At 38.5% G+C, this 72,089-nt stretch overlaps 3 protein-coding genes across 5 annotated transcripts; 1 reads left to right on the top strand and 2 right to left on the bottom strand.

Moving 5' to 3' along the window:
- Positions 1-902: 902 nt before the first annotated feature.
- Positions 903-18,177, top strand: cnksr1 (connector enhancer of kinase suppressor of Ras 1; the record flags this gene model as incomplete). The annotated part of the gene is made up of 16 exons (XM_056244934.1): positions 903-1,022; positions 2,306-2,365; positions 3,087-3,155; positions 3,656-3,775; positions 6,575-6,663; positions 8,591-8,700; positions 10,055-10,179; positions 10,468-10,501; positions 10,611-10,786; positions 11,619-11,692; positions 12,103-12,174; positions 15,157-15,230; positions 15,671-15,744; positions 16,277-16,379; positions 16,464-16,642; positions 16,878-18,177. Coding segments are annotated over 16 exons (1,806 nt in total), but the record flags the coding sequence as incomplete, so codon positions are not given.
- Positions 18,178-30,371: 12,194 nt separating this feature from the next.
- cldn23l (claudin 23-like) lies at positions 30,372-32,493 on the bottom strand. 3 transcript variants are annotated; one of them, XM_056244937.1, is made up of 3 exons: positions 32,238-32,493; positions 31,967-32,047; positions 30,372-31,157 (listed from the first exon to the last, which is right to left on the bottom strand). In XM_056244937.1, the coding sequence occupies exon 3, from the start codon at positions 31,114-31,116 to the stop codon at positions 30,421-30,423; it is 696 nt and encodes a 231-aa protein (XP_056100912.1). In that variant the 5' UTR covers positions 31,117-31,157; positions 31,967-32,047; positions 32,238-32,493; the 3' UTR covers positions 30,372-30,420. The 3 variants fall into 3 exon arrangements, with proteins under 3 accessions (XP_056100912.1, XP_056100913.1, XP_056100911.1); XM_056244938.1 differs by lacking the exon at positions 31,967-32,047 and having other exon boundaries at positions 32,319-32,493; XM_056244936.1 differs by lacking the exon at positions 31,967-32,047.
- Positions 32,494-44,763: 12,270 nt separating this feature from the next.
- Positions 44,764-54,936, bottom strand: grhl3 (grainyhead-like transcription factor 3). Its single transcript, XM_056244935.1, has 15 exons — positions 54,789-54,936; positions 53,448-53,607; positions 53,302-53,366; positions 52,476-52,692; positions 52,172-52,251; positions 51,883-52,033; positions 51,267-51,378; positions 50,885-50,979; positions 49,789-49,947; positions 48,583-48,664; positions 48,201-48,334; positions 47,404-47,530; positions 47,181-47,266; positions 47,012-47,076; positions 44,764-45,187 (listed from the first exon to the last, which is right to left on the bottom strand). The coding sequence occupies exons 1-15, from the start codon at positions 54,803-54,805 to the stop codon at positions 45,070-45,072; spliced, it is 1,668 nt and encodes a 555-aa protein (XP_056100910.1). The 5' UTR covers positions 54,806-54,936; the 3' UTR covers positions 44,764-45,069.
- Between the last annotated feature and the right edge of the window lie 17,153 nt (positions 54,937-72,089).

The following is a 72,089-nucleotide window of genomic DNA, read 5'->3' on the forward strand; positions in this document are numbered from 1 at the left end:
AATATATGTGTGTGTACATACATATATATATATATATATATATATATATACACATACGTGTGTGTGTGTGTGTAAACACAAACGTTTATGTTATATGCAATTAATCGCAATTAATAGTTTTGACAGCCCTACTTTAAATATTTTAATAAATATATCTTTATATTGTTGTTTGTTTACAAATGTAATGCATATTATAGTGATCATGTGAATGGTAGTGGCACAGAAATGACACACTTCAGATTCTGTGGTATGCTTTAATTTACCACAGAAAGTAATTTTCACTCAAAAAAATAGTTTAGTGTAATGAGCGTACAATGAAAGAGCAAATGTGCATCTTGTATTTTTGTTACAGCACTTTTAAAAATGTGGTATAGTTGAAGATATAGTTATTTACTGTTCTAATCAAGCGTCACAGATGCTGTTGATAAGGCTTAACTTGTATTGAGCCTGGGACATTCCTTTTAATATTGTATTTATGTATTTATATTATAATATTATATTATATTATATAAATGTATTATATTTACAATACACTTACACTGTTGTTTAAAAGTTTGGGGTCGTGATGTATTTTTATGTTTTTGAAAGTCTCTTATGCTTACCAAAGAAACCATGATATATTATTTTAGGATTCTTTGAATACTGTAAAAGGTTTAAACGAAACAGCATTTATTTGAAATAGAAATCTTTTGTAACATTATAAATGTCTGTCACTGTTGATCAATTTAATGTGTCCTTGCTGAATAAAAGTATTAATTACTGACCCCAAATTTTAGACGGTAGTGTACTTTGTGACATGAAAATATATCTCTACTGAAATCCAATTATATGTAGCATTATATTCATTACTTTAGAAGAGATGTTAAACTGACGTGTTTTTCTTTTTCTGTCTTTTTGTCTAGTGTCGTCAGTTGGTAGCAGTGTGTGATGAGGTTTTGACCGTTAGTCCATTTACTCTTCTTACCCATACTGCACAGCTGGAGAGTGTTGAACTGGTCCCTGCCTCACCAGGAGATCACGTGGTAATGCATCGTATCATTTATAACTCAAATTATTTACAGTAGTTCATTCATTCTCTGTTTCATCCTCTATGTTGTCCAGTTCGCTTCCCTGTATTTCTCTGGCTTTCAGCAGTAAAAGTAATTTTCTAGATTTATAATTTATTTAGATACTTTGGTGCTTTTACATTTATTTCTTAGTTTGGCAAATGTTAAAGAACTAACCATGCTTAGTATAGAGGTACAGATGGAGTTTAAACCAATTGCATCTTCTTTCTGCACTCTGGCTGTTTTGTCTCTTTCATTAAACCGTGTTAATCAATCATTTCTACTCAGACAGTCCTTGCACTTTGTATTATATTCAGCTAATATGCTGCTAAAATGTTGTTTAATTATGTAAAGCTCTTCCTTTCTGTACATTAACAACACTAAGCAGCTCCACAAAAGAGAAGCTTTTCTGTGAGGTGTCTGATATTGTGCAATTAAAAATAGTATAATTGGTTTAAATTTGCCCCAGTTCAATTAAGAACAGCCATACTCTGAGAAACTTGATTAGTTATAAAGGCTCACATAGTCTTTTGTCATGTTTGACGTATTTTAATTTAATTTTGGGCATTTATGTTGTGTGTGTCTTCATATCAGACACAAACACGCAATGCAACATGCATGATTATATTGGCAGTCATCCACAAACCATTTGAGGAAATCAAATAACACTTCTTTTTTTTTACACTGTTTAGTACATTGTACTTTAATATCAAAGGTATGTCTGTCTTGTGATTCTTGCCAAGACAGACCTGCCTCTGCTGTTTCCAGGAGCAATATTGTTGGAAGACTCATTAGGTCCATATTTTGATACATTTGGCCTGCATGCTTTGGAGAAACAAGAGTCAGAGAATATAATAATTGGACTTAATATAATAATTGATTATTATTGATCTGACAGATAATAGAGGCTGGACCCCCCTGGTTCATTGTCTCTTAAGCAGGAGGTCTCTGTACTTACAGCACATTTTCAGCAGAATCAATACTATTTAGATCGGACTTTGTCTAACATCTGATGCTGCAGTCAATTCATTGACCAGTGCCGATTTGAACAAGCTCCCTCAGTTCTCCCTTTGAATTTCTTTCCATAATGCTCGCTGATCTAGATGGCAGGAAGGCTAAATATTATAGCGAATCTGCAGGGTTCACAGACCAATTAGCAGCCCGGATTTTCATCTCTTTTATATAAGCCATTGAATTATAGTTCAGCTGAGGTCTAAGATAATCTTGGCTTGATATGCACATTATTTCTTTTTACATAGGGAATTGAGATCACCACCACAGGATCCAGAAATCATTTTGTCACTGGAACAGCAGCTGAGGTAGGACAGGTTGACGGTACCCCAGCGCTTCATATATTTTGGAAGATGGAAAAGTATCATTTCATTTGTTTAGGTAGAAAATTCGTGTTTTTCTAGCAAATACGAACTTAAATCACCCCTTGAATTGTCTGCTGGGAGATACGTGAGGGTGTTTTTGAAGTTTGCTGTCAATGATCCCGTAAATTAATCGACACATACAGTATGTCAGTCAAACTTGACTCTCAGAACAGTGTGACTGAAATCTTAATTTCCTTCTTGTAAAAAAGTGGGCTAGTTTAAAAGTTGTCTTAAAATGAGAATTTTGAGTTTGAATTTTTTTGGGTAATTTTTCTTTCCTATATAATAAGAGAAAACTATGCTTCAAATTAAACTGCCTTATGGTCAGAAATGGGGAAAGAGGGGAGTTATGTCATTTTCTTTAGTTTCATTTAAATATATTGGATTCAGAAAAGAGGCACATTTAATCACTCACTCACTCAACTTTAAGTTAAACAGTTTTTAACCTACACTATTATTTAAAATAATTAGTCATCCAACCTTAAAGATGTTGATTTTTTTTACATACTAAATGCACTTGGTTTCAAAAGCGGCACTTGTCAGGTTGAATGGGCATGATGCTTCTGTTTGTGGGTGATTCCTTCAACGCCATTGCAATTTTTGGTACTGATATACTCTGTTGTACATCTTCTGTTGTACATAATCATAAATCCTTGTGTTACAGTCTTCTACAGAGATCTGTGAGAAGATTTTAGCGGGAGATGAGGTCATTCAGGTCAACGGACAGATAGTAGTAAGTAGGAACTGTTCAATGCTAATGATAACTGTACTAAATAATAGTAAAATGTTATTTACATAAAGACTTCTGTAAGGAAGGAAATTTGACAGGGTTTTAAGGAGAGGGGCTGAACCCTGGGTTAGCACAGTGAGACTCGTCCGTCCATTTGATGACCTGCCCGCTGGATTTGAGCAGATGTCTTTTGTCCAATAAATTGGATTATCGTTATTTTGTGGCCCAATGCCCTATTATTACTGATAGGCACACTAGAAGAAAGACAAACGTTGATGCTTCTTGATGTTAAACACTGAAACATTCTGAATGTAACAAGGTTGGCAAAATGTTTTGAAAAAGGTTTAACTTTTTCAAATGAAATGAATAAATAAATCTAGCACAGTTTTCTGAAAATAACCCATAGAAAGGTGCCGCATCAAGCATTCGGTGCAAAAGAACCTCCATTTTGGATGCAAATATACATATATTTAACGCATTGTAAATGATAAATTTAATTCCAGGTTGGCTGGAGCAGGACAAACCTTGTTAAAAAACTGGAGGAGAATCCAAATGGAGTAACTCTGGTTTTGAGGAGGCTTCCAGGTTTCCTGAAACGCAAAGAGAGCCGAGCAAAGTCTGAGGTACTACAGGCTCATCCTTTTACTATAAATGCATACATACATTAAAATACTAATTTTAAACTGGCAGTTTAGCTCAATGACTCTGGAATCAGTTTTTTAAATCCTTTAGGGTTGTTTCAGCTTTGGGTAACACTTTATTTTGATGGTCCTTTTTGAACGTGCAGTTGACTATAAGTACCTTTGTAACTATATATCAACTAACTCTCATTAGACTATTAGTAGACTGTCTGCTCAATATCTGCTAACTCTTTTGTTGTGATGGTCCTCCAACAGACACTCTACTGACTATAAGTAACTTTGCAACTACATGTCAACTTAATCTAAGCCTAACCCTACCAGTCTATTAATACTCAACTAACAAACTAATAAGAGTTAGTAAACATGTAGGTGCACTGCAACGTTACTTATAGTCAACAGAATGTGTTAAAGGGACCATCAAAATAAAGTGAAACCCAGCTTTGTTCACACTGGACTCATATTTGATTTGGTTATCAAATCCGATCTTTAGGACTGAACCCAAATCATAATTATGACATAAAAAGTTGAATTTTTAACATAAAAAAACATTGTTATGACATAAAAAGTGAAATGATGAGATAAACTACCTGGCATTCAGGTAGTTTTAACGACAAACATTTAAAAAACAAACAGATTTCAAACCAATTACGAATGTGATTTGGATCGGGTTTTATAAACATTTTTTTTTTTTTTGTATTGCATTCATTTGGTATTGCTGTTTGTCTGAACAAAAACTGAATGTGTTTTGACTGTGTTAATAATAAGCTTGAAATGAACACATGAGTCTCATATGAGGTGCTGCCAGCGTTTTACACTGTTGATTCTTTTAGTGGTTGCTTTGCAACAGATTTATTGACATCACATGTTCACACGTCACACGTGGTTGTGTTTGTTCGATGAGCACATTTCCTCTTTGTGACACTGCAATGAATACACATTCTCTCACACATACACACTTACAATAAACGGTTTCAAATGAAAGAAACAATCGGATTTTCATTTGAACTTGTTTATTGAGTGCATCGTCATGACAGCAGTTACTTCCTACCCTCCAGTACCCACTTCCTACCCTCCTGATATTACACACACACACACACACACACACACACACACACACACACACACACACACACACACACACACACACACACACACACACACTCATATGGCACACACACACACACTCATACTCATACAGGTTGGATGACTATTATTCAAAAGTTTGGGGTCAATAAGATTAAAACAATTTTTTTGATATACTTTTATTTAGCAAGGATGCATTAAATCGATAGAAAAGTGACAGTAAAAACTCTTTTAACGTTACAAAAGATTTTGATTTCAAATAAATGCTGTTCTTTTGAACATTCTATTCATATATATATATATATATATATATATATATAGAGAGAGAGAGAGAGAGAGAGAGAGAGAGAGAGAGAGAGAGAGAGAGAGAGAGAGAGAGAGAGAGAGAGAGAGAGAGAGAGAGAGAGAGAGAGAGAGAGAGAGAGAGAGAGAGAGAGAGAGAGAGAGAGAGAGAGAGAGAGAGAGAGAGAGAGAGAGAGAGAGAGAGAGAGAGAGAGAGAGAGAGAGAGAGAGAGAGAGAGAGAGAGAGAGAGAGAGAGAGAGAGAGAGAGATGTTCTCCTTGATGTTTGATCTAGTATGTGTGTATTTCCAGTCAAATTAAAAAAGTTAATTTTCTGAAGCGGTGTGTGATGTAGCAGTCATGTGGCTTTTACAATGATTGGGTCTGTTGGTTACCCTGACTGATCCTCAGGGCTACACAAAGAGCTCAGACAAATGCACACATTCTTACCAGACCCATTACTTACTGATGAATCCGGACACAATCACTTTATGAGCTATCAAACACATTCCAGTGTTAATTTATTATAATTTGTGTACTATTATAGTTTTAGTTTTATTAATGTTTTCATTTTAAGAATTTGAGTAAAAGAAAGTTTTATTTTAGTACGTCATCCTAAACAAAAATAGAAATGTTGCCTTGACAGCAATTCTTTTTTATAATTGATTTTATTTCTGTTAATGTTTATTTTATTTCAAGTAATACTTTTTTTATGGTTTTACTTTTTGTTCTAGTTAGCAATAATAACCCCAACACTTAGACTTTTAAATAAGGACACACAGACATCTATTGTTTTTATGAAGCCTAAAGCTAAAAGTAAGCTTTTGCATTTTTAGAATTAAAATAATAATAATGATTTCTCTGAACAATTTTGTCCTCAAAGTATTGCTTTATAAAGCCACACACATGTATGGGTGTATGAGTTCGTATGTATGTATATGTGTATATGTGCGTGGGTATGTATGTGTGAATGTATACGTATACATTTCCGTTATAGGTTAATTCTTTTTTTTCTTTTTTTTCTTTTTTCTTTCTTTTTTTTCTTTCAATTCACTGGGGTGTAAAGGAGGGGAAGGGAAAAAAGGGGGAAAAAGGGGGAAAAAAGAAATATATTGTGTCTACTCTGACATGTTAATTGTATGATCGCAATATGAATAATGTCACAATAAAAAATATATAAACCCACACACAAACACAGGCACTAGCACAGTCTAACTGGAAATGGACACATAAATGTACTAATGCATGCCACAAACTAACCATGATCATTCACAAGACATGAACGTACACATGAACTCATTATCACACATCTGCATGTCTCGCCACAATAAAAAACACTTGCCACATGAGAGGAGTCACTCTCTGAGGTGACATTGGGTTTTTCCAAATGTGGATCTCATCGATTCTTTACTTTCAGAGAGAGGAGGAAGAGGAAGAAGAGGAAGAGAAAAACAGACATTCTCTTTTTGGGAGGGTGGCAGCTTCAGTCCGTTCTCTGTCCTTCAGGTGAGTTCGGCTGTCTCAGCTGAATTTCCTCTGACACTCCTATAATCACTATATGCTGCTGTTTCTGATGCTGAATTTCCTCTGATGCTCCTATATTCTCTATATACTGCTGTTTCTGATGCTGAATTTCCTCTGACGCTCCTATAATCACTATATGCTGCTGTTTCTGATGCTGAATTTCCTCTGACGCTCCTAATCACTATATGCTGCTGTTTCTGATGCTGAATTTCCTCTGACGCTCCTATAATCACTATACGCTGCTGTTTCTGATGCTGAATTTCCTTTGACGCTCCTATAATCACTATACGCTGCTGTTTCTGATGCTGAATTTCCTCTGACGCTCCTATAATCACTATATGCTGCTGTTTCTGATGCTGAATTTCCTTTGACGCTCCTATAATCACTATACGCTGCTGTTTCTGATGCTGAATTTCCTCTGACGCTCCTATAATCACTATATGCTGCTGTTTCTGATGCTGAATTTCCTTTGACGCTCCTATAATCACTATACGCTGCTGTTTCTGATGCTGAATTTCCTCTGACGCTCCTATAATAACTATATGCTGCTGTTTCTGATGCTGAATTTCCTCTGACGCTCCTATAATCACTATATGCTGCTGTTTCTGATGCTGAATTTCCTTTGACGCTCCTATAATCACTATATGCTGCTGTTTCTGATGCTGAATTTCCTCTGACGCTCCTATAATCACTATATGCTGCTGTTTCTGATGCTGAATTTCCTTTGACGCTCCTATAATCACTATATGCTTCTGTTTCTGATGCTGAATTTCCTCTGACGCTCCTATAATCACTATATGCTGCTGTTTCTGATGCTGAATTTCCTCTGACGCTCCTATAATCACTATATGCTGCTGTTTCTGATGCTGAATTTCCTCTGACACTCCTATAATCACTATATGCTGCATGATTTCAGGGTCTATAGAACCATTTCAAGTGTCCCATATGATGTTTGTTGTTCAAACATTGAGGTGAATAATTTATAGTAGCTATAGGTTTTACAATGTGGTAGGACATACTGTAATAGGATAGTTTTGTCTGCTTCTCTCAGATAACCCATGATGCTTACCACGGATTCTGTGTTTTCTATTATTTTTCATTTTACAGCAAACTTACTGTGTATTCAATTTAATTCAATTCAATTCAAGTTTATTTGTAAATCACTTTTCACAATACATATTGGCCTGGTTTCACAGACAGGGTTTTGATTAAACCAGGATTAGGCCTTTGTTCAATTAGGAGATTTAAGTCGTTTTTATAAACGTGCCTTAGAAAGAAACATCACTGGTGTGCATCTTGAGACAAAACAATGACATTGACATATTTTAAGATATGTTATTGCAAGTTGCTTTCAGTTAAAACAGCTCAAACATGCATTTTAGTTTGGGACTAGACTTAAGCCTCGTCTGTGAAACTGGGGGATTGTTTCTAAAACAGCTTTACAGAAAATGCTTGTTTCAGTGTTACAATTTAAGAAGTTTTCTGTTATCAGCCAGAGATGAGTGTCTCAAAGTAATTTCCATACAGCAGTAATATACAGCTATAAGATAATACATATGTGGTTAGTTAATGTCATGTATTCAGTTAATTGTATAAGAAGTGAAAGTCTCCATTCCTCAGCCTGTGTGTTTCATAAACTAAATTCTTGTTTCATAACTCTTTTCTGTAAGCTACTGTGAGGACATACGAGCACTCCGCTATCTCAGGTCTCTCTGTCTGTGTGTGTGTGTGTGTACAGCATGGCTAAACTATAGTATGTGTGCGTTTGGGTCAGCTTTCATAGCATTAAAGCTGCATCTGTATAATAGCATTGCAAAGGGCCACTTAGATTAATGTTTTTAGATTTTTTTTTGTGTGTGTCATATGCAATCATATAGTTTGTGTGTGTGTGTGTGTTTATGTGCCATAGATCAGCATCAGACGGCACACATTTCAAACGGGAAAAATCGGCGCACTCTAGTGATCAAAGCTCTGATGAACATCAGTCAATCACCTTAAAACGCCACCAGCCAGGGGCAGGTAAAAGTCACTGCAGATTGAACAAAAAACAATGAAGACATCAGCCCCCATAATGTATGCAGATTTTTTATATTTTGTCCACCCAGAAGTAATAAATAAAATGTTTCACAGACATCACAATTCATAATATGTACAGTTCGCTTCACGTACACTGTCGTTCAAAAGTTTGGCTCCTGTACATTTTTTTTTTAAATACTATAATTTAGCAAGGACTCTAGCCTGGCTAACGTCAGACCACGTCTCAATGTCAAATAACTGATTCAACATTGAGACGTGGTCTGGGAACCACATGTTCATTTTCTCGTATTTGAGGCGTGGTTTACGAATGCCCAGAGCCGTTTATTGGGTGCTACGAATGTCTATCAAATTCGCCTGTACCTAGCTCATAGCCAATTGTTTCAATTATACCAGCAGACGTATGTAGAGCGACAAAAATTAGACGAGGAAGAAGACGATGGGTCAGAGATTTATTTGAGTTCTAAACTACTTAGAACAATATCTAAGGCTGCATCGAAAGGTAACTTCGCGTCTGCTGCCATGTTTGATCCATAGGTATAAACAAACTGCTTCGGTGTGTCGCATAGACGCCGTCATCATCTTGCTGCTCCCTCCCCGTTCTGTGATTGGTCCCCTCGCTGAGGCGAAAATTTGGTCCGTGGTATCCAGACTGCCTAGCAGCGTGAATAAAATCGCGCTGCGCAAAGGCAGTATGGGGAAACCCAGGCTACAAGGACTCATTAAATTGATCAAAAGTGACTGCATGTTTCTTGAGCACCAAATCAGAATTTTAGAATGATTTCTGAAGGATCATGTGACACTAAAGAGTGGAGTAATGATGCTGGAAATTCAGCTTAACATCACAGGAATAAATTACATTTTAAAATATATTCAAATAGAAAACTTTCGGTAGCTTTGATTTAACATGATCATGGCAAACTTTTCACATTATACACAAACAACAAGGCTGAGATAAATATTATAACCGAACAGAGGTAGGTTAGTAAATCTTTTTAGATATCAGAGATAATAAAAAACATAATTATTAGAAATGGTTCCAGATACAGAACCTCTATATAAAATAGAAAATTGTCCCAACTATTGTTCATCAGCTATATTTTTCTAGTCAACAGCATGGCTCTACCAGCTAAACTACCAGTAAACAGCATAAGCCAGGCTGAAACAGCTCTATAATTCATGTTACTTAAAGGTAGTCTTTTCAACGGCCATAGTTTCATTGGTTCTGTGTTGCTGAGCATGTATACTTGTTCCTTAGTTTGTAGACTATACATTTAAAGCTGCATCTGCAGCTTATAAGCTCTATAAGATAAATATAATTCTGTCTTCACACTTATAGACTCTCAGCGTGCGAGTCGAAACAGTTTGGAAGTCAGTTCATCTGCAAGAAGAAGTCCGTCCCCACAAGACCAGGAGCTCAAACGAGCCAGCACCAGCTCCTGTCCTGACATGGCAGGACTAAGAGTAAGAACACTAAAAATACATTAATTTGGTGTGACATCCAATTCAGTACACTTTGTTCCTTCTCCTTGTTAAAGAGCAAGATGCATTTTGGAGAGATACTATAATGATTTGTCACCCTTGTGCCCTTGAGTATGGTACACTCGAGTGCATCGTGAGTCATTGAGAAGCATCTGCTGTGGCATCTCACAATAAAGTGTTTTAATGCGGTAACTGGGATGACATCAGCAGAAGTTGATGTTCTTTGAACCATGTGATCTCAGAATAATGCTACATTTCTTCTAACCACAGGAAGAAAAGGAGAACAAGAAGGTCTCTACTAAAGGTCAGGCATGGATTTGTTCATTCACTATTTTTATTTTTATTTTTCTAGAACATCTAATTTCATCTATTGCAAAATAATAAATCTTACCTGATTCGTATGTATACATAAGGAACACGGACAGCGATGAGCCGGAGGAGGGTGTCCTGTCGTGAACTTGGCCGGCCTGACTGTGACGGTTGGCTCTGGAAGAAGAGAAAAGAAGCAAATGTCTTCATGACTCAGAAATGGCAGAGATTTTGGTTCGTCCTGAAAGGTCCTACGCTGTATTGGTATACCAGCCAACAGGTTAGTACGAGTTTACTTGTAAAGTGGTTGAATTACAAGTAAACTTACAAGTGGATACACAAATTGGCACTTTATAAACACAAAATATTATATTAAAAAATTTTTGTAAAACTAAACTCTCCTTGAAAGTGTTTTCATCTTTACAAGGGATGCACAATATTGGACGATATTAGAGGTTTTAAAAAAAAAAAAATTATTTAGCCAATATTGGATATAATTGTCTTTAATAACAGTGTTAAATATAATCTGAATATTCATTCTTCCTACTGTACATTATAATGTTGTGATGCCAACATTAACTTGTTGCATTTAAAAATTGTAAATTTATTTTCAACAGTTTTGTTATTAAAGGGAAAAATGAGAATGCTGTCGTTTACTCACTCTCATGTCATTCTAAAACTTTATGAGGTTCTTTCTTCTATGGAACATTAAATAAGATAATTTGAAGAATATTGGTATAAAAAAAACTGTTTCGGTTCCCATTGACTTCCATTGAACCCCCCAACACACACACACACACAATGGAAGTCACTGGGAACCAAAACTGTTTACCAGCATTCTTCAAAATATCTACTTGTATGTTCTGTAGAAGAAAGAAATGTATACAGGTTTGCAAGGACATGGGAGTGAGTAAATTAAGACAAAATATCATTTTTGGGGAACTATCTATCCCTTTAATTTGCTGAGACAAAATGGTGTAGAATTTTATTATCGCCCACTAAATTACACTAGTTATCAGTTTATCGGTATCAGACAGAATTTTAATATTTTGTACAAAATCAGTTAATTTAGATGTACTTAAAATAATTATTGAACCCTTTTCTTTGTGCAGGAGGAGAAGGCGGAGGGCTTAATCAAGATCGGCAGCTACAATATAGAGAGCGCAGGAGAACACAAGAGGAAGTAGTGAGTATCTTCTGCACTATACAAAACATGCTGGCAGTGGTTTACCCATTCATTATTTGCTGCTGAATCAAATTTGAAGGAAAGCATATCTATTGACTTAACAACATTAAACCCCGTTCAGCGTGATTGTTTGTGTTCACACTGTCATAAAGAAACAGAAGTCGCCTGGCTCCTCGGACTCTGTGTTTGGCTGTGAGAGTGAGAGTATCTGGCACAGGAGGGCAGTTAGCCGGAGATGTGTGAATAACAAAATTACACTTTACATTCCTCAGATCTTCCCCCGCAATCCACATACACTGTACAGCACAACCTGCCACCATGATGACAAATGAGTTTTCATTAAACTGCTAAAGCTTCTGCCCTAAGATGAATGGTTATTATCATCTGATCTCTTTCTCTTTTTCTCCTAGTGTATTTAAAATGCGCCACCAGCGCTTCCAGAATTTTTTCTTCGCTGCTGATAATGTAAACGACATGAGCAAGTGAGTCTGGCTGCATATAAACAAGCATTTTCTCTAAACGACAGTTATGTCTTAGAGAGCATTTTGTAAAAAATCATTGAGTAGTGAAATGTCACAATGATTAGATCTTGCTGTGCACCTGCAGTTTATATTCATGTGCAAATGACTGTGCTTTGATCTTTGAATTTAAATACACTGAACAAAATTATAAACGCAATACTTTTGTTTTTGCCCCCATTTTTCATGAGCTGAACTCAAAGATCTAAGACTTTTTCTATGTACACAAAAGGCCTATTTCTTTCAAATATTGTTCACATATCCGTCTAAATCTGTGTTAGTGAGCACTTCTCCTTTGCCGAGATAATCCATCCACCTCACAGGTGTGGCATATCAAGATGCTGATTAGACAGCATGATTATTGCACAGGTGTGCCTTAGGCTGGCCACAATAAAAGGCCACTCTAAAATGTGCAGTTTTACTGTATTGTGGGGGTGGGGGATCAGTATTTGGTGTGACCACCATTTGCCTCACGCAGTGCAACACATCTCCTTTGCATAGAGTTGATCAGGTTGTTGATTGTGGCATGTGGAATGGTGGTCCACTCCTCTTCAATGGCTGTGCGAAGTTGCTGGATATTGGCAGGACCAGGACGCTGTCGTATACGCCTATCCAGAGCATCCCAAACATGCTCAATGGGTGACATGTCCGGTAAGTATGCTGGCCATGCAAGAACTGGGATGTTTTCAGCTTCCAGGAATTGTGTACAGATCCTTGCAACATGGGGCCGTGCATTATCATGCTGCAACATGAGGTGATGGTAGTGGATGAATGGCACAACAATGGGCCTCAGGATCTCGTCACGTATCTCTGTGCATTCAAAATGGCATCAATAAAATGCACCTGTGTTCGTTGTCCATAATATACGCCTGCCCATACCATAACCCCACCATGGGCCACTCGATCCACAACGTTGACATCAGCAAACCGCTCACCCACATGACGCCATACACGCTGTCTGCCATCTGCCCTGTACAGTGAAAACCGTATTCATCCGTGAAGAGAACACCTCACCAAAGTGCCAGATGCCATCGAATGTGAGCATTTGCCCACTCAAGTCGGTTACGACGACGAACTGCAGTCAGGTCGAGACCCCGATGAGGACGACGAGCATGCAGATGAGCTTCCCTGAGACGGTTTCTGACAGTTTGTGCAGAAATTGTTTGGTTATGCAAACGGATTGTTGCAGCAGCTGTCCGGGTGGCTGGTCTCAGACGATCTTGGAGGTGAAGGTGCTGGATGTGGAGGTCCTGGGCTGGTGTGGTTACATGTGGTCTGCGGTTGTGATGTACTGCCAAATTCTCTGAAACGCCTTTAAAGACGGCTTATGCTAGAGAAATAAACATTCAATTCATGGGCAACAGCTCTAGTGGACATTCCTGCAGTCAGCATGCCAATTGCACGCTCCCTCAAAACTTGCGACATCTGTGGCATTGTGTTGTGTGATAAAACTGCACATTTTAGAGTGGCCTTTTATTGTGGGGGCAAAAACTAAAGTGTTGTGTTTATAATTTTGTTCAGTATAGATGTGTTAGATGCAACGAAATTGTATTTTTAAAGGTGGGATTGTTACTTCTGTGATGTGAAAATAATTTTTTTAAGTTTAATGCTCATAGCCAAGTGTAATAAGTAATTCAGAGGTTGACTTAACAAAAAGTGTAAACACTGAGTGGGGAATTCAAAACAAATTACACGCATATGCTAATTGCATACTGACAGCTGAATTGATTGGTACACTCTCTGCGCTGTTTTATTGATTTAAAAAATATGCAATCTTGTGGGTCGGTTCTGAATTCTTGCGCAGTTGACTGTCACAATCTAGCAGAATTGATCTTAATCTTAATTAATATCTTTAATTGCATATCACCTATATATCACTGAGGCTAAAAAATGGTAAAACAAATATTTGGGTTACAAGCAAACAACTTAGTCTACTAGCTTAGCATAACACTAATAAATAAAACATTTCTTGACATAGAATTTTGCATTTTAAACAGGGCGAAAGAGACAGTAGGATTTTTTGGGAAACATGTTTGGAAACCTGAAATTCCACGTTTCACCATTAATATAATTTAAAATAATACAGCGAATAAGCGGAAAAAGCTTGTATTTGTTCTTTAAAAACACATTTTGTGAAAACTTTTTAGTTTAGTTTTCATTGATCAGATAATTCAACAGCCACTGCATGACACCTCTGCAGTGATTCAGGGCTGAGAATCTTATGTAATAGCACTACAGATTGGTGCTCTCTTTTACACTGCATGATTTGTCCAATGACCAGTCAAGCTTAGGTGCTTCATACCTCTAATAATAGAGCCGATGATATGATGTTCTGGAGAGAACCTTGGGCAGTTATATTAACTATCATGTATCATTCCCCCACTCATTTGCCAGAGGATAATATTAGACCAATCAGGTGACTTGGTCTCATCTGAAGAGATTTATGCCATTTATGTCCATTATTTACGGGCACGATTGTATATCAGATATTCTGTTGCCAAGTTGCAGTGGTTGATCTGATGACTTTGACCTCTTGAGCAGCACTTGAGGAGCTGCAGTAAAGCAGTGAGTCAGCTGACACTCAGAGTCAGATACAGAGAGCAACAGTCTCAGTCTGCGGCACTGGAGACAATGTGGAGATAATGTGAATGTCAACGCCTTTAACCTATTAAACACTCCCACCTCATGTTTAACTGCCTATTATTGCTCTTTTCTACAGCACATACACATAATCATTCGTGCAGGATCTCTCACACGTCACCTATGCCCTCTACTGTTCAATACAACACAATACAAATCACTTCTGGTGCAAATTGGAAACTGGTGATGGTGAGACATGTGGATTGGTGATAATTTATCACTGATAAATCAGTATTTTTGACTGCTTTTGTTCTCTCTCTCCCTCTCTCTAACTCACTCACTCACTCTCTCTCTCTCTCTAAAAAGATGGATTAATTGCCTAATTGCAGCCATTCAGAAACACAAGAAATATGTCCAAAGTCAGCCAGACAGTGAAGAAGGTAGGAAATTATGTGTTAACGCATTTTTCATGGTATATATGCCAATACTTATGCTGTTTCTATGCAAAATTTTCAATATACAGTCATTGAGGATTTTGATTTAATTCTTGCATAGAATTCGTAAAGTCCAAACTTGATGCCTTCAACCGGGTTTGGTCTCCATTCCTCCAATGCCTGATTCCCTATTGCATTCCAGTAAACTAATATATACCATGTAATACCATTGTCACCTTATGTAACTTATTATAATGTCCTTTCTATATATATATTTCTTTCTTCTACTGAATATTATGTTTGTTTCCTTATTCCTCAAGTGTATTTGCAACTTTTTTTTTTTTTACTTGTCTTTCAAGTTTATTTGTAACCTTTCTCTGTTATGTTGTGTTCTATTAAAAAAAATCTGTCAGTGCTGGATTCATGAATGATGTTTCTGTTGTCAGACTGTTACAGTGAAACCGAATCTGAGGAGGAATCATCACGTTCACCACTTTCTCATCGTAAGAAACTCAATACGGTGAGAATAAACACAGACACACCCACTCACAAATACACATCGACATGTACATGCAGTCCTCACATACATACACAAAACAAATAAGAATAAAATAAAACCTAAAATTAAAAGAATATTCCATTTACTCAACCTCATGTTGTTCAAAACCGGCATGATTTCATTTTTTGTGTGGAAAAAATAATTACATATTTTCAAAAATACTGTAAAAACAATAATATTGTGAAATATTATTACAATTTAATATAACTTTTCTGTTTAAATATATTTTAAAATGTAATTTATTCCTGTGAGGGCAAAGCTGAATTTTCGGCAGCCATTACTCCTTCAGTGTCACATGATCCCTCAGAAATCATTGATATGCTGGATTGGGGATCAGAAAACATTTCTTATTACAATCATATACTGGTTCGGAGATGGAAACATTTCTTGTTATACATTTTTCCATTATCCAGACTAGAAAAATACTGTGTGCTGTATACTTTTCCTTGGAAATTAAAATGGTTTACAGATTTTCCTCTTTATTTTGTAACAGAAAACCCAAACTCAATCAAACACTCTTCCTCGAACGAAGGGTAAGCAGAACAGGATGTCAGAGCCATTAACTATTTCACAAGCAGGGGGCAGTAAAATTGCAGGTAAAGGATCAGCATGAACTGTATCAGCTTATCAGCTTCTTAATATCTTTGTCAAGATAAACAAACAAATTATCTCTGTCTCAGGAAAATTAGATGAGATGGATGAAATGTTCCATAGCCTGAAGAAAGGAGGAGTGTCTCTGATTGGTCAGAATCAGCCAACAACTCACGACCAGCTTCGTAAATCCTTCATTAAACGGAACAAAAACCCTGTTATCAATGAGAAGATACACACACTCCGTGCCCTCCAGAGCACACTCAAGGTCAGACATGAATTGACATACACACACACACACACACACACACACACACACACACACACACACACACACACACACACACACTACCACAACCAAACATGAACTGTTGTTAGGATTATTTCCTACTCACGTCAAGAATAATAGATGGACAGTATGCAGTACTACATGATTAGCCAGGTAGAGGAGGTCAGGCACACAGTGGTCTCAACATTTGTCATTGGCTGCCTGTGTTTCTTAGGCGAAGGAGGCGGAGCTTCACCTGATTAACAAGATCCTAGATGATTCTGAGTTCTCATCGCAGAAGTTCCGTCAGTGGAAGCAGTGCAATGAAGAGCTGCTGCAGGACATTGAGAAACAGCCCAAACAGGCAGAGTCGCCAAGCATAGACACAGTGTCCAGGGCCAACGACGAGGCAAGCGGACTGGCCCTGAGTGATGGAGAACAGTTGGTAGATGCAGAGACACCTGATGACGGATGCTCCACTCCTACAGATGCACAGGTGCTGATGCAAACGCAGACCACAGTCACGGGCGAAACACCTACAGAGAGCTTCTTTTACATATGACACGTGTACAGAATGTGCAAACACAGCCACTTTCCTCCTGTGCTGTATTAAAACAAATTGAGAAACAAAAGTGCAACACTGGGACAAATGTGTGGAGCCGAATTGCAGCCAGCTGGCACAGAGCGATGGCCGTTTCACAAGAAGAAAGATCTTATCTGGAGCTTTTCAGCTACTTCAGTACTACTTTGTACTTCTACTGTACATTCACTATAAACTGTCACTGAATGTATGATGAACTACAACATGCTGGTAAAAGAACAAATTTAACTTTTAGGCACTTGCTAAAGGATGTTGATTATACTGATGTATGTAATTTTAAAAATATATTTTAGATTAATTATATTATTATTATTATGCATTTTTGTTTTTACTCTAGGTGTGTGTGTAAGGTTTGCTTAAATATGTCAAAAAATGTTTTATGAATGTTTTCGGTATGTTCAGACACGATAGAAAAGAAAGTATTTCTTTTATAAGAATTTATCCTTTTTATTTTGTAGATGATTTCTGACATTGCAGATCCTGAAAACAAGTTTATCAGGCTCAAAAAATATATTTCCTGAGGAAAAAAAATGATTACCTCAACCTCGCAATGCGTTTGTATTAAATGCCCAGCGTTGGTCATTTTCCCAGAATTGCCACACAGTGGCGCCCTCTGTTTTGTTCACGAGGTGTAGCATATGCCACCTGTTCAGTCTTTCAGTGTTTTCATTCCAACACTGTATATGCATGTGTATAATGGCTGCATGTTTATATATGTTGTTTTATCTGAAGCTTCTCTCTTAGTCTTTTTATTTTATTCTAAAATATCACTGGCCAAATAGCTTTATTTTTTTTTATTTTTTTTAGTTGATCAAAGGAGAGAGTGTTAAATGACTTGTGTGTCCATGCTCTTGTAGACAAATTGGAATCTCAAAATGTTATAATAATTTATTTCATGTTGCTGATTAAATTTTTTGTTCATACAATGTATAGACATAGATAAAAAATTTAAAAAGAAATAGAAATTTGAGATTTGTCATTTGCCTTATGTTAAAGTGTACAATTACTGTTTATTTAGAGCAAACCTCACTGCATCTCTTCCTCTTAAATTGGTTTAAATGCTCATTAAATAGTTTTTTTGGGGAAAAACAACTAATTTGTTAATTCTGTAACACTTTACTTAAAGCCTTTATATATAATGCATTATAAAATTATTTTTAATGCATTAATTATGCCTTGCAATGTGCCTTATTTTTATTTTTTTTATTGTAACATTTGATCAAATATTATAAATCAGTAGAATATTTAATTGTTTCAATCTAAAACATATGCACAGGTTTTTAAAAAAACTCAAGTAGACCTGTTTTTGTAAGTATTTGATTTTTCTAATTTAAACTGCCGACGTGATCTGAGCTCTGCTTCTTGTAATGTGGGAATGTACAGGTCAGACTATGTATTTACCAAAACAAGCTGTTTAGTGTAAAATCATTAGTTAGCGGAAAAAGACAAAACAACAGATAGTTTGATGTGATTTAAATATTTCAAGCAGTCTGACTTTTCACATAACATGAGCAGGAAAAATTGCTTTGAAACATTTAATCAGTAGCCTTACACATAGGCATTACAGTCAATAACACATATTTTGAAACATAAATATTTACAAGTACAGTTAGTAATTAGTAACATAGATCAATATATTACAGATTAATACTGTTTGTCCAAATATTAAAATGTGTATCAGTCATAAGGCTTGAGGGAATTGACACGACACATGTCTCACACATAAGTGGGAAAAGCCCAAATTGCCTACAGCCTTGTGACACTAGAAGCCTACATTTCTTACATTTCAGGACAGCTTTGGAAAGAACAATACAATACTGTCATGATGAACAGTAAAATCTGCCACGAAATAAAACTTGTGTCATTTTGAAGGCTGTGCCCTCTGTCACATTTGCCAACTGTCATAAGGGGATGTTTCATTTCTGAAAAGTAACCATTAAAAAATGACATAAACTGGAGTAAATGATTGTAATTCCTGTTTTTACTTGTGAATGTAATTTTCTAATATGAGGCAGTCTCACTTAGCCTGGCAAGCCAGACCTACATCAAGATGTTAGGTCTGGGAACTCACAATGGCATGCCTCAATCCGAGGGGCGGGATAAACGGTTGTCTTTCAAAATCCCTCTGCACGCAATAGGACAGCGCTACAACCAACCAGAGAAACGAACGGCTGTGGCTGAGTGAGCCCCATGCGTTTTTCCACCAGTGAACCAGCTAGTTGATTAAACTTTTGCCGTATCCGGTCGTCAAAACTCCGAACACATCTTCCTTTTTTAGGAATGACTTAAGTGACGTTCTCTTAACTCAAAGTCCTCCAGAGTTGCTTCAAAAGACTGCTGTTCGCCAGCAGCATCTTCTTTTGGCGCTTTTCCACTGCATTGTACGGTACGGTTCGCTTCGGTACGGCACGCTTTGGCGCTTTTCCACTGCAAAGTACGGTACGGTTCGGTTCGGTACGGCTCACTTGTGGTGCTTTTCCACTGCATGGTACGGTACGGTACGGCTCGCTTTAAATGGTACCTGGTCTGTTGAGGTTCCAAGCGTACCATACCGGTACTAAAATGTGACGTAAAAACAGATCACTGATTGGTCAGACAGAATCGTCACTACCAGCGTCATTGGATTTGCGACACGAGACACTAAACCCGCTAGATTTAAATAACCAGTAGACAACAGCCAACGCGGTAGCATCTGTTTTTACTTTCTTGGAAAAAAAAAAGAGATCAAAACTTTAAAAAAGAAATGGCTGAATCGTGGTCAGTGGACGAGGTGCAGACGTTCCTCTCGTTGGTTGCCGAGGAGCGGATCCAGCGAGAGCTGGATGGGGCAAAACGGACTGAAAAAGTGTTCCAAGAAGTAGCTCAGCTCTTAGCCGCACACGGCTATCACCGGACCTACAAACAGTGTAGGGACAAAATAACGATCAGTCCCACCCACTTTGAAGGGGTACTAACTGCGGTGGAAAAGCAACCGAGCTAAAGCGAACCGAACCGTGCCGTACCGAGTTGAGTCGTACCACGCAGTGGAAAAGCGAAGCGAGCGAGCAGAACCGTTCCGCGCCGAGTCGAACCGTACCGAGCCGAGCCGAACCGAGCCGTACCAGCAGTGGAAAAGCGCCATTTGTTTTCAAGCAGAGGGAAATCACGTGGAACCGTCAACTCTGCCGTCATTATGTTAAGCCCGCCCACCAACTCTATACACGATCTGATTGGCCTGACCAGAGTTTGGTTTTTCCAGCTCGAATGCCAACGGAGAGTTGCTAGACCACACTTTGCTGCAAAATCATTTTTGCTGCCGCTAGGGTGCGTCTAGATTTCTCACTGGCACATGTGGCTGACAAATGCGACCTCCAGAGGGCGCCGCCTTCGAAATAAGACAAATACAGAGAGACACCGCATACAATCATTAACGTATTAATAGCAACTAAGGAACAAGACATATCGCAGCAGATTGGAAAAGAAGTCTCGAGATGCTGACAAGAAGTTTGACAACAAAACTTGACAAGGCATTTTAAAAGCACGGAACCCATGTGCAAAATGCTGAAAAAAGCACTGCAATGGTCAAAGATGTCTGTCTAACTCATGTTTACATAGAAAAACAATTAAATGTAATGCAAAAACCCATTTCACATTTCTTAGACTACGTTCACAATGAAAGCCTTAGTGCTCAGATCCGTGAGATCCATGTGGCTAATATCATATTTCAGTGTGAACCGATCATGGTCCTGAACTGACCCGCATGCGCAAAAGAACGATAAAAGACGTCACGCAGCACGCTGTCATAGGGAAGTAAACTGAGTACATTAAAGTAAGTGATAACGCGTTTATTTATAGTGTGATCTGCCACAAAGTCGAAAAAAACATAGCAGAGTTTTTAAACATTTATGATTTGTGTTTTGCTTGTATCACAAATCCGTATCATCTTTATTTGTGCTTGTATGTATCACAAAGCTGTCACTGTAATACTTATGATTTCTGACACATCATTGTCCATTACTGACTACCTTTCCCAACTGTCTTGATAACTTCGGGTCGGGACTCCTGTGAGTGCAGAATTGAGACGAATGTTGCTTTAGAGCAGGGCTGTCCAATCCTGCTCCTGGAGGGTCACTTTCCTGCAGAGTTCAGCTCCATCCCCAAAGAACCACACCTGAACCAGCTAATAAAGGTCTTACTAGCAAAACTAAAGGCTTCCAGGAAGGTGTTTTGAGGCAAGTTGGAGCTAAACTCTGCTGGACAGTGGCGCTCCAGGACCGAGTTTGGTCACCTCTGCTCTAGAGTGATGCAAAAGTTGCATGAATTCCAATTTGACTGTTCAGTGAGGTCGCATTGCAATACATCTGACCTGTATCGGATTTAGAACCACATATGGAAGTGGCACAAATCGGACTTGAAAAGATCAGATTTGATGTGGTTTGTGCTGTTCACACTGCCATGAAAAAAAAGATGTGAGTCACATATGAGCAAAAAAAAATGGATTTGGGCCACATTTGCTTGCAGTCTGAACATAGCCTTATTCATCCAATCTCAATGGCCCTCATTTATCAAAAGTGCGTACACCAAATTTCCAGCGTACACCTGGCGTACACCCAAAACCACGGTGACTTTGAAATTTATCAATATGGACGTTGGCGTATGGCACGCTCAAATCCTACGCCAGCTCAGGAGGTGGTGTACATGTACGCACGTTTTGAGTTAGTGCGGAAATGCGCAGAAAAACAATTCCTAACACCATAAAATGCACTGACAAACTAAAAGATATGATATATTATGACCCACTGTAAAACAAAAAAACAAAAACATAGTAATTATTTACTTCAGTGTTTATTTTTGTGCAACATGGACTTCAATGTTTAATTTGTGTGACTTTACCAAAGCATTTGATTTATAAGCATATGTATTCCTTCAGTTGCGAGCCTGTGCGCTTTACCCTGACGTTTCATGGTTAGGCCCGGCAGGTGCGCACGGACTGCGTTCGGTAACGAAAGGCTTTCAATGACCAACAAATAATTCAGACTGACAAAATAATAAAAAATACATTCTTCTTCTTTTAAATAATAATAATAATACAAATAATAATAATGACATTCTTCTTCTAAATAACAATAAGCGTCATTAATAATACAAATCATACTAATAATAAGAAGCATATTACAAATTGTCATGTAATTATTAATGTTGAAGGGTTGGTCAAAATCCCTTGCCTCTTTAAATACATATATAATCATATATCATTTTGAATGGTTATATACTTCCTTTATAAAAATCAATAATCAAATATATTCATTATCACATAATAATTTTTATATTCTTGTGCTTGTGAAATTATATTTTCTTAAATGCATGGATGCAAGTAACCAGTTTCTTTTAGGTGCATTCCAATCTTACTTTGAGATTGCACGTAGTACACGCAGGACACGAAGGCCACGTAACCCACAAGGCCGTTTGTCTCTTTCTCTGGGATCAGTAGAAAGGTTAGAGGGTCCTAAAGGCAGCGTGGGCACATATGATTCTTCGCTGGACATATGGTCAAGCTATATTGAGCGTTACTATCAAACTTGAATTGTTGTATTAAAATGTATTCTTTCCAGTGTATTTCCTTCCTTGGGAGTAAATGTCAGTTATCTGTTTTTCTCCCAAACGAGTGAATGTTTTAGCATTATGTTTTGGTATACTTAACTGATAATAAGGAGCTCAGACTCTCTTCAGCCTTGATGGGAGCTGTTATTTGCTAGTGTCTGTTATTTGTGTGTGTGTGCGTATGACATTCTATGTAGGTTCTGGACGGTCGGACCAGACACCCCGGCGCCCTTCTCTAACCTGCGAGGCCACCACAGACCTAAATCCAATGAGTGGACGACAACTATCTTGACTAATGGCGATAGGCACCCCTATCTCCTCACATGTGTTAAATTGTTTAGGCTCTTAATGTTTCTTAGCCAATGAGAATCATTCAACCTGTAAGCAATGACGTAGCTTAGACCTTGGAAATGGTATAACTGCTGGGATCTTTGTAACTGTAAGCGGGGCGGCCTACGAACTCCTGTGTGAGTCTTGAAGCTGACTTCTGCTGATGAAAATGCAAACTATCTTCAGTAAAACTTTTCTTTAATTTTTTATAATTCTGACTCCGGGTCTTCATTCTTCATATCTGGTTCTGGGTCTTTGACTGTATACCCCTTACAGTTATGGTGGAGGATGCGCTGGCAATTATTCTCGGTGACACCCCTGGCAAATCAACAAACAAGGTAGTAAGCTTTTGTTAATTGTTAGGGCTGTCTGACTGGAAGAGATTTTGAAGGAGAGCGGGAGAGCTTCACTCCGATGAGGCGAGTGAAGCTTCACTCCGATGAGGCGAGTGAAGGAGTAAGTTAATTATACTGCTGACAGTATAAGAAGTCGCTGAGAGCGTCGTTAAGGGTAACGGCAGCAGACAGCGCAAGCGAAGCGTGCTCTGTGGGGGCCCCGCTGGGCATTACTGGTGTAGCACCACCCCAGCAGAGCACGTCCCTGGGCTAGAGGTCCAGTGGCACCGTAAACCTGCTCAATCTCTTCCATTTCAGACAGGGGATCCCCGAACTTAGTGAAGTGAATCAGGCAGTTAGGGATACTAACAATAACAGGGTTGTTTGCCAGGGATGCATCAGGAACGATTCCGAGAGAAAAATTAAAAAAGTTGTGACCCAAATTGGCATGGACCAGTATATGTAACTGTGATTTTGGAGTATACTTTGCAGTTTCATCACGCAGAAGCCAAGCTGTGTTGTTCAAAGATCGCCGCCTCCATTTCTGCAATAACTTCAGGTGAGTATGAACCATGATTAAGATATGGCAGAAAAATGTAATAACTTAATCAGTAACCTGAAGAGTCCTGAAACAAATAGTGAGACAGGAAAAGCAAACGCTGTAAGCAGCTGTGCTCTAAAGCCCTCACTTTAAATAAATTTGCAGAAATGATTAAGTAAATGGTAGTCAGGATTTTGATTCTGATTGGAAATTTAAATTAAAAAAACTTGACTGACTACAAACAAACAAAGAAACTGAAAAATTAAAATGTTTAGCCTCGTATTGCTTACGATGATTACAAGAAGCAAGTGAAAGAAATTCTGGGTCAGGGATAATTTCCCTCGACAAGCGACTAAAGTTAAACAGACACTTTGTGAAAACAATATTTTGCAGCTTATGAAAATTAATGTTCTGCCAATAATAATGATGAAGATTATGATTGGGTTATTATGATTAAATCAGCCACTGGTGGACTGTAAAAGAATACAGAGAACTGCTTAATCAGTAGCTCTGTTTGCATTCCTGAATGGGACACACTGTTTCAAGGGTGTGATGCTGTAGTTGAGGCTGAAACAAATTCACCAGATGACAGAGAGTGTCTTGATTGTGGTCAGTAGGGCCATTTAACACGTGACACATTTCTGGTAATAATGTGAGTTTGAAAGTAGATCAGTGTTTAAATGACGATATTAAAGTTGTCGTCTGAGAAAGAACAAGAGATAAAACAAGGTCAAAAGATTGAAGTCTTAAAGTGAATCCTTTTGAAGAAAAGATCTATAATACTAATTTTTATAAGTGAATTGATGAATACAGGTTGATGTAAAATTAATGACTCCAACAAATGTGAGTTGCAAAATATATCAAAGTAACTAAAAGGATGATTGTGTTGCCATTAAAATTTTTAAAAAGGTTTTAGATGATATAGAGAGACTAATCTCACAGATGATTTACAATAACTGCAAAAGTATCACAAGCAGAGAGTGCTTGCCTCGTCAAACTTAGTGTGAATCCTAATTGGAGATTGATAAACTCCAAGAGAAAACTTAAGTCAAATATTAAGTTATGGTAATTGAGAACTTGACAACTAAAATTGAGATTGAGAAATGTGAAATGTTATTGAGAACTAGAATAATTACCATTATGTAAGAACAAATAAGCAGAAGCAGTAGGCTACTGAATTAACAGTTGCTAAATGTAAAATGTGTTGAAAGGCATTTGATTAAACAAAAAAAGGCCTGCTAGTGTTGACCATGAAAAGAACAGAGCTGATGTTTTGCTTTCAAAAGATAAGTTTGTTATTGGCTGTAATGAAACAGCTCGCTTATCTAAAATCTGATGTGTGCTGTGCCTGAAACTGCCAGTGCGACAGAGACTCAATCTGAGTGGAAATTTGTAATGTCTAAATTCCCTGAGGTGGGCAAAAGACAAATATAAATAATATGTTTATTTGAAACCGTATGTAATTTCTGGCAAAGATGCCTTAAGCTGGGATAGAGTTAAAAGATGATAGATAAATGTTTGATGTTAGAAGTATATGAGAGAGCAGTGTACCATCCAATAGAGTCTCAGAGTCTCTCTCATTCAATGAGTCAGCTAAAAGCTGGTATCTGTGATAATGTGTAAAGCACAGTGTTTCAGTTGAAGGATCATAGACACAGAGATGTTTTAAAAATAAAACTGAATGACTTTAAAGAAGTATTTAAAATAATAATACAGATAGAGATGACATTTTGATTAGGTTAATTTAGGACCAGTAACTTCTTTGTCTGATCTTAGTCCCCACCATGAAACGGGGGAGGGGCCGACGGAAATGTACACTGAATGTACGGTTGTGATCTGAATTCACTGAGTATAATCCAAGTAGCTAGGTTGCTGCTTTTAAGATAGTTAATGGATTTAAGTGATTAAATACTGTTGTTATTGACCTGTCTCCCTATGTGAACACTATTAGGCAATTCGAATGGCTCTGGTGACTCTTGAACGTGCCTTTCCTAAGCTCTAGAAAACAGCTGAGTTCTGTTGAAGCAAACAGCCTGTGATGGGAAAGAGCGGTCACCAGTGGGCACGAGTGGCCATCTCGATGACGGGTAAGACCTTCTATTGGCCAGACAGGGGGCAACCCAAGCCAGAGTGGATCACGTAAAGTCACTGGGCATCTCAAGATGGAGGTGTTTATGTGAGAAAGGTATGAGAGTGGAGCGGATGACTGTGAGGCCAGCAGCATCCTTTATCGTTAGGGCGGATGAGCTGTGAGGAGTTACAGACAGTCTGACCCAGAAACGTGAGTGTTCCTCTAATACCAATCACCAGAAACCGCATTCATTGTATGGCTTGTTTTTTTTTTTATCGTCTGCAAATATGCCAGGGGAAAACACCCTGATGGAGATTATAGATAAAGGGCTAACAGGAGTGGGCTTTCAAGAGCCAGCTGAGGCCATGAAGTGATTCCCATTAGTTGTTGTGGAGACAGTAGCAAAACTTTTTATGTACTGGTTTGCCTTATGGGCAAGGAAAATCATAGTGTTGATTTTGAACTAATAGGTCTATGACATAGTTTTAACTCCTGAAGGTCGTTAGACATGGTGGTGGCTAAAGATGAAGACAGCTTTTGTAGATTTGAGAAAAGTCTGGATAACAAGGTGAATGGTCAAAGGTTATTGTAATTAATTTAATATTACATTATGTCTAAGTTACAGCCTTAGAAGGCTGTTGAAAAAGATTATTTATTTATAGTGAGAGAGACTGCTTGAGCAGAGGAAGGGATGGTAACTGTGTCTGTCTTTCCATTATTGGCCTGCTAGAGCAAGCTGAAGCAAAATAATGATAATGAAACAAAACAACCCAGCTGACCTTGTTAAATTCTAATGAATAATGAACAAGACATGCTTTGAAACTGGTTGGGAGACCATGTAAAATTAGGTAGAAGCTACCGGAAAATGGGAAGTTTAAAATCTTATTTAAAATTTAAATCTTTTAGCAATAATATAAAGAAAAATGAACATTGAAAATGAACAGTTAACATATGTGTGTCTAGTATGAGTGCGTGTGATGGTGACAGCACTTTATGTCTTGTATGTATTAGTTTGGGGTACTATTATTTCCTGATTTTGAGGATATTGTGTCATTAACCTCTGGAATTAGTGTTTTATCATTACAGATGGGTTAAGTGAAATGACCCACTTTAAAAAAAAAAGTTGATAAGTCTAAGACAATCTGATGAAAAGACAATGCAGAACATGGGACGAGCTTTAATTGGAGTGGTTTTCCAGCTCTGTCTGCTATTGGTAATTATGAATGCTTTTGTCATTTATGATATTGAACTGAATTACTCACTGGATTAGTATTTTATATAAATTGGAATTGTAAAGAAGATTGCCGTCCATTATGGGGTAAAACTCTTGTCTAAATTCAACTGAGGGTCTAAATTTAAATAGACAACTATAGGTGGGATCATAAGGATAAACGTAGGAAAAAATATATATATATATATAGACTTGACGGCAGAGAGACAAAGTGGCACATTGGCTAAGTCACTATCCAAATTATCCAGAGTGAGCTCCCTCATTTTTATTGAAAGGCCGGAGGGCGAACAAAGAAGGAGTGAATATAACTTCTAAAAAGAAAAGGTTTTATTTCTCAATCCCTTAAATGTATGTATGACATTTGATGTCTAAGAAGACAACAATTTAATAAAGGTAAAAAGAGAAAGCAGCTATATGGCTGTGGGCTGGGATCTGAGTAACATAATATTTTGGTTTCTGTAAAACTGTAAAGATAAGCAGAACTGAGACAAATACTGTGAGAAGTAGTTATAATGAAAAATAAAGTTGAAGTTAATGATAAGAAAACAAGAGTATTGAAGAATTAATAAAATACCATGATTCCCCTAACGAGGGAACTTTAAGTGTCACTAGGCTGACAGTGGTGAGAGACTCGGATGCAGAAGGAACTGGCATGTAGGGCATGATGGAAGAAATATAGTAGAAGAAAATGTATGTAATGAAAATACAATTTCTGATAGGGTTTATGGAAGTCAAATTAAGTTTAAATGGTATGAAAAAGGTTAGGGTTAGACATTGTATGATTGACAGGGATTCAAGTGATATAAGGATAAGGAATGAACAAAAGCTTTATTAAGCAAAATGGGGAACGATCCTATATTTTAGTGGTAAAATAATGACTGAAATGATGATGTGAATTTGTTTTATTTTATTTCTATTTTTGAAACAAACAAAAAAGGGTATAAGATGTTATACAATTAAAATGGTACATGCTATGTGACCGTAAACTGAAGGATGATTTCAGTAAAGACTTAAAGTGTTTACATCGATTATTATGGGCCTTAATTATTAATATTCTATTGTTTGTTGTTTATTTTTAGTTAGACAACCATTGTGTTTTAAACCTAAAGGGTCTATAAAAGGGGTAGTGAAAATAATGGATTAACCATCCAACTTTGTTTATAAAAGGATTTGGAAATCATAATTTTATAAATAAAAAAAACTAGTGCATATATTCTGGTATTCGTGATTATAGACAATGTCTTTATTTAGGATCTGAGTAGTGACTGTGGATCTAGCCCATGCTAGGAATACAGCAATAGTGCTTGCTTATTTAGCCTGGCTTCCAGAGAATAAATATGTACTTGTTTCGTAATCAGTTATGTGTTTTATAAAAATTTTAACCTGACTGATAAACTGAGGAAGAATGACATTGATGTCCTGTTGTGAGTGGAAGGTGGGAGAGCCTCTTAATGGGGACTGGAATTTTTAGTATCCAGCATGTCCATGACGAGGTGAAGAGACAAGTGTGACCCGTCAGGGGAGCATGCGTCACCACTCCTCCCTTCCGTAGTGACCTCACTGGTTAGACCAGACGTGGCGGTATTGGACCCCACATTGGTCTAAAACGGGGGACTGAAGGGTTGGTCAAAATCCCTTGCCTCTTCAAATACATATATAATCATATATCATTTTGAATGGTTATATACTTCCTTTATAAAAATCAATAATCAAATATATTCATTATCACATAATAATTTTTATATTCTTGTGCTTGTGAAATTATATTTTCTTAAATGCATGGATGCAAGTAACCAGTTTCTTTTAGGTGCATTCCAATCTTACTTTGAGATTGCACGTAGTACACGCAGGACACGAAGGCCACGTAACCCACAAGGCCGTTTGTCTCTTTCTCTGGGATCAGTAGAAAGGTTAGAGGGTCCTAAAGGCAGCGTGGGCACATATGATTCTTCGCTGGACATATGGTCAAGCTATATTGAGCGTTACTATCAAACTTGAATTGTTGTATTAAAATGTATTCTTTCCAGTGTATTTCCTTCCTTGGGAGTAAATGTCAGTTATCTGTTTTTCTCCCAAACGAGTGAATGTTTTAGCATTATGTTTTGGTATACTTAACTGATAATAAGGAGCTCAGACTCTCTTCAGCCTTGATGGGAGCTGTTATTTGCTAGTGTCTGTTATTTGTGTGTGTGTGCGTATGACATTCTATGTAGGTTCTGGACGGTCGGACCAGACACCCCGGCGCCCTTCTCTAACCTGCGAGGCCACCACAGACCTAAATCCAATGAGTGGACGACAACTATCTTGACTAATGGCGATAGGCACCCCTATCTCCTCACATGTGTTAAATTGTTTAGGCTCTTAATGTTTCTTAGCCAATGAGAATCATTCAACCTGTAAGCAATGACGTAGCTTAGACCTTGGAAATGGTATAACTGCTGGGATCTTTGTAACTGTAAGCGGGGCGGCCTACGAACTCCTGTGTGAGTCTTGAAGCTGACTTCTGCTGATGAAAATGCAAACTATCTTCAGTAAAACTTTTCTTTAATTTTTTATAATTCTGACTCCGGGTCTTCATTCTTCATATCTGGTTCTGGGTCTTTGACTGTATACCCCTTACAATGTGAATGAATGGTAGGCCTACTCCACATCACATCATCATCATCACTATTGTACACCCCAATACATGTAACGTGATTCGAAATTGAATGCTAATTCAGAAGACGTGCTGTAAAATATTGCATTGTGATAGGTCATTTCGCCTCCACGTCAGAGAAGTTTCTCTTCTTTGCCGTCTTCCGTGTGTCCATGGCGTAAAATGAGGGCGTGGGGGAAGCGGAGACTTGAATATATAGGGGCGTGCTATTCTAATGACGATCGTTTTCAGCCGCGGGATTTATCAAGGGCAGGTATTGCGTACACCTGGATTTCAAAAGTACGCACAGCTTCATAAAATCAGGCGGTGAGAGGAGTGTAAGCATAATCTTACGCCAACATATACGCCCGTTTCTACGCAAGAATGATAAATGAGGGCCAATGTGTTTGACCGCCATAAGAGTCTCTTCATCTCTCACAAATGGTCGGTCCATCTAACAGTTCACCTCATACATCTCAGTACTGTCTTTGAGTCTCTGATTATGGGGGAATGAACACTTCATGCTTTTGAATCCAAAAAGTAGTGCGGTCCCTCCCACCACCTGTACCCAAGCTCCCACCCAGCCGAAGTAGAGCGACCCGGCCGGGTGTAGCGTTAGCCGGGGTGGCTTGTGTACGTTGAGTCGTTGCGTCTCCGATACCGTTGAATCCACCTCGATCCCCAGCTTCGAAAGATGCCGAGTATACACTCCTAACGCAGCCAAACTGAGCACGCCTGCCAGCACAACCAACAGGCCACCGGCTGCCGCTACACTCCTGAGCGGGATATCGGTCCAGCAGCGGACCCCCACGCTGGCGAGCACGATCCCCGCACCACACAGGAAGAGAGACGACAGCACCATCCCCTGGACCATTCGAACCCGAGCATCCCGCTGGTAGGACCCCGACACGGGCCAGCACTCTTTGACCTCCGAGTGCACTACCTGCAGGCAGCTCTCCCATAGGCCGTCTGAGCGGAGTAGGAGGAGCTCCGTTGCTCCGCCCCGCCCTGCCGCACCAAGCCGGGCATGACCCTCCCTCCACTGCGGGGTGATCGCTGCAGTGAACATCAGCACAAGGCCCAAGGGTGCGAACACCACTCCCATCAGCATGGACGCTGGAGTTTGCATCGTGTCTTTGTTGATGTTCATTTCTTCAGGACGATGCTAAGTGTGAAACCACCGGCAAAGACCTGGTGAAAAGAATCACATTTCAATTACACTTATTCTACTCGCAGATTCTAGAAGATGCTTTCATTTAAATCCGATGCCCATTGGCAGAAATACACTCCTGGTTTTGCCGTCTGTTAGATCTAAAAGAGAAAGAGTGCGTATTTGCACGTCTTGTTAGCCCGTTGACTCTCCTTTGAGCTCTAAGAAACATCGTCACTACTGGCAACCAGCACAGTGGAGGTGAATGGTCTGCTGTTGCTAAGAGACAGTAACCTGGACGATCCTACGGTATATCAGAAACAGTTCTGTACACAGCCACAGGTGCTAGTGTCTTCTGACGTAAATGTGTGGTTGTGTTGTCATCGATGTTGATATTGTGAACTGGACATATTTTGAAACAGTCTTACAGACATATAAGACAGGAAGCCAGACATCTGGGACCTGAGAGAGCATGCTGATGTCTGTTCCACACACACATTCATAGAAGACAAGGACAAAAGGGAACCTGCAATTGACTTGATGTTATTTTTAATACATGAACCTGTAGACACCCAATATTGTTTGACAACAGCGGTGTATTTTCATCATCTAATCGGTTGTTAACCGACGTCTTGACAATATCACCCTCAAAGGTGTCTGCGGAAGGGGTGTGGATGTACGTTTCAACAGTTTGGTCAATCACTTCATGTGCTTAGAGTACAGTACTATCTATCATCACATTAATTTGATTGTTTCAGTCACCTTTGTTGCATGGCAACCCAAAAACAAACATTTAAAATGGTGCACTGGCACCCATACGTTAATGAAATAACAACAGAATCTGCCCCACCAACAAAATGAGGCTACTCACATTGTGAAAGTACCTGCCACCTTTGACGCCTGTCTTCAAACCGCACTACTTATTAAATATCTGGAAAAACAACATGACATTGTGATCAGAGACACAGTAGTCGAGCTTTGTTTTTTCTGGAGAAAAAAATTGTAAACTCATTCCATCATGACAAGGATCAACAGGATGAGGCTTTTGCAAACGACTCACAGCAGACACTATAAATAGAAAGCAAAGATGCAAGATAAGTGCATTGACCTTATATCCTTACCTGATTTTGCGTTTGCCGGAGATGTTACGGTCATCTGCTTCTCTATTGGAGTCACAAATAGCAGAGATGTCATCCACTTACCTCTCTGGAGAAGAATGAATGATCATTCAGCTGCTCTTTTTGTCAATTCTGAGATGAATCCTTCTGCTTTCTGTCATTTCTCTCCCTCACTCTCAGATTCTCTCTAGTTTTGTATATGAGGCTTTCCATACACCCCCATCCTTCTTTCAAACACACACACACACACACACACAAAACAGAACAGAAAAAACAGCAAGTCTGACGTGTGCTGACTGCAAAATGCAGACTGCCTGTTAAACCAGATGATCTGATGAAAGAAAAAGAGATATGGAAATATGGATAGAAAACAAATATTAATTTAAAATCCGGTCTCTTATCACATCTGTTAATAATTCATCTTACCACAAGGGTCTAATTTTACCTTTGCACTTTACTCCTCAAATCTAAAAACATTGTGTCCAAAATTCCCTCATTAAAAAATAGACACAAAAACATTTGATATACAGCATAATACAATGTCACAGATCACTGTTTTCCAAAAACACAAAATAAGCCATAGCCATATCATTAAATGTATTGGGATTTTGTGCAGTCTATCACAAAAAAAAAAAAAAAAAAAATGGACAATGGACAATGGACAATGGACATATTATCCCATCTTACCCTACATAAAAACATAGAATATTGACTAGACCTATATTTGCTTTCTTAGGTCTGTGTAAGACGCATTGCATAGAACTTGCAGATCGGTGAGTCATGCTACCTTGCTATCGGAATTATCATAAATACGAGTTTCCTAGTAAAAAATTGGACATAACACCCTCTCAAATGCAAGTCGTGGGAAGCTCAAAGGTCATTTTGATACCCAAGTTCCCGAGTTGGGCGGGCCATGGTAAACTTTAAACATGGCGGAGGGGAGAGGCTGCTGTGACTGGTTTTCTTTACTAGTTTCCACAACAGCTACATCGCCTTGTCGTATATGAGAAGCCTAATCATCTGAAGCGTATTGTAGGCTATGTTTCATACACAGTGAAAATAGCCTGTATTTGACCGAAATTCTTGAATTGTCAGCAAGTTAACTCGATAGCACAGTGAATTTTAATATGTTAATAATGGGACGCTAAATATAATTTTGGCTTTAATAAGATTTCCCAGTAGGCTAAATATGCAATAATAATAATGGTGTCCTCCATGATTCCTGTTCCGACAATAAGGACTTAAATGAGAACTTAAATGCACTGAGTTCATAATGACAACTTCAGAAGTAGGAAGTAATATTTCTGGTGTCATTTGCGTTATTTTTAGCTCTACATCAGCGTGTTATGCTGCTAAATATTGCAAACTGGTAGGCCTATTATATTTATATAGGCTATATATTATTTGATATATTTTACCAGCTAATAAATCGGAAGTCTCGCACATTCACAGAAAACATCTTCCGTGTTGAAAAATAACGTGAAGGCAATAGCTCGGGCCCGTTTCAATAAGGAGGTTCAACCAACTCTGAGTTAAAACTTGAACTCTGAGTTGACTTACCCTGAGATGGGAAACTCTGAGTTGTCTGTTACAGAACAGCTGAAATGAGTTAGTTCAATCAACTCTAAGTTGACTGAGTCTGAGTGTGATTGTAACAGCGCGCGCCTCCGCATCCCCTAGACACCATTTACTACACACAATTTAATAAATAATAATGAATATTATTTACAATATTATTGTTTTTTTTTCTCTGGTTTTGAAAACTCTTTGCGATCGACTTAAAATGCTTCCAAGATCGACTTGTCGACCGCGATCGACGGGTTGGTGACTCCTGTAACGTGACTGTTTTACGGTCAATAGTACTAATCAGCTGATTGACAAAGCCATAACACAGCGAGGGAGAAGAACTAAGTTACATGAAACAATCCAACTACATATTTTACACCACTGACAAGGGAAAAGTCACTACTCACGGTGTCTATGGCTAGCTTTAAGCTTTCTGCGGCTTCTCTTTCAAGGTATGAACGAAACGCGCTCTGTAGCGCTGTTTGTTCGCTGTCGGCTATAAGGTAGAAACATGACGTCACAATATGTCGACCTTCATAGAAGGGGGTGCCCGCGGTTATATAGATATAAATGTCTCATTCTAAGGTAATAAAAACATAACGGTTCATTGAGTAAGGTCTTTATACACCACTGAACACATAGTTATGGATTTTATATTGCATTTCTGTCAATAGATCCTCAGAAATATTACACATTGCACCTTTAAGCGCGTGCACCACAACTATAAAAAGCCATTATCAATGGAGCGCAGATATTGTGAGTCACCATGGCAACAGCGCCAGACAAAAAGAGGTCTGCATATTTCTCACCAGCAGAACTGTTTTAGCTTGGGAGAAAATAGTTGCTCGAGTCAATGCTTAAGTTTACATTTGAATTACTGTTATACAGTGTTGGGTGTAATTAATTACCAAGTAATCTAAATACAGTAATTCAATTAAAGGGATTACTCTAAATTCTTCTGTAATTTAAAGTAAAATATGATGTAATTGCATTAAATACTGCATAGACTATATAACAATTCTGGTTAAAACAATAGTGGATTTAACATACATATATTTTTAATGTTACCTTCTCTCTCTACACACTTTGGTCAATTCAAGAATAATTCATGCAATTGTATATTGTTAATTTGAAAGCATTGAAGTGCAGTTTCTAGTGTCTCCTTGTATTGTTCAAGTGGTTGAGGTTGATATGGGATTTAGTAATTACCGGTAGTAATAAGTAGACCAATACATTCTAGAGATAGAAATTATTACATTAATCTAATTACACTGTTGAAGATGTAATTGCTAGCTAGTAATTAATAACTATTTTAGAGTAACTTACCCAACTGTTATAATATTAGAGGTGAAACTGGAAGAACAGTAGCCTATGCTATTCAACCTAATTTTAATTTTCATGTAGGTGCAATCCTGCAGGCATTAAAAGCAGCTGAAAATGAATTATAAAAACATAATTCAATCAGGTAAGGCTTGAGCATATCATGGGTGTGGGCTACCTGACTTTACAAACATTTGACATATTAAATAACTAAATAGCATCCAGCATATAGCAGTGCAGCAGCATTTTTGACATAGGTCTAATTCTGTTTTCACACAATTAAATGTTCATTCTCATTTGACTACTACTCAGCCAACAGACAGAAGGCAGAGGCTCGCAAAACGGGGGGAGGACCAGCACCACCTCCACAAATGCAGAGAAGATGGAGATGGAGATGGAGATGGAGATGGCCCTGAGCCTGAATGCTGGAAGGCCAATGGCTGAGGGAATTCCTGGAGGGACTTCATCAGAGCCAGTCACTCCCCAGGATTCAAGGGCCTTCATAAAATTTAAGAGGTCTACATATGTGTTATTCTTTATATAGGCTATTTTTGATATTTCCATTTATTTTATTTTACTTTACTTTGGGTTGGGTTTTTTGTTGGTCCCAACATATTCTGATGGTAATATCTGTCTTTTGGAGCCTCATGTCCCAACAGAACCCCAGGCAGTTGTACGTACTCAATACACCAAAAATTATGACAAATAGTATTATAAAGTTTACTCAATCAAATTTTAATCTTCACAGGACGATGGGGATGAAGAAACAGTTTTTCTGTAAATGCCACAGTTTAATTCTTTAGAATTTGTTTAGAATTACATGATGTAACTCTTATCTAATGTATTTTCAGTTGCCAGTTAAGAAGTTATTTAGACTTCATCTTATTAAAAAAATAGAAAAAAACAGCAGTAAAAACAGCAATGAATAAATGTACCGAAAGAATGGATGAGGTGTTTAAACACCGCTTCCTCTTTAAAAAAGGGGAGGAGACCGAAATAAACTCTAGGTTTACTGAAGAAAACCTCCTCCCGACCAGGTAAGGTTCACAGAGTTAGCTAACATGGTAACTGACTCTGAGTATAAGTTACCTCTCTTTCAGAAACGGGCTTGACTTACTCTGCTTTCTCAGGTTCGACATACCTCCCATTCTGAAACGGAAAACGTACTTGGTTACTAACGTAACCTTAGTTTTTCATCGCCGAAGGGAATCAGAGCGTGTTGCAGGCACGGCAAAGATACGCAGTACTCGTTCCCTCTTCTAGAGAGAACCGAGGTTACGTTAGTAACCGAGTACATTCTCTTACGAGAGGTTCTCTCGTACTGCGTAATATCTTACGCTAGGGGAACACAGTGTAAAATGCCGTGCGTGCTGGGATCCAACACCAAAGTCCCAAGGGCAGGTGCCCGGGGCTCATATAATGCATAATCGCCAGGGACTCACAAATAGTCTGAGAAGAGAGGCTAGAACCGTCATTCCCAATAAGTTAGCGTCCTAAGGGAGCTAATCACATCAACAGTGTTCCACACAGTCAGGGTGAAAATGTTCGGCCTGAACTGGGTAACGGTATGGGTCTTACTTTTGCCCATGGAGTTATTTTATCGATCAGCGAGCGGTGCTCAAGCGGTTGTAGTATTCTGAGCCGAAGCAACGGGGCAGACAATACTGATTTTTAGACCGAAAGTAGTTTAGCCTGTAAGGCGGGAACCTCAAGGTTATGAAAACCTTTTATTTTTTTATTTTTTTTATTTTTTTTTATTGGTTTTTGTTTGAACATCAACACAACAAAATAAACCAATTAATGAGTAAAAAAAAAAAGTAAAAAAACAATTAAAAATTAAGATAATTAGATCCACATTACAGGACATCCAGAACAACACTAAACCATAAAGTAAAATAAAATAAAATACATAAAATACACCTTTTGATATGACAGCACACAGCCTGACATTTTGTAGTTTAATTCTACTATTTTACCAGAGCCATTATTTATTTTGCTGGATTACAAGAGCTGAGTTAAATATTGGACTTGACCAAAGAAGAGTTAGGTAATTCAATCATCCCATATTGTCTGGTCAACTTGGTTGCAATAATGTAAGAAGGGTGCCCAAATTTGATCAAAGTCTTTTAGTTTCCCTTTAACAACATAAGTAAGTTTTTCCAAGGCAAGGTTGCTGGTCATTTCTTTAATCCACTGACCTGGGTTAGGTCCTTGGGTCTCCTTTCATTTTAAAGCAATAGTACGTTTGGCCTGAAGTAAACTAAAATCAATTAGTTTGCGCTTTCTTGCATTCACCTCAAGATTTACTGGGTATATATGAAACAGACAAAATTTGGGTGCAAGAGGGATAATTACTTCAGTTAGTTTACCGATCATAAAAACAATCTCCTTCCAAAATCCTTGAATTTCATTACACTCCCATACACAATGATAAAGTGTACCAATTCCTTGATTACATTTTGAACAACTATCTGGAATATTTGGATTAAATTTATGTAGTTTGACTGGGGTGATGTATGTCTTGTCCGCAAAAGCCATTTATATTGAAGTAATTTACTCCTAGTATTGATGCTGTGATTTTGGGCAAATAAACAGGATTCCATCCACTCTTCTTTAGAAATGTCTTCCTGAAGATCATTCTTCCATGCTGTTAAATAAGACAGCGAACTATCTTTTGATCCCTCTAAAAGTATATTATAAAGTAATGACAGATTACCCTTGTCCCTTAAATGCTTTAAAGTGTGCTTTTCTATAGTTGACAAAGGGGGTTCTGAATAGTTTTTAATTTCAGAATGTATAAAACTTCTTATTTGTAAATATTTAAAAAAATGTTTCTGAGGGATATCATGTTTTCTCATCAATTGTTGGAATGATAACATTGTACCTTCCTCGTATAAATCTTTTACTTGACTTATTCCCTTATACATCCAGTTTTCAAATCCCTTATCACTTCTACCCGGTACAAACTTTGTGTTACCCCAAATTGGTGACAAACCTGACATTGTGATTGCTTCATCTAGAAACTTGTGAGCTTCATACCATAATAAAATGGTGTTCCTAAGGAAAGGATTATTCGTAGTTTTTTTGAGCATTTTAATTGAAGAAGAGTAAAGATAAATTCGTAATGGAATCATTATTGCATCTTTTTCTATATCTATCCACGCTGGAATGTCTGTGTCTATGAAGTAGTATCTAGCAGAACAAAGTTGAGCTGCCCAATAATAAAGTTTTATATTTGGTACTTTAAGCCCTCCCCGCTCGAATGGTAGGTAGAGTAAGGAGAGACGTAACCGAGGACGTTTATTATTCCATATAAATCTTGCGAATGTTTTCTTGAGTATAGCAAAGAAGGAAGCTTGAAGAGGGAGTGGAATTGATTGGAAAAGGTATAAAAATTTAGGTAGGATCGACATTTTAAGGATACTTATACGTCCAATAATAGAAATTGGCAGTGAATTCCATCTCTCGAGTGAGTCCATAACTTTCTTTACTAATGGGTCGTAATTCCTTGGAATGATTTCTTTTAGGTTTGGGGTTATCTTAATCCCTAAGTATGTAAAACCTTCAGGAGAGCTGGCAAATTGCCTAGAGATCGGATAGCTACTCCTTTCGTCTCCATTCAATAATAGTAGGGCACTTTTATTATTGTTAATTTTGTAACCTGAAAACTTTCCAAATTCAGTTAGTATATAATTAAGCGCTTGAATAGAAGGGTCTAGATTTGTAAGAAAAACCACAATATCATCTGCAAACAAAGACAAACGATGTTCCCTCTCACCTATTGTTATGCCCTTTATTTCAGAACTACTCCGGATTGCCATTGCAAGTGGCTCTACTGCAAATAAAAATAACAAAGGGGACAATGGACACCCCTGTCGAGTACCTCTACTTAAGTTAAAGGGTTTTGAAATGTGGTTATTTGTTATTATTTCTGCCTGCGGATCATTATAAAGGAGCCTAATCCATTTAATATACCCATCACCTAGCCCAAATCTCTTAAGCACTTCGAAAAGGTATCCCCATTCAATCCTGTCGAAGGCTTTTTCCGCATCGAGCGACAGGATTGCATGGTCCTTGGCATTTTGTTTTTTATATAGTATATTTAAGACTCTACGTATGTTATGGAGGGCTTGCCTTCCCAGCACAAACCCATTTTGATCATTCATTATGAGGTTCGGTATAAATGTTTCAATTCTCTTAGCTAGGGCCTTACAGAGGATTTTTGTATCGCATGACATTAAAGATATGGGCCTATAAGATGATTTTTCATTAGCGGGTTTGCCTGGCTTCAATATAAGGGTAATTAGTGCTGATCTCAATGATGGGGGTAGTATTTCCTTTTCAAATGCTTCGTTGAACATTTCAAGCAAGTGTGGTAAAAGTTTCCCTGCAAATTTTTTATAAATTTCCATTGGGATACCATCAGGCCCAGGGGCTTTTCCACTACTCATGCCCTGTAATGCCTCCGAGAGCTCTTCAATGCTCAGATTCCTCTCTAGGTCACTTCTTATCCCCTCTGATAATTTAGGAAAATTAAGTTTATCAAGAAAGCTGTCTTGCCCTTCGGAATTGTTAGTGTATTCAGATTTGTACAGATTTTCATAATACAATTTAAAATTATTATTTATTTCCAATGGATCTACAATATTCACCCCCTCCTCCAAATTTAATGAATTAATGGCTCGATCTGTTTGTATTTTTTTTATTCTCCATGCAAGCAACTTTCCGGGTTTTTCTCCCTGATCGTAATCGGATTGTTTTAGCCACATCAAGCTCTTAGCTATTTTTGTACTGGTTAATTCGTTGTATTGGGCTTTTAATACAAGAAGTTCTTTTCGCTTTACAGGGTCATTGTTGCTAAAAAGTTGTTCCTCTGATACCTTAATTTGCTTTTCCAAATTTACTAATTTTGTCTTATATTCTTTTGACCTATATCTCCCCCCTGATATAGGCTTTAAAGGCCTCCCATTTGATTGAAGCACTTGTCTGATTTGTGTTAACTAGAAAGTATAGATCTATTTTGTCCTCCAGGAATTTAACAAAGTCAGGGTCCAGGAGCCAGCTTGCTTGAAAACGAAATCTGGGAGGGGAAGACACAAGATTGTCAATTTGGAGTGTAAAAGTAACCGGGGCATGGTCAGATAATAATATACTGTCGTACCAGCATCTTCCTACTTTTGAAACTAAGCTGTTGGAAATTAAAAAATAATCTATTCTCGAGTATGTTTTGTGTGTGTTTGAGAAGCATGAATATTCTTTTTTACTTGGGTTAAGATACCTCCATATTTCCACTAAATTCAGATCAGTTATATACTTTATGATAATTTTTTTGGATTGTTGATGCGTATTATCTATTCCGGAAGAGCGATCATATATTGGGTTTAACACACAATTAAAATCTCCGCCAATTACATAATTTCCAGGATATGATGATATTGTGAGAAAGAAGTTCTGATAAAAGGAAGGGTCGTCTATATTAGGAGCGTATATACTTACTAGATTAATTTGTGTTGACAAAATCGTACCGTTGAGAACTATGTACCTCCCTAACGGATCTATATGTTGCTGTCTTAACTGAAATGGAACAGACTTGTGTATGAGGATCATGACTCCTCTAACTCGAGAGGTGAAAGAGGCATTGAAAACCTGACCTGGCCATCTCTTTGTGACCCTACTGATATCGTCTTTTATTAAATGTGTTTCCTGTAAGAAAACTACATTTGATCGCATTTGTTTCAGTCTACTTAATACTTGTTTAAGTTTTACTAAGTTATTTAGCCCTCTTGTATTCCAGCTACAGATACTTATCTCTGACTTACTAATCGTTTACTATCTCGTGTTACCATGTAGACATAGCTGTGTCCAAACAAACCATAGAAAAACAAGAAAAATAAAATATAAAAAATAAAATAAAATATTGATTCCACTACAACCCCCCGCCCCCATACATTCCCCCAAACGGAAAGCATGGAAATACCCCCCAATCACCGACTTTGGTTATGAAACACGCTTGATCCATATAACATGGAGCAACCTTTTGCAGGCTCACTATCGTTATTCACCCCTCTGGGCTCGCAAACTAATAAACTGAATAGATAACAAAACTGGACCACTAACATAATTGAGATCACTCCCATAATTCCACCCTCATATAACATGGGCACAACTTAAAATGTGACTTTTTTCAAATTATTCGTAAAGTTGTGTAGGCTACTCACGTAGCTTATTTAAAGAAATGAAACATATTAAACTACACTTAAACAGACAGTAATCTGCTGAGGTAACATTATCCCAGTTCTAATCAAATATGAACATATTGTCACGTGAATTGGACCACTCAGAACTTTACCTTTGTTTAATAAACACGGGAATTAAGTCCTGTTAACAAGTCTCTACTTGCCAATGGCGATTAAGTTGAGGTACGCACTGATCGAATGAAGTCCTCAACCTCCAAGACCGATTTAAAGATGTGGCGCTGATCGGAGTGCGTAACTATCAGATGCGCTGGGTAGAGCATACCATAGGGGATTTCCATGTCTCTAAGTTGGGCTTTCACTCCATCAAACTGGCGTTGTCGCTGCCGCGTCTCGGCTGACAGATCCGGGAACAGGCTGATCCGATGTCCTTCATATCGTAAGTCCTTAATTTTTCTTGCTGCTCTCAAAGCTTTCTCCTTATCCTGAAAGTTAAGGAACTTCATTATTATCGCTCTTGAAGTCCCCGAACGATTTGGGTTGACCTGTCCTACACGGTGAGCTCGCTCGATAACCGGCGCGGAGCTGAACGTGTCGTTTAGAAGCCTGGGGAGCAAGTTTTCAATGAAAGCGGACATATTAGGCCCCTCTGTTTTTTCGGGCAGGCCGACTAATCTCAGGTTTGAACGTCTTCCGCGGTCCTCCAGATCCTGCACTTTGTTTCTTAGAAATTCTGTCGATTCTTCAAGTTTTTTAACTCTGTGTTGAAGGGTTGAGACGTCCTCTTCGGTCTGTGCGATTCTCTCTTCTGCCTCGCCTATTCTTTGGGACTGTGACAGTAAGTCTGATTTTATGCCATTTATAGCATCGAGCATGTCAGAGGATTGTTTCGTAAAGTCAGCTTTCAAAGATTGAATTGCACTGAGGATGTCATCATTTGTAGTCGTATTAGATTCGACCTGTGCCTCAGTTAGCTTTTTGCTTACTAGCTCCACGTTTTCCTCCTCCAACTGAGCAGATGGCTTCGAGTGGTGCCCAGATTTGATGGCTTTTGGTGGCATTTCGTCCCGCTGAACTTATAAGTGATTTCCAAAAACTTTTATACGGGATATGGTGGTCTTTCTAGTAGTTTCTGTGAGTATTTAGTTGCGAGCTTTACTCGTGCGACTGTTCAGCTGCACGTCATAACCGGAAGCCTGAAAACCTTTTAAATGTAGACGGGGAGGCCCAGCCTGCCACCATACAGATATCCTGCAAGGTAATCCCGCTAGACCAAGCCCACGACGAGGCCATGCCTCTTGTGGAGTGCGCTCTAACACCTAAAGGACACTTCAAGCCTTTAGACGTGTATGCCAGCGCTATGGCATCAACTATCCATCTGGATAGGCTCTGTTTCGATGCGGCTAGTCCCTTAGCACGTCCGCTGAACGAAACGAAGAGCTGCTCAGTCTGTCTGAAACCAGACGAGCGAGACACATAAGCTCTTAATGCCCTGACTGGGCAAAGGAAGCTCGCGTCCTTCTCCTCGTTGTAAACCGGCAGGGCAGACAGGGAAATAACCTGAGCCCTGAACGGTGTGTTGAGGGATTTAGGCACGTATCCGTGTCTTGGTTTGAGTATGACTTTCGAGTCATTTGGCCCAAATTCCATACACGTCGTGCTTACTGAAAGCGTTTGTAAATCCCTTATGCGCTTCACTGAAGCAAGAGCCATAAGAAACACTGTCTTGAATGACAGATGTTTCATGTCTGACAAATGGATTGGCTCGAACGGGGCACCTTTCATGGCTTCCAAAACCGTGGAAAGGTCCCACATGGGGACTGAGGGGGGTCTGGGAGGATTCAGCCTCTTAGCTCCCTTAAGGAAGCGGATGACCAGATCGTTCTTCCCCAGTGACTGGCCAGTCGCGGGTTTTGTAAACGCTGCTATGGCTGCCACATAAACTTTGAGCGTGGATGGGGTTCTGCCCTTATCCAGTAGCTCTTGAAGGAAGGAGAGAACTTCCGTCGGTTATCCGTCGGTGAGCGATTCGAGTGAAGCTGCTGGCAGGCGAACCGGCGAGCTTTCACGGGCTGGAGAAGGCTCGGGGACCCGCTGAGTACGCCGTTTTTTACGGCGCGGCACTATAGCGGGCGGAAATGCAGACTCGGAGAAAAATGGCAGGCGAGTCCTCAGAGTCACCATGGCAATAGCTCGCAATGATGGCAGCCGCCGTCAGCGAGCGCGAGAGCCCGTCAGCGGCTTCTTCACTCCGGAAGAGATGAAAAATCAGATTATATCAGCCCATCGAGCTATATTTATAGGCCCAGCCCTGCCCGCTTTGGCGAAGCGCCCCCATTGGATCTGACGTCACCAAGGGCCTCTCTCGATAGGCTGCTGCAGTTGCTGCAGGACAGCCAATAGGCACGCGAGCCGTCTTGCCTATGTCTGCATGCTGCCGCAACGCGTTTTACATTAATTCAAAATTAAGGATAATGCCTTCAATATCTCATGGAAAAGAGGTTTTCCCCTAGCGTACGATATTACGCAGTACGAGAGAACCGATTCATATGAGTCATAGTGCGTGAATCAGAAGGTTATTGATGTTTGTTTTCGCGGGAACCATGCATCGCGCAAGTAGCGCCGCCGCTGAAAAGCAAGGCGGGAAACATTGCAGTGATCTGACACAGCTGTGAAATAGGTAAGTGCAAATTATGGACACCTGTGAACTTTAATTTGAGTTCTTACACTATATATTTCATATTTCTGACTTCACCATCAATCACAGTTTGCGCGACTTAATGAATTGATGATTTAGCCTATGCAAGGAAATTCAATGACAAAACACGAGTATGTTGTGGATTTTTGATTTTGATTTTATTTTCCTTACAAAAGCAAAGGCAGTAAAAAAGGAAACACAGCTTTAGTATATCAATATTGTTTGACAGAAATACAATGCATTTGAAATGTAAGTTTTGTGAAGCAAACGCCACAAAATGAAGTCAGCATTATCTGATGTTTGGGCAAGTTCGATATTGCAGTGGTTCGTCCGAACTTTCTTGTTTAAATGTTGGAGGACAAATGGCCGGTTGTCCTGACAACCCTTACAGCCACACATTCAAAATGTGTGGAGCCAGTTTTCAAAATGTGATGATCGAAACACTGACAGATACACGGCTCTTTAAGGGGGGAAATGTTCGACTTAAAGGTCTAAGACACTTGTGTGTGTTTGTGGAGCGTTTCAGATGTGAAACTAAGACTGATAGTTACAGCACCCTGACTGGAAGTATGCTTAAGTAACACGCGGAAAGATTCATAAACATGCAAACCGTAAAGCGATACAAACGCCTCACATCCTGTCCTAGAAATGATAGGCCTATCATAAGCAGCAAAGAGGCAGCATTAAAAAGGCAAGTTTATCATTGAAATAATAACATATAACTTTTTAAAAATCATGTCAACACACAATATTATGATAATTATGTCTATTTACAATTAATATTTACAATGTACCTTGTTGATCATAATTGCTCATGTTATAAAATAGTTGTAGATAAAATACAAAAGGTACAAAAGAGGTAACTGGTATTTACACTGGTCAATATTGATATGTCTGTTGAAACTGATTATGATATAACTGGCAGGTGAGCTCGTTTGTTTCCATAGCGACAGTTCTGGCACTGCAGAATCTGGCTCACAGTCGTGCTTTTCGATCGAGAAGGCAGAGAGAAGCTGCCAGCAGAACCAGGTGTGATGTGGCTAGTGGATGATGTCATTTATAACTCCATTAGTGTGATCTGGAAGTGGCTGATCATAATTTCAGTGATCTCAATGAGGAAGGCAGAGTGGTTGCTGTAATGCTCGATAATGTTGTCGTCCATGTTCACAAAGATCCTGTGGATAGATAGTAAGAAAGAGAGAGAAAATAAGTTCTAGAAATTATTGTTAAAATTCTGCCCTATAATTTGGCTGTGCTGATAACCAATATATTGGCGATATAAAAATTCTAAACTATTTTAATAAATTAAAACAGAAAAAGCATTTGAAATGCTACAAGTGAAATTAGGCACCACAACATTATAATGCAGAGTATGAAAAATGGATATTCTAAAGATTTTCTAAAGATTCATTTTTTTTTATGAATACACAGTTTTTAATGAATACATATAAGAGAGTGTAATATGACAACAAAGTAATCTAAATGTAAAAACAGCATATTTCATTTACGTATACATTAAAAAACTATAATACTGTAATAATAGTCATAACTGATATATGTTGGTACCATTGTGTATTTTTAGAACCAAACACACACAAACTACATCACTGTAAAAAGTGATCATTTGACTTAAAATAAAGGAAACCCGTTGCCTTAAAACTTTTTCACATAACTTAATTTTTTTCAACACGCATGAAGTTTTATTTAATTTTAATTTTATTTAACAGGTTTGCTCACTTTTTTTAAGTTAAGTCAACTGATACCTTTTTACAGTGATATTTTAGATAAAAAGTTACTTTTCATCGGCACAAAAGCCATAACGCTTTAAATCTGACACCCGGTCATTGACATTTGCACATCACTCCACATTATTTATTTTAGTCATTATTACTGTGTGTGTTGAGCTGTTGAGTGACGTACAGATGAACTGTGCCCTACCGACTGCTGAACGAAACCTTAAGCATTCATGTTCAATCTTCTAAAGCATTCATCATTCCTTCTCTAAGGGCAGACCCTGATTTAGATCCTTAAAAACACAAATCCTTATCTCACGACTTACGCAATCCATTTTTTGGCACAACAGTCGTCTCCACCGGCCAGCATGTATACGATGTTCGGGTGTATGACAAACTAAGAGCGAGGCTGTGCCAGCTCTCCCAGCCCTGAGGGTGGAAGGAGTCTGATTGAAGATTGGGGCGAAAGAACGAGCGAGAATGTGGCTCGACCTGTCCCTATCCCTCAGCCATATCATCAGCTAACGGCCTGAGGAAAGTTGAGCTCCAAGTTACACAGCTCTAGGCTAGGTTGATTAAGACAAAAAGCTTCTTTTTTTTTAAGTCCTGGACATGTTTCTTTGACCTATCTAGGTCAAGCGCTCCTTGAACGCTTCAGCAGGCATGTGAAATACAGCCATATAATTATATGCTTTATTTTAATGCCTTATACTTGATGCACTGAGGTGAGTTATTCCCACACATGTTCTTCAATGGATGAGTGAACAGGTAAGCGCAAATATCTACATGGTGTCATGGGTGATCACCAACCAAAGAGATAAATGCTGTTCTCAGAGCCGGGACTCATTAGTTTGCATGTAGTGTCTCTTACACAACCAGACACCAGCGCCGCCTTCCTATCAGAGCCCTCATCTCTACTGTTTCTCTCTGAGCTTCATACACCACAAAAAAAACACACAGCGCAGTCATATGACTACCTATGTTGAAATCATCTTGTCTTCCTCCTTTTCTTTTGCTTTTAATTCACCGTCTTTTTAAAGGGGAGCAGCAATCATCACATTCCAAACACTATAGATCTCCTGTCAACCCGGTCTGTCGACTTTGCTTCCTGGCAGCTTGTTGAGATGGAGCTCAGATTATAAGAAATGGGTTTAACAGTCGTTCATCTCTACGAAAGAGCGTTTCGACATCCCTCTATCTGTATCCGTGACTTCGTCACAGCTTGTAACAGTCCCCAAACGTTTCGTTTAGCTTTGTCTCACTCACCCTCTTTTGCACTTCTTGAAGATTTTCCCAATGGTGTCTTCTTGCATACCATACTTTTCTGAAATCTGAGAAGGAAGAAATGAGTCATGTCTTAGGTCCAATTCCTCTCAAGGTTCGAAGTGAGATCTTCGCTAAAATGTGTAACGGAAAGAGAGGTTGAAAAACTCACCGCTTCTCTCAGGCCCTTGAGGGTTGGCGTGTTCAACATGAGGGCATCAAATACTTCCTCGGTCTCTCGTCTGACGTAGAGTAAAACTGAAGATAAAATAAAGAATCTACTATCAAAACACTGTGGGACTGTGATTTTTAATCGTGAAACAAAGTGAGACTAAGATTGTTTTGTTATGTTCCCAGGTTACTGCTTTACTAAAATGATCTTGAGTCTTCTGTACCTCTCTGTTGCTCGTCTCGGCGGGCTTGTTTGCTTGGAGGAGAGCTGCTCTGGTCGCCACCGTCTGCGTAGCTGCTGATACGTTTCCGTGATGTCTTGTCCATTTCTTCCAGGCTAACAGGGGGCACCTGGACAATAACAAAGAGATCAAATCAAAGTTGTTAAAATGTCACATGCTGATGATGATAATGATAGCAATATTATCACAGTGACATCTTGAATGCTGCAACAATGCAGAACAAAATGTAGGGTGGTCTCATGATTTCCCAATCCTTTGCTAATATGCTAAAGACGTTAATATGGGCTCTGGCTTCATGTAAAAAGGCCAACTGGTGTTATGAAATGATGTTGAAATCTGGACTGTGGGAAAAAGGCCTGTCGGAACAGTCTCCATCCCTCCTCTCTTAGCCTGTGTAAACACAGCTGAAAAGCATCTCTTCAACACCCTCAGAAGAAGTGTGTGTGTGTGTGTTTGTGCGTGCGTGCGTGTGTTTGAGCTCCCACGGGTTAATCCCTGTGTCAGTCAGCATGGCCGTCCCCATCTCAGGTGAGTTTCGCTCGCTGTCATGTAAACTCTGGAGCGCACCAGTTAGCATGTCTGATCTCGAGATCACTTCCTCTCTTTCTTTTCCAAGCCCACTTCTTTCCCACCACATTTTTTCCCACACTTTTCCCTCTCTCGCTCCCATACTCTCACCCCTCGGGGGGTTGGTGAACATGACTCAACAATGCTGCGGTAAGCCGCATAAGGATGTAGGGAAGAGCATGTGTGTGTATATGTGTGAAAGACAGACGTACCAGGCCACAGCGCTGCATTGTGCTGAAGTGCATCTCTGGGATGAATAAAACAGGTTGTGTGATGTGATCATCTAGAGTTTTAAAGTAGGTAGAGTCCTTTCCAACAGAGCTTGAGACTTGGGACTGTTTGCAACCTGAGGAGAAGAAAAATGTTTCATAAAGGCAAAATTAACGACAATTAGACCCTTGTGGAAAACGCCGCTTGGCTAGTAGCCCACAGGTAATTTAAGCTTGTGAGCCCTCTTTTACACATCATTAGTCACAACATGGACACCAAAACGGGGAAAATTTGCTCTGTATTCTCTTTTATGATTTTGGTAGGCTGGTAATGGGTGTTCCCTGAGAGTCTCAGGCTGTAATTATGTGACTTGACGGCACTCACCATTGTTGCTGGAGTCTGCAACATTTTTGGTCCTCCTCTTGCTCCTCTTCCTCTCCTCGTCTCTCATCTTCCTCTCAGCACCCTGCAAGCATTTAAGAGCAATAAAACATTTAGAATCTGAGCAAATAAAAATTTCTCTGGCATATCAGGACAGTTTGTAAAACCAATAATTCATAATAATAAATAAATAAATAAGAAATAATTTCAACTCTTAAAACACTAACTGCACAGATGCTTGGGGTTTTTAATGAAAACAGAGAAAATAATACAACAAACTTTACAAAGGGTATTACCAGTAAGAAATAACATTTGAAATGTTTTCATTTTTTAACTCTCCTTCCATACTTCTTCCATACTTCTATACATATATATAAAACCCTTCTTATAAACAACTCAGAGTTCATGTCTAATTTAAGTGCCAGCTGTGTAGTAGATATGCATTTGATCCAGCTAGAGAAACCACAGCAATGCAGTAAATGCAATGCACTCTGTTCACCTTCTGCTGCTAAACCAGTCAGACGTGTGTTAAATCTGACCTTCCCATCATGCATTTCCCCCACACAGTCAATCAGCTAATAACTAAGGCCGCCGTGGAACACTCAAACAAGCTTTAAGGAGATGAGGGAGATAGCGCCGTGTGCTGACATTTATCTGATCAGCTCAACAAAAGAAATCAATAGGAATCAGATAGAGGTACCAGACAGAGTAAGGGTCAGAGACATCGAAAGAGTGAAAAGAAAAATGCACAAATATTCAGTGTCTTTTGCTTCAGTGAAAACAGTTATCGCGTAACTAAATCAGAGGTCATACATACACCGCTTTATGACTAAATCAGAGGTCATGCATACACCGCTTTATAAGTAAATAACTCAGTAGGTCATGAGTCAGGACGATGTTTTGTTTTAGAGTTTATGACGCAGCCCAAGATGAGCCAAACAAGCTACAGAAATCCAATGCACACCCTGATAATGAAACTTAATGATCCAAGTTTTAGTTTTCATCAAGACTTGAAATGTATGCGTGCATCTATTCACACTGTTATAAGATTCTCTTTTGGTTTTGCTTCTTATATTTTTCATTTAATAATATAATTATATTTTTATAAATATATTATTAAAATCTAAATATATTTCATAAAGGTTAAACATTTTGTTTTACGTTTTTTCTAAAAAAATAAATGTTACACATAACTGGGTACTGGCTCACCTTATCGCAGAAGATCTTGACCTGACAAACAGCTCTGTGAATAAGACGGTTGTTCCCTGAGCTGAAATCATACGTGTCGATCTGAAGATTCAGAGGAAGACCTTTGACCCCCTTCTGTGAGGAGAAGTCGGTGCTCAGAGAGTTGATGCCAATGTGCACCTGTGAAACACATCAGATACATGAAATCTCAAGAAAGCATTGTTTAATTAGGAAGCTGGATTTGTTACTCAACAACATGACAGTTTATATAGAAAAATAAAAATGCAGAGTAAAAGAACATGCATTGTTTAGTTCATGCGCAGGCCTGTCAAAAAAACCTATGCTTTGACAAAAGGAAGGGTCAGGGATAAGACGCATTAGATGTGTCATATGCAAATATGGCGTGAATGGTTGTTCAATAATTCCAATTCATTTCTAAAGAAAAGGAGTGTCCATATGGAGAACAACATGGCGAGATCCAACATGTTAGAACCGGAGGCAAAACAATAAAAAATAATCATCTTAATAATATGATGATGCATAAACTGAAGGAATAAATGAATGAACAGGTGCCGATGTCCAAAAAATGTGAATTTTCCGATTAACATTTGAAATATTTAAATTCAAATTCTGATTACAAAAAAGGGCTGTTGCCATATTGCTTGGCAACTATAAGCATTCTAACATTAGACTAATGAATTATGATATTTGACAGAAGAATTGTTTATTTAGTTCCAATTATTAGCTAAAGCTATAAATCTTCAAATGACTTTTATCATATTGCTGTAGTTGCGCTTTTATTAAGTCAATAAAAGTGCGTTGCAGTGATTGTGTATTCTTTCTTTATGTCTCTGCTCCACCTGCTGTGAGTTTCGTTGTCCCACCCATCACTACCCTAGGGGCATGCTGAAATGTGCCCTATTTCTCTTTCTCTTCTTTCCTGCTTGCTTCCCTCCCTCCCTCTTTCTTTTTTATTCCCTATAATGACAGGTGCCTAAGGAGGCTGCATACCGTAGATGCCACTGCTCTCTGACACTCCTCTAAATGATCCTCCTTTCAACCCATCACTTCACAAAAACAAGTGACAGGTGGATCTGTGCGTGTTTGTGGTTTTTACCTTTGCTTCTTCATTGGTGTTCCAGATAAAGGACAGCGCGTTGAAAGCAACCTCTTCCAAATTACTAACTCCGCTGAAAACTTCCTTGTAGTCAGCTGAGAGTCAATATAGAAGAATTTATTGAAATAAATTGTATTAAAATAAACACATCAATCAAAACCTTCCACCTTAAATGACATCTGACTTAAAAACCAGTATTGTCTTTTTTTCCAAATAAAATTAATAAAAATGATGAGGTAAACGAAAATATTGTAATTCAACATATCTTTAAAAATCTTTAAATAAATATATCTTATATTATATTATGTAATGTATAAGATATTTTAACTGGAAATCGACAAAATATTAAGAATTGTTTTTGCAGTGTTCTGATATTACGCACCGATATCAATGACTCTTTGTTTGACGGTAGGCTGTCGAGCGTGCCAGTGGTTCCAGTACTTTAGCTGCATCTCAGGACTCTTGTCATTCTCAAACACAGCCATGATCACCGTCTGAAAGAGATAAAGGAAGGAAAAGAAAGCATTATTACAACCTGTTACTTTTGTGGCTTTTTAGAGAGTGGTGACTCCCTGTAGGACAAATACTTGATGTTTTGCTGTTTACCAAGCGATGTCACCACACTAATATTCCTTTCTCTCTGCTTTGTCACTGACCGTAGCAGTGTATGCTTTAAACAAAAGAGCCAATATGTCACACCTTCTTCTTTATCACCTGAGTTTAGAGTCTTACAATATGCAAAGGCATATGAGTTTGGCCTAGTATAGAGTTAAGGAAACTTGCCCTGAATCTTCTTTGCAGTTGCACGTCAAGGTTACTAAGCCACAAAATGTCAAAATACCGTATTTTAAAAGATGCTAAATTATCTACCATCTTTTAACTCTTTCTCTTTGGAGAAAAAAAAAATGTTATATGGCGAGCATGAATTCTGACCTTCATTTCCAACAAATATGCAATTTTAGAAATTCCCAATGTGTGTTTATAAAAGTATAACTTACTTTTACTTTGCTGCATGACACCCCAGCAGTGCTGTCCACTCCCTGCAGCGTGATGGGGTAAAACTGCCCCTTGTTGAGGTACACCATGGGTATTTCTGTAGTTTTGTGCTGGGAAGCTTGTGGGGAGCCAAGAACGAATTGGAAGTCATTCCTTAACAACAACAACAACAACAAAAACTGTCAAATTAAAACATTTCTATGCAACAGCATTGCTCAGTCTTTTACAGAGGCAAAAGAATGAGAAAAAAAACTCTGACTGATTTGTAAAGGCTCAGGCAGCCTGTCTCACCTGTATCTCTCTGGAGAAGAGTTGGGGTAGGAGTATACAGGGCTTGTCTGTCCCACAAAAACATTGCGGTTGCTAAGAGGCTGTTTTTTTAAGAAAACAAACACGTGTCATAAATCGATGGTAATTATAGACGACAAAAGCACCTGTTTTAGGCATTCATGGCATATTTGATGTTGTATTTGTTGTAATGGCTCAGAAACACAAAAATGGCATACTATTATTATATATAAGATTATTATTTAAAATAAAAAAATTAAATATTATTATATTAATATACTCTATATTTTAAATGTGCTATGCAAACCTCAGGGGTGACCTCGAGAAAGTTTGGGTGAGATTGCCATGATTTCTGTGACTGTGGGGGGAGGAGGGACTCCAAGATGTTGTTGATGTTGACTGGGAAGCTTTCAGTGCTCGCTAATGGTTGCTTGACGTGGCTGAAGGGAATATTGTCAGAAAGAATTTTCATGATCTGAGCGTTCTCCAGTGTGGCCAGCTCAGGGGAAGAGCTGTTCGGTGTCCTGTGGGATAAATGCCAATACATATTATGAACCTTCTAGTTGCACATTGAACATTTTTTTTTAAATGGTACTCAATCCTTAATGCTATTTACACAAGGGCATCTGTTACCTATCTAAACAATGATGACAAAAAAGTGTTAAAGTCAATAAAAGCTTTGCTAAATCTCTGCATTGTTTATGGAGCTTTCTTTTCATGAAAAGCAAAGCCAAACACTCTGGGCGGGAGCTGTTTGCTACCTAACGCTGATTTTTTTTTCACTGTTTGAGTTTCTCGGCTGGGTTTGACATCGGGGAGACCAACAACAAGCTCTATAGGCAGCTATTTTTCACTTGCACAAAAGGGTGCTGTGTAGTGACTCAGTCGTTTTTGGGATGGGTTGAAGAAAAGGATTAACAGCTGAACCAGCTCTGACCTCAGATAATCTTTGGCTAAATTACTCAACCTAGAAATATAGTACTGGATGGAGAAAATGTGACATTTAAATCTGGATGACTTACTGTTTTGACATATGTTCATCTTGCCTTCTGTCTGATACTATATACTGACAGTACTTTACTGTATGCTTAGTATTGTAAGCAGTTTGATTCATAAATCATAATCAAACTTACCTCTCCTCTCTGGATTTGTACATGCTGCTACCACGGGTACATGTCATCATCGGCTCTTTTGAGGTCTGAAAAAAATATTCAAAATGTAACTTTTGTATATAATACAAATTGAATAATGATTAAAAAATAATAATAATAATAATTACCTTGCAGGTATCATAGAAGATGTCAATAGCCAGGTCTTCGTCTGACTGAAGTCTGGGTTTAGTCTTGCTGATGTCGTCCTCGTAAGGCCAAGAGTCCATCGCGTAATTGTCTGAATAGCGCAAGTAGTTGAAACTCTCGTTCTGTTGTACCATGAGAGCCCTAGGGGAAAGACGAATGAGATATTAGCACAGATACAACATCAAGCATTCCCAAGAACTGCAACATGTGATTTTGCAAATGTCGGTAATGTGATGTATGGCAAAATGATTTAATAACAGCTTTAAAGGCCACAAAAATGTGCCTCTGGTGCACATACGATGCTCAGTGACAAAATTTAATGAAGTGAACCCTTCAGACTTCAAGCCAATATAATGCTCAGGAAAACCTCCCTAATCACATCATTTCAGGCAAAAAATAGAAAAATGGTGGCAAACATCTGACTTTCTCTTCTCATATATACTCTGAAGGGCAAAAACTCTTGAAACAGATCAACGGTCAAGCAAAGCCTAAGTGAAGGAACTTAATTTTAACTTAACACAAGCACCACAAACAAAAGACAAGGATTTGAAGAACTCCTCAAACAGTTAGATTTGTTTTGGGACTTTCCCGAACTTAGCAATGAGGTGGTCTGCTTTGATAAGCTAAAATGCAAACAGAGCTGTTTAGGCACCTGTGCTCACACTTAATGAATGAGCATTTTTGGTTCATTTCTTTAAACAAAAAAAAAACTGGAAAAAAGAATAAAACTGCATAGAATTTTAAATCCCTGTTATACCCCTATTGACTAATTCTAGGCACCTGCATGTTGACATAGACCCCAACCTCTAACACATTAGCACAAGACTGATGTGTTTCTGTTTTTGTGCACTCGGGACCTTAGGACAGTTACACCAGGCTGTCTGTGAGTGTAAGAGACCGAGAATGTGTGTTTGGGTCCTGGTGTCAATTTTCTGCAGAAATTATCTTCATGCACTCATTCATGTGGGGGCCCGTTCACACGTGAGCAGAGGGAGAGTGGGAGAAGAGAAGACATTACTCAAGAGGAAGAGACAGCTCAGAGCGGTGAAACTGCAAACTATAGCGCAACCCACAAAGAAATCAGATGAATCATAAGAAACGACATGCATTCGTTAGTCCTGTATTAACAGCTCATTTGAGAATGTCTAGACAGTTGCTGATAATATATTAAATATAAAAATATATATATACCCTAAATAAAACAAATAGGATTTCTTTATTTTAAAAAAGGTATGTGTTCAACACAGCCAAGCAAAAAAGAAAGAAAGACAAAATACCATTGTAAAATCTAATGGAAATAAATTTAACAAATAATGACTTACTCAATCTCCTTGGTCATGACTCCTCTGACAGGCAGTGGTGATACAATCCTTAGTTTGTTATATTGTCTCTTCTCCCAGATGTGTTTGTACGTCTGGTTGAATGTGTGTCTATGTGTTCATATCCTGATAAATGAGGTGGTTTGATTTGTAACCACATCATCTCTCCATTTATCCACCTAGCAGGTTGCCTTCTTTGCTCTGATTGGCTGCTAGCCTGAGACAGGTGTGTGATAGGACAGGTGTATCCTCCCTTAACTCTCTCAGTGCTGGAGAGAAACTTCAGCATGTGTGTAAGTGTGTTTTGAGTGGGGTGGGGTGGGATGGTGGGATGGGGTGATGGGGGGGGGGGGGTCTAACTCATTAACACCTCATATAAAAGACTGAGAGTCTGCAGCCACAGGTGTGAAATGCATCTTATTTGGGATCAGAAACCAAAGGCTCAGGTGAAAGAACGTGGTTTTAACATGCAAATTAAAGGTTGTGTCATTCACTCAATATCCAATAGAATGAAAGAGGGAGGTTTTGGCTGCATGGTTTTTATGGCCTTTTCCAATTAATTGAAATTATTTTTTATTTTGCTTTATTTTATATTTTACTGTATTCTTTTTACATAGTCATAATGTAGTCATGATGAAGTCATAATTATTTACGTGCATTTAATTACTCTCCCATTACACACCAAACTTTCCCAAAACAATTATGATTTGTGTATCATGCTTAATTCTTGATAATTTATTTCTAATGCAAGTTGCAAAGGAAATATTTTTTTCCTTCAAAACATTTACTACAAGGTCTTAATGCATAATTTGCAGATACAAATTCTGGCATGTCAGAATGATGTCAAATATGCATCTGCATCTCAGACGGTAACTGATGCAAACAGATAACGATTTTACCTTTTAAAATCTCTAACATTTTTATTTTGCGTTTGAAATTTTTGTCTTATTTTGACATCATTTTTGACATTTGTCTTAATTGGAATAATGATAGTTTTGGTATATTTTATACACTAGACTAATTTTATTTATTTAAGGTTAATGAGCAGGATAAGATGTGGACAATATTTTCAGTCTTTGCATATTATCTTTATGCATAAATAAACTGCAGCCGTGTTTATTTATGTTTGTCTATTAATCTTAGTTTTGTTAAGACCTAAAGGTATCTAGCATTGTGTCACACAGGGTGCGTGCTCTGCGGTCTGCCTGCACACACACCCACACAGTTTCACACACGCACACACATCAGACCCCTCAGGCATCTTGAAGTCAAACAAAAAAAAAATGTACAGAAGACATAGATTATAAGATGCAAGGAAGGAAGTCAGGAATGCTGATAACTCTTTAGTGGTTTACAGTAAATGACTGTGAGTTCCTGGACACACATGCAATTTTCATATAATTCATATACTTTAAAAAGATGTGATTATATGGTGTAGTAACTTGCCATTTGCATTTGAAAACCAACTATGCAAATACAGTGCATATCACATACTGTATATACCAGATTATAATAAAAATTTTGCATATTTTATGTCTGTTAATTTACAGTTTGTCACTAATAGCAAGAATCATTATGTCAGAAACATACAGTATTTATCTTAATTCTATACTGTCAAACTAAAATACATCTCATCATAAAATACATCTTATCCCAAAATTCCATCTTATTCACAATTGTGTTTCTAAAGGTTCAAGTGAAAACTTTGCCATCCTGATTCCTATATTTCTATAGTTAAAGCAGCAGGTGTGAACAGCCACGTTGAGATCCGTTGTGTTCTGCTGGAAGTGTCAATGTAAAGGGAAAGAGCCCTTAGATTGAGAAGCTTTTCTAAAGGGATCATTTCACACCTAGAAACCATGCAACAACAAAAAAAACAGAAACCTGAGTAAATGCTCCATCACTGAGGCATTTGTAAGAGAAAGCAGGAGATAGTAAAAGAAAAAGAAGGGAAATGATTATAAGAAGTATCCTCGGATCTAAGGCCCCGTTTTCACCTGGTATTAAATTTGGTCGATCGGATCACAAGTGGACGACACTAAACACGGGTATAAATGGGGTCTAAAACGTTTTGAGCTTTTTAAGAACTTTTAAAGGTAGTCTTAGTCTTTTCTGTCATCTCCGGGTGCGTTCAAGTAAATTGCACAAGCTTATTTTGTCCATTATCTGAGATCTGAGAAAGAAAAAAAAACATGCACCCGCCCATAGACCCTTGAAGAAATCAGAAAAGAAGTGGTCGAAAGTGGACAAAAGAGACAGATTAAAACACCAGGTGTCAACAGGTATGTGTTTCCCTCGTCTGCTTGTGATGTGATCCACCAAAACGCATCTTAATACCAGGTGTAAACAGGTCCTAAGAGGCCACGAGAGGGTCACTATCACACTTTTCGTGGTTTCTATTGTGATTCTCTCAAGGTGTAACAAAAATAGCAATCACTCCATTTTTCCTCAATCCTAAAGTGAAACAGCTTTAAATCCATTTTAAAATCAATGTATAAATGAACATGAACCATCACTATTTACATAATAGTTCTGAGTATTCTGATTTCTCTGGATCTGGAATGTGAATATAATGAAAATATAAAGTGTGGCTCAAAAGTCCAGTGAAAAGGCTTCTACTTTGCATCTTGTAATTATATACACATTCTCCAATACAAATTATATGATGTCCTTCGGCATGACTTGAGATTATCCAAAAAAACATCTGCCTGACTGTACAAAGAGTCACATGATCAATATCACAAATTTACTTGTGCAAATTAGATTTTAAATGAGATGTTTGCACTCCACTATATGATATTTCATCTTCATTTTTCACATGATCTGTTCATCACCTGAGCTAATAATCAAAATCAGAGTGTCAGCGTTTGTGGTTTGCAAACGGTGTTGCAGAGTATTGGGTGAAATCAGTTTAAATCTGTGAGAACAAGATGATGTGCACCTGTTCATGCATTGCTTCTCTCTCATCACACGCTGATCTGCACCAGCATTATATGAACTAATATGGCTTGTTTTACCTATTAAATGAGAAGGATAACAATATAGAAATGTAGTCCAAACAGCGGAATCCACCACAATAAAAAAAAAAAAAAAAAAAAACTTTACATGTTTATTTTTATAAACGCATTTACTCTTTGTAAATTTGGTACCGCAGCACTATTCTCACGTGTAAATTACTTAGTAAATGCATATAATGTAAATGTGATCTGAAAGCTTTGATCTGATTTTTGTTTAAAAATGCTCTCAAGTTCCTTTGGTGAAAAAGGGTTGTCTATTTAATCTCAAACGTTCAACAAAACCACAACGAAATACCAGTTGAGATTTGTTTGAGGGAAGAAATGATTTTATGATCGGAAAGATTCGGCTCAATTGTGATTGCACATTTAAACTTCCTCTTAGTCCAAAATCAAATATGACCCAATGAAACTGCCAGATGTTGCCCAAGATGTGCTGAAAATGTATGCCTCAGATCACTCTGCATCATTCATGAAGGATCAGGACACACACACAAACACACACACACACACACATATTGTAATGGTAAAAAAGAGGTGTGGCCTGTAATATCTGTCAGTCAGATCTAGTTTCATTCACACACACACACACACACGCGCACACACACACACACACACACACACACACACACACACACACACGTTGGGTTTTCATGAGGTTTTATTCCATAGACATAATGATTTTTATTCTCTACAAACTGTATATTCTATCCCCTAACCCTGAACCCATCACAGAAAACGTTCTCTATTTTTACATGTTCAAAAATGACCAAAAATGCCTCCACAAGGATAAGGATTACGGATATTGCCATCTTTGGACATTTTGTTCTCATAAAGTATAGGGTTTACCACACACACACACACACACACACACACAATCACACAATCGGAAGTTTCTTACAGTCACACTACAATCTTCTTCACGTTTCTCCTCAGGCTACACTGTGACTGTTGTAACTGAAGGATGCTGAGTATTAAAACATACCTGCACAGATACAATTGTCTCATATCTCCTTGCAGGGATTGTAACAGAAGAACAGAAATGTAACACATAGTGTCAATAGCAGTTTCTTGAACCGACAAAGATGAAATACACATCAGGAAAGCGGATTTGTACCTTTATGTAAAACAATGAGTTTATCAGTTTGGTAAATATTGTGTAAATGGTGTTAATAAATCTGTAATAATGTGCTTATTCAATTAAGGGGAATGTTTAGGGTGATTTTAAATAAAGAAAAAATAAGGGGCTTTGCTTTTTTTTAAGGAAATCATTCTTAGATAATATATTATCATAACCTTAAACTCTTTATTGTGTGTTTTTTTCTAGTTTTAAAATGTTGAAATGCTAAACTCTGCCAGGATTTCTCTATTTTGGGCTACCCAAACATTCCCTCTAATTCATTAGTTAAGTTATTTACTATTAACAAAGTTATTCGTTTAACATCAGGGGAGGTTAAAAGTTTAAGTATTTTTCAGTTAACTGTCACGTAAGTGTACAATCTGAAGTTTAAAAAAACTAAGAATCATTGTTCCCAATACTGCTGTCATGCCAAGCATTTTACAAAACAATTCACAAAACAGTTTTCCAAAAAATGATAGAAAAGAACATCCGAAATGGCATTAATTGAGATTAAATTAGTTTTTTTTTTTTTATATATAATCAGAGAACAGCTTTATTACACCAAACTGCTACAGAAAACATTTTCTAAATTCAATGTTAATTGACATGCTAAAAATATGTTAAAACAAACGCTATCATACATTATAACAAAATTCACTTTTAGATTAGCCAAGGCCATGATCAAACCTTTAGACCAGGACATGTGATTGTTTTAACAGATGAAGATTAAATAAATCCGTCCAAATCTGACTCAGTCTTCATCATCTTGTCATTTCTTGAAACTAAATCTTTTGAAAATAAAAGATTTAAAGAGTCACAGAGTGTGTTTTACAGCAGCACACACACACACACACACACACACACACAAGTTGGGTTGTCATGTTTTATGGAGACATTCCATAGACATACGGATTTTTATACTGTACAAACTGTACAGTAAGCGGTTTTCCCCAAGGGGACAAAAAAGAATTTGGGATATTGGCATCTTTGTGGGGGCATTTTGTCCCCATAACTTAGGATATACCAGGACCACAGACACACACGCAAGCTGTTATTCTGTCAGATTCTTGCCTCATGTAAAGTTTGTGCTATGTCAGTGTTTGATTTCTGTCAGCAGATCTGAGGAGTAATAGAAATCCTGACAGTCACTAAGCTCTTATGATGGTCTGTGGGATTCTCACTGGGAACTGGCAGCAAAACTGAATGCGAAACAATCCATCATTACACCAATAAAAGAGGGAGGCAGAGAGCAGTTCACTGTTCCCCTGTATAGGCGTCTGCCTCTCTTTCTTTTACTTTTCCCTGGATGAGTTAAGATGTTCCCGTGGGATTGTGAGGTTTCTGTGCTTTCCAGGATTCGTTACCACATTGTGAACACCAATAGAAACGAAACATGTCAAGACCCCGCATGCCAACGCTAGCACACATGCTTTATTCTAAATAACCTTGGAAACATGTCCAAACCATCACCCTGTTACCCTTCGACACCTCTGTAACACACACATGTGCCCCTCTTCCAAACACACACACACACACGGCATCCTTAAAATCTACCCACACTGAAAAATAATCCCCTCAACACTTCCTACCGCTCAGATAAAATTTGCAAGTACTTTTGTTCTAACTTTAGAGAGCACACACACCTCTCACGTGTGTAACACAAAATCTCTCACCCAGTTTCACTCTACAAGTCCTGTCTTGTTGAAGAGAATGAGAGACACACAGGAGAGAAAGTGAGATGAGGAGAGCTTCAACTCTATTGCATGAATGTGCTCATTAAAACAGAATTAATAGCTCAGATTACTACAGAACTTACATTAGATGCTACATTAAATGTCCTTGTAAAGATGACAAATAAAAAAATCAAGTAAAATAAATATGGTATAATTTGACCACTATTATCTACTACAAATTAAACCAATTTACAATGTCAAGTACAAAGCAGGGTTATTATTAAAATGAACTAAAACTTCAAAAATGTCTGTCACTAAAATAAATGTTAATGAAATAAAATAATCATTAATAAAATAATATTAACTATTAATAATATTTTTGTTAATAAAATTAAAAGAAACATTTTAGCAACATTTCTCATTCTCATTTTAACTTGATAACTAAAATAAAAAATAATTAATAAAAACGAGATTTAAAAAAAAAACAATACACTAATAATACAAATGACAAAAACACAACCAAAGTACTAAAACTTTAAAATTAAATTAAGTTATTTAAAAATATTAAAAGAAACATCTCATTGATACTAAACTAACACTACAAAGAGTGAGTTCACATTTTTTACAAGTATTCATATTGTTAATAAAAATAAACAATTTCCCCAACTCCATCCTCCTCATTTGAAGCATTTTAATTCAAAAATGTAAAAAAAGAAGAAAAAAAATTAATGGAGAAATATTATTCTAAAATGACAGAAAGTTATACTGAACAAATACATAAAACAAATGCTGATTTTCAAAACATAATAGTTTGTGTTTGCATGTTAACATTTTTACAATTCTGCCATATGTCGGTCCCATTTTGTGCAATTTCGAGTCAACAAGGAAAGTTTTTTTTTCCGCATTTTAAATAAATCAAACAAGAGAATTTGCTGATTTGGATGACTCATGTTATGTACATGATTATAACCAATCAAATTATAACCCATGAGGACACATGTTATGTTAAATATTGTTCAATAGATCATTTAAGCCCTATCCTTTATATTTCCTGTAAATACAGTTTTTATACACAGGTGAGTCATTTTATTTATTTATAAATACATAAATAAATAATATATCATTATAATATGTAATTTATTTCAAATTATCATCATGTGATTCATAATGTGATTTTTTTTTTACCTGCATTCCAGGTTTATTAGTATTTGGTATTTCTTCTTTTTGCTTTGACTTCACATGATCAAGGTCACAGATTTACTTATTTGATCAGTGACCTATATATAGCCTAGTGCAAAATATTAAATATTTCTTATTTCTCAAAATCCACAAACTTTATATTCATTCTAATTTCTTTTTTAAGTGTTTTTAACTTTTAATGCATCATAATTAATTACTTCCTCTGTATATTATTGTATTTAATCCCAAGGAATAATGGGTTAGGAAGAAGATTTGAATCTAGAGAAGATCTGTGGATTAACCAGTGAAGTTGAGTCATGGAGTGAAAGAATGCAGAATGCACCTGCTCAGCTTTAACAGCAGACACCTGCAGAAAAACAGAGAAGGGACTCGGCTGACAAATGCTACATGTCATTATGGCTCTAGTAAAATGTAAAACACGCCTGCAAATGAAAGGATGGGGCAAAGGAGAGAAAGGGGCAAACGTGCATAAAGCGGAGGAGGTAGAGAAGCAAAAAGTGCCCACAGTAACACAACAGGTTCAACCTGAACTGAATGCTAACAAAGGCTATGATTACAAGGTGCTGAAAAAATGAAGGAAGAGACAAACAAACAGAAAGAATGAAACGGGGCCTTTTGTTCCGACCTGATGGCTTTTGAAAAGTCAGGGCTCATCGTGGAGAGCTGCTATTCCCCTGCGCCTGTGTGTCTGTCTATATGTCCATCTCTTCACCACACAGAGAAGACGGTTAGCACAAGTCTGCACAAACAAACCATTATTGCATTAACACTGTGACTGTGACAAGTGACAGTTCACAAGTCGTCAAAGACACACGTTTGCTTAGCTATTCACAATTAGGACATCCCTATTACAGACTATTCTAACCTAAATTCTACCCCAAAAAGAAAACTTTTGAAAAAAGTTATATTCTATATATAAATTATAAGTTACATATTGCATATATATATATATATATATAAAAGTTATATAGTTTGAAAAGTTATAATATTTAATTTATATTTATTTATATAATACATTATATAGTTTATCTCATGTTATACTTTATTTTTAAATACTGCATTTCATTGTTTTAAGCATTTATTTGTGAAATCGTGCGTCTAATCGAACCTACTAGAAATCATGCACACAAACACACTTTTACATCTACATATATGACATGTAATCATGTATATGTAAAGATTAAATCAATGCATTCAAAGTTCAAACTGGTTTATTCAGTCCTTTATGAGATGGTGAAAAAATTAAATGCAGAATAGTCTCTTACAATTTTTATTTTGCCATTTATCTATACAGAGATCTATAGGACATATCTATTTTTCTTATATAAAATAAATAAAAATAATAAAATAAATAAAAACAATAAAAATACAATCAATACATATATATATATATATATATATATATATATGTCACAGCTCCACCAGATCTACAGACCCCGCCCACTCGTTCACTCTCCCCTGATTACTGATACACCTGTACCTCGTCACCTGTTCACTTTGGGGCTGTTTACACCTGGACACTTCATGCGTTTTCTGTGATCGGATAGCTATCCGATCGTGAAAAGACCAGGTGTAAATGCCCTCCGAAACGCATTCGAGACGGATTTGAATCCGATCGCTCAAACCACATCAGGAGGAGGTCTGGGCCGCATTCCAGATGAAACTGGACAAGTGTAAATGCATCTGGTTGTTGAAACCACATATGTAAATTTTACTCCTCCCAAAAATGCTAAAAAGTAAACGTGTGAGAGCGTGTTATAGGCTATATGTCATGTTATAGTCAGATATGACGACGCTACTGCAACACGCGCATCACCGCAGATGATTAGCTAAGCATCTATTCATTAAGCCAATGTGCAAACTATCGCAAATCAAAGTGAAAGTGAGTCTCAGACGCTTAACACACAATCATCTTCATTAAAAGTAAAGAAACGAAATGATCTTACCAGGGCTGTTGCCGCTCTCTCTTATTGCGGTCTTTGATTTAGAAATTTTAGCTGATGATCAATAAAATGCAGCTCATATCTGTTGCTTTCGGTGACGTGCACTCCATTAAATCTGCATATAGCGCGGGAATTGAAGATCGGATTTATATCCGTTTTGCAAAAACACATTTATGTGACCAGGTGTAAATGGAATCGTTTTGATAAATCAGATAGCTATCCGATCTGAGAAAACGCATGAAGTGGCCAAGTGTAAACAGCCCCTAAATAACATTCACTAGCACCTCACATCCTTGTCTGATCTCGTCTTTCCATGGACACACAGACTCTAACCTTAATCCTTACCTGTTCCACTTACCTGCTATCCTCGTCATCCGCTCCCGTTCCACAGACCTTCGACCATCTCCAAAGACTGTCATCGGTGTTTACCATCCAGCTCGTTCCGATCTCCACCTGTGAAGGACATTACAGTTATTCATCAGCTAAGTTCCTTTCATCTGATCATCATTGTGTTCAACTTACCATTTACATCTGCTGGCTTCCATGCTTCTGTTCAAAATAAACATCTGTTATATTTTACTCACCTGTCTGCTTCATCACTATCCGTGACAGAAGATCAGACCACATGCAGAATCCCACGGAGCCCGCTACGCATCCACCGTTTGCTGAGTTGGTTCACGCTCTCAGAATGTCTCTTCAACCACCTTCTCCGGACAATCCACCTTCCGTTTCCAGCGATGTCCCCACGCTGCACACCCATCTCTTCTTCCGTCATCACCCGTAGTATCATCCGCTGCCTCTGCCAGTCCCATGGCCCGACCAGCTACATTCACCGGTGAGGCGGAGGACTGCAGCGGATTCATCCTACAATGTTTACTATATTTTGAGATGCAAGCTCATCAATTCCCCAGCGATTCTGCCCGAGTGGCTTTTGTAATCTCCTTGCTGTCTCTGTGGAATCACTGTGGAATTCTAATGCCCAAGTGACCAAATCGCTCAATAACTTCATCGGTCATTTCAAAGAGGTGTTCGGCCAAACAGCTGCAGAACTCTCCATCCACGATCAACTGTTCAATCTCCGTCAAGGTAAACAATCAGTCTGTTCATATGCCTTGCAGTTTCGCTCCTTAGCGGCATCTAGTGGATGGAATGAGACCCCCCTACTCACTGCCTTCTGCCACGGCCTTAACGTTGACGTCCGCCAACTTATGGTGGTGTATGATGACTCGGTGGGGTTGGAGAGTTTTATACAGAAAACCATCCGCGTCTCTCAGCGCCTAACCGCCTGCGCCAGTTCCTCATCCGCTGTATGTCCTCCATCCACAACACCCCATGTCGTTCTTCCAGCACCAGAACCCATGCAAATTGACTCATGTGGAGCGTCAACGCAGGATCCAACATCATTTGTGTCTATACTGTGGTAAAGAGGGTCATGTCATCAACGTCTGCCCTGTACGACCCCAACGCCCGGCGGTGAGTACCATTCAAATTCCTCAAAGTTGAAACCCTGTCTCGCATCACAGTTTATATCCTAACTTCTGGTATATGTGTCTCAGCGCAAACCCTCATCGACTCTGGTTCAGCGGGGAACTTCATCTCCACCCAACTCCTTCAGAAACTGAAAGCACCCAAAAAACGATGTTCTCAGAATCTTCGCATCCACACCATCCAAGGGAAACCGCTGGGTAGGGGTCGCCTTCGGCACTTCTCGCCCACTCTGACGCTCCGCATCGGGTGCTTGCACACGGTATACAGATGGACCAGAGGAAGGTGGACACCATCCGGAATTGGCCTCAACCCACTACTGTTAAGGAGCTTCAATGTTTCCTAGGATTTGCTAATTTCTACCGAAGGTTCATCATAGGGCTGGGCGATAACTATCGTTATAAAACGCTAACGATAGTTATCGCGATATAATATTTCTCGATAAAACGATATCAAGAGTCGATAAATGTTCGATAATGTTTATGTGCCAAAAGCAGAACGAAACTCATTTGAACCGCGCGCCTCACGGACTGTTTATCCGCTCGGCTCAAAGTCCAAACGGCAGCGGAGCGCGAGGTCACTAGAGCAGATGCGTTTACTCTGATCGGCCTCGCTCACGAGATCCAGTGAGAAGCGCTTGAATTCAGCGAAGAACACAAATGTCTCAGTCATTTAAACCATGAAACAGTGCTGACGAACAGGAGAAACACTGTGCGCAACGATACAGTCAGAATGCTTTTCCATCTACAAATTCCCATCATTTACCACAGATTTACTGTAACGTTAGCCTACTAATATTAACTGCACTATGAAATGTGGTATATACATATTGAATTGTATTATATTATTAATGTAGACAATGTAAGGACTAATGGAATATAATAACATTATTTAATAATGTATTTAGGCTACAGTTTTTCATACAAATACCATAGAAACCATAAAGTAACATATTGCCATGCTAGTGAGGTGCTGTAGTCTATGCCCGGTTTTATCTGTGGTTATCATGATCTAAATGCATGATGCTGGATGACCAATGGTTAATTTGAATAAAACTCAAACAGTCAGAATATTACATTTTACCAAATAAAAATTAGCACATGCAGAAACTAAGAAATATTTTTTTCTATTAAGATATTTACACTCACCTAAACTAAAGGATTATTAGGAACACCATGCTAATACTGTGTTTAACCCCCTTTCGCCTTCAGAACTGCCTTAATTCTACGTGGCATTGATTCAACAAGGTGCGGAAAGCATTATTTAGAAATGTTGGCCCATATTGATAGGATAGCATCTTGCAGTTGATGGAGATTTGTGGGATGCACATCTAGGGCACGAAGCTCCCGTTCCACCACATCCCAAAGATGCTCTATTGGGTTGAGATCTGGTGACTGTGGGGGCCATTTTAGTACAGAAACCAATTTGAAGTGATTCGAGCTTTGTGACATGGTGCATTATCCTGCTGGAAGTAGCCATCAGAGGATGGGCACATGGTGGCCATAAAGGGATGGACATGATCAGAAACAATGCTCAGGTAGGCTGTGGCATTTAAACGATACCCAATTGGCACTAAGGGGCCTAAAGTGTGCCAAGAAAACATCCTCCACACCATTACACCACCACCACCAGCCTGCACAGTGGTACCAAGGCATGATGGATCCATGTTCTCATTCTGTTTACGCCAAATTCTGACTCTACCATCTGAATATCTCAACAGAAATCGCGACTCGTCAGACCAGGCAACATTTTTCCAGTCTTCAACTGTCCAATTTTGGTGAGCTCTTGCAAATTGTAGCCTCTTTTTCCTATTTGTAGTGGAGATGAGTGGTACCCGGTGGGGTCTTCTGCTGTTGTAGGCCATCCGCCTAAACGTTGTGCGTGTTGTGGCTTCACAAATGCTTTGCTGCATACCTCGGTTGTATGCAGCAAACGAGTGGTTATTTCAGTCAAAGTTGCTCTTCTATCAGCTTGAATCAGTCGGCCCATTCTCCTCTGACCTCTAGCATCAACAAGGCATTTTCGCCCACAGGACTGCCGCATACTGGATGTTTTTCCCTTTTCACACCATTCTTTGTAAACCCTAGAAATGGTTGTGTGTGAAAATCCCAGTAACTGAGCAGATTGTGAAATACTCAGACCGGCCCGTCTGGCACCAACAACCATGCTATGCTCAAAATTGCTTAAATCACCTTTCTTTCCCATTCTGACATTCAGTTTGGAGTTCAGGAGATTGTCTTGACCAGGACCACACCCCTAAATGCATTAAAACAACTGCCATGTGATTGGTTGATTAGATAATTGTATTAATGAGAAATTGAACAGGTGTTCCTAATAATCCTTTAGGTGAGTGTATTTTGTTAAGGAAAAATGACACATGTTTGAATGTTCTAACTCAGATTTGGCAAATGTTCTCGTGTTTGGCAAGTGTTTGTCATGATATGTTCTGACAATAAAGAGTAGTTTAAAACCACAATTAACACTCTGGTTTCTACAACTTTCACTTAGGAGCAAAAATCTGCCTTTAAACTTGAAAGAAAGAAATATTTGACATTTATCGTGATAATTATCGATATCGACTGATATAAAAAAATTATCGTGATAATTTTTTTTGGCCATATCGCCCCGGCCCTAGTTCATCAACAACTACAGTCTCATCAGCTCACCTATGACTTCCACACTCAAAGGCCGGTCCAAGTCTCTGTCCTTTACCTCCAAAGCCTCCGAATCCTTCCATCGATTGAAAGAACCCTTTTAGACCACTCCAATCCTGGTACCAGGTAGCCGGCGTACCCTCTCGCTCCTACAACAGCGCTACTGGTGGCCCTCCATGCCTCAGGATGTCTCCCGGTACGTCAAGGGTTGCTCAGTCTGCGCCGTTACCAACACCCCGAGGAAGCTTCCGGAGGGTAAACTGGTCCCTCTTTCGATTCTTCGGCAACCCTGGTAACATATTGGAATCGATTTTATGACGGATCTTCTGAAGTCAAAGAATTCCACTTGCATCTTCGTCGTCGTGGATCGTTTCTCCAAGGCCTGCAGATTGAAGCAGCGTTCGAAGCCGCCGAGGCTCTGTTCCAGCAGGTGTTCAGAAACTTCGGCATTCCCAGGGATATTGTGTCTGACCCTGGTCCCCAGTTTATCTCCAGAGTGTGGTAGGCCATCTGCAGACTCCTGTGAGTCTCCGTAAGTCTTTCCTCGGATACCATCCTCAAACCAACGGCCAGACTGAGCGCAAAATCCAAGAGAACGGGAGATACCTGAGGTCCTATTGTCACCAGAACCAGGACAGCTGGAGCCAATACTGCCCCTGGGCAGAATATGCACAAAATTCTCTTCGCCAATCCACCACTGGGCTCATCCCATTCCAGTGTATGTTAGGATACCAACCTCCGCTGTTTCCCTGGTCGAGTGAGCCCTCGGAGGTTCCAGCTGTCAACCACTGGTTCGAGCAGAGCGAGAGGGTATGGGACTCAGCTCACGTGCATCTCCAACAGGCAGCTGATCGTCGTCGTAGTACTACTCCGCTGTATCAACCCGGACAAAAAGTATGGCTCTCAACATGGGACATCCGTCTTCGCCTGCCCTGCTGTAAACTGAGTCCTCGATACATCGGACCTTTCACCGTGCAGAGGCAGCTCAACGAAGTCACCTACAGGCTAAACTTACCACCTCACTTTAGAATTTCACCTTCCTTCCACGTGTCACTCCTGAAACTTCACACTGAACCTGTTTCTCCTCCTCCCACAGATCTTGGTGATGCCGATGTACCTCCTCCTCCCAACCTTGCCGAAGAGGAACCTATTTACCGGGTTTGAGATGTTCTGGATTCACAACGACGTGGTGCCAGATTAGAGTACCTAATCAACTGGGAGGACTTCGGACCAGAGGAACAATCATGGGTCCCACGTGACGATATCCTCAATCCAGCACTCGTCACCCAATTTCACACCGAACATCCAAATCGTCCAGCTCCCAGGGGTCGTGGTAGACCTCGTCGTCACCATCTTTCTACCCAGTCGTCAGGAGCCGCCCATGGAGGAGGGGGTAATGTCATGGCTCCACCAGATCTACAGACTCCGCCCAATCGTTCACTCTCCCCTGATTACAGATTCACCACACCTGTACCTCGTCACCTGTTCACTATATAACATTCACTTGCACCTCACATCGTTGTCTGATCTCGTCTTTCCATGGACACACAGACTCTACCTCAATCCTTACCTGTTCCACTTACCTGCTATCCTCGTCATCCGCTCCCGTTCCACAGACCTTCGACCATCTCCAAAGACTGTCATCTGTGTTTACCATCCAGCCTGTCCGATCTCCACCTGTGAAGGACATTACAGTTATTCATCAGCTAAGTTCCTTTCATCTGATCATCATTGTGTTCAACTTACCATTTACATCTGCTGGCTTCTGTGCTTCTGTTAAAAAAAAAAAAACATCTGTTATATTTTACTCACCTTATATTATATTATATTATTTTATATGCACAAATTAATTATACAGTAGATTATATTATTTGTTTAAATTTAACTGTTACAAATTTAGCCATCGTAAATGATTTCATTTTAAAGTCTGTGGCCCAAAATTCTGCAGGTCATAAATATTTTAATTAAACAAGCATGAGTATCACAGTATCATTCATGAGTATTCCGACAATGAAAAACATCTTTAACAATTCGAAATACAAGAAAAGCCATTATACCTCACAGTTTTTAGCAGAATAACATGCATTAGTCGCAATGCCATTTTAGGCCCATATTGACACAATATAGGGGAATCAATCACTATGCACATTTTGTTTTAGCAAACGCTACATTTGATATTTGCTTTGGCATGCAGCATACATCTACCAAAATAAACTGTAAACTGATTGTAAAGTGCTGCATTGTACTGCCCATGAACGAATGGATCACAGTCAGGTTGCTCTCAGTTTAAACATTGCATTTGTGTATCCATCACCTAATTATTTGTAGACATAAGTTTTTTTTTTTTACATTCTTGCAATGAGAACATTTTAATTAAGTCTTTCTAAGGCAAATGTTATGACACATGATGAAGGTATGGTTACACCCTGTTATCCTCTAATGGCTGTCATTCTGATTTAACGAGTCACAGCCGTGTTATGCTTCATTTCTCCCTCATGGCTGCGCTCACATTTGGACTGAGGTGTCATTGTCATTGTTGTCTTTTGGATCAATGTTTAAATACCTGAGTGCGTACCAAGGCAAGTCTAAACCTGTGGAAGTTTAGGAAAAGCCTGCCTTACCACAACCCTCTAACGAACCTTCATTCCATCGCAAAAGTAAAAAAAAAAAAAAAGGGGGGAGGGGGGAATCAGGTATCGCCAGAAAAACCTACTTCCGGAGTAAAATGGAAAGGCCAAAAATAGAGCGAAATGGAGTAGCTAGTAGCTACCTACTTTTTTTTTTTCTTCTTTTTTTTTTGCCATTGCTGCTGCAATCGCTAACGTTCATGCATTCTTTCTTAATGAAACAGGACAGAGTTATTTGCAAACGCTTTCGTGCTGGAGGGGGTTTAAAGACAGCCACCCACATATGACAAGACAAAGAAGTGACATTAAAAGAGAAGATAGATTTAAAATCTGCAGGTGAGAGTGTGAAGTGAGTGTGTGTAGAGCCACTCAACTGTGATAAAGTCATTTGCATGGCCCCATAATGTCTATGATGAAGAATTATTTAGAATAAAGTTGTGTTTAGTGTGGGTGTCTAAATCAAGGTGTGTTATAGACTACAAACTGAAGTTTCCAGAATTATATAACAGTAAAAAAAAATATTATTCAATTATTTTATTTTTATTTATTTTACTTTATTTTACAGAGAAGTCCACATGGCTCGCATTCCAGCTCCTACTCGAGGAAAAATGGTTAAAATTATCCCCCCAAAAATGATTAATTATCGCATGAATTTTCTTCACTTTAAGGTCCTTTTAGCTTTTCATTTGTAAACTTGAGGGAGAAATTGGAGTCAAATCAGCAAGCGCAACATGAAGAACCTTTCAAATGCGAAAGGCTGTAAAGGAAGACTAGTGGCATCAAAGTATGAGCCTGCAGGTAGCATGAATAAAGGTAGAGTTGTAGAAACGCCTGACTTAGAGGGAGGAAATGCAGACAACTGGTCTGTCAGCTAGTCAGAATAACCCCCTGAGCGTGCGCACACATACACAGAGAGAGAGAGAGAGAGAGAGAGAGAGAGAGAGAGAGAGAGAGAGAGAGAGAGAGAGAGAGAGAGAGAGAGAGAGAGAGAGAGAGAGAGAGAGAGAGAGAGAGAGAGAGAGAGAGAATCATGAAAGCAGGAAGGATCAAAAGGTCATGAATTCATAAAAAGAATCATAATCTGTGCCCTCAAAAAATCTTGTATAGTGAAATTCAAGCTCAATGTTTTTGCTGCTTGATGCTGTATCTTTGCTGTGGAAATTCTCTCAATCAGGAAAAAAAACATATGTCTGTATAATGAAATATAATCGTTTCTATATTGTTAAATTGGGTTAAAAACACTATAGTATTATTAAGATTAGCAATTGCAAGTAGCAAGTTACAATTCGATAAAGAAAGAAGTGACTGATAAAACAGATGTTTCTGTCAGGACCACTATCGTCAAATACGATTGACAATTAGCATACAGTTTGGACTGGCGGTATGGTTCCGTTCAAGAACTCCCTGTGCATCCATCCAGCCTAGCATGGACAAGAGCAGGGAGAGCAGCGATAACCCCCTTAAACAGAACAGAACCAACATTAATATATTGCAGATATCATTGATTCAAGATTTTAAAGTACAACATAATTCGAGAATTTATTCTGATTCAAAGGGCACTCAGAAGGCCAAATCCTGAGTGCGCGAG

The sequence above is a fragment of the Rhinichthys klamathensis genome, unplaced genomic scaffold, assembly GCF_029890125.1.
Source record: "Rhinichthys klamathensis goyatoka isolate OS25496 unplaced genomic scaffold, OSU_Roscu_1.1 h1tg001163l_1, whole genome shotgun sequence".
In the NCBI taxonomy this organism is placed as follows: Eukaryota; Metazoa; Chordata; class Actinopteri; order Cypriniformes; family Leuciscidae; genus Rhinichthys; species Rhinichthys klamathensis.

Bases quoted from the DNA above. Each gene is read 5' to 3' on its own strand.
- cldn23l (XM_056244938.1), bottom strand. From the start codon at position 31,116: ATGAACATCAACAAAGACACGATGCAAACTCCAGCGTCCATGCTGATG.
- grhl3 (XM_056244935.1), bottom strand. The intron at 52,252-52,475 runs GTTTGCATAGCA...TTAAAAAAACAG, and splicing joins TTCTCGAGGTCACCCCTGAG to CCTCTTAGCAACCGCAATGT. The intron at 48,665-49,788 runs GTGAGCCAGTAC...AAATGCTTGCAG, and splicing joins TCAAGATCTTCTGCGATAAG to GGTGCTGAGAGGAAGATGAG.